The sequence below is a fragment of the Eleutherodactylus coqui genome, chromosome 6 (assembly GCF_035609145.1).
Source record: "Eleutherodactylus coqui strain aEleCoq1 chromosome 6, aEleCoq1.hap1, whole genome shotgun sequence".
Taxonomy (NCBI): Eukaryota; Metazoa; Chordata; class Amphibia; order Anura; family Eleutherodactylidae; genus Eleutherodactylus; species Eleutherodactylus coqui.
Genome location: NC_089842.1, coordinates 233224322 through 233296410, shown reverse-complemented (window position 1 = coordinate 233296410; position 72089 = coordinate 233224322).

Sequence of the window (72089 nt, the reverse complement as noted above, 5' to 3'; positions counted from 1 at the left end):
CCTCATATAGCCTGAGGTAGAAATAATTGATGCTCAAGCACTTGAATAAAGGATCCAACATTGACTTAGCTATCTTCAAATAGGTGGAACCAGACAGACTGAAGAGCAGAACCTGGATGAAGGCTCAAGTGACTTCCTATACACTAGGGGGCTACAACTGCTGTGGTCGGCCGATCAAAGGGTGGTACAGCATAGGCCAGTTCTGTCATAGTGACCTTCTCAGCTGTAGGAGGAAACATTTCATTTCCCAGGTTGGACCACTTTAACATGAGCTGAGGCCTGTGACTAATTTTCTTAACTTGACTCTAAGACATTATGGGTGGCCGGGAAGTCTGGTGGAAATTATAATGGTCACCAGACATACTTGCTGCTTCTGGAAGAAGAGTTAATTTGCATACGTTTTTCCCAAGGATCATTGCATGACTTATAAGACTCATGTCAACTTGGCACTCTTAACAAGGGGAAACTGTATCCTCCCCATAAAAAAAACTATACTGAAGCCTAGGGAGAGTATGGCAATCCAAAGCTGGCTTCCTACTCCTCACTTCTGTCTGAAGATCGAAGCTACCAATCGGGAAGACAAGAGGTGGTCATTTGAAGTGGTTGCGTCATAGAAGAACAGAATTTCTATGTTGTTAGGATGTTGGTTGATGGTATCTCAGTGCCGAAGAATACCTAAGGCAGCTGGGGATCAATGATGGAACAGCTAATAGTCCTACTCTGATCTCTAGGGGCTCTATACATATATACGTATTTTCAGAACCTCCCTTGGCATGCTTACTCCTCCACCTCCCGTCAAGCACAGCTCAATTCATGTTTCTTGTAAATTCCACTTTTCCCACAGGAAACATAAAGGACCAGGCTAGGACGGCAGGCAGTTTTTCTTGATTTTGATCACCTCTCAGGTTTTACACAAGGTCAGCAGGTTTAGTGACACGCATTAAGCCAGGAAAGTCATAAAGTTACCCTGGAATTAATGCAGTCCTGAAATTCAGTATTTCCTCACCATGCCTTCACTCCCATCATACCGCTGACCTCCATGTTGCCTGGACCCCCCCCCCCCCCTTTTGCCTCCTACCAGCGCTGCCAACTCTATTTCTGGACGTGTTATGGATCCTCTAGGTAGTCTTTAACCCGTTCATTAACTCTTCAAGCTGTCAGCCTAAGATTCATGGGAGCTGGAGTCATTCCCACACACCTATTGAAATATTTCTGAAATTAATACCAGACTTTCCATGGATTGCATTCCATTGTAACGTGATTTTATGATGTAACGTGAATGTGAACCTGCAGTTGTGAAGATCTGGAGGAGCTGGGAAGGACCATGTCTAGTGTAGGAGCTATCTCCAGAAGCTTGTCTTCAGTTGGTCATCTTAAAAGTAAGGTATTTATCTGATGCCAAAACAGAAATATAAAATAAAGTGCAAATCTAACACATTTCCAACTTATTTGTTGCTCATGTATAAGACACATCAGTTGAACTCTTGCATCCAATAACTGGCTTTATAGATGAAGGAAGATCAGAAGAAGTAATTCGTCCATCGTAACTGGACTATTCTCACAACATATGATCTCTCTGCTGTACTAAATAGGGGCGAGATCTCAAAAAGGGAAGGAATGCAGACTATTTTCCCATCACCTGGTTGATACTTTACAATGAAATGCATATTAAAAATCCAGCACGAATAAACCATTTTCGTAAAGTAGAGAAGTGACCCAATAGATAGAGAGATGAGATGGATCAGTGGTGGCCGCGCATGTCAGGAAGAGCACACAGAGTCCTCTCTGCTGCTACGCGCTCTGTCGGCTGCTCACCACGGCAATAACGCAGCGGCGCTGCTGGCGGTGCTGATGCCAGTGCACACGCTGACGTCAGTATGCGTACCCGGGATCTTCCTCCTCTGACCTCTCATCCCTAATTCCGCAGGAGAGGACAAGGTAGGAAATGTTAGGGGCTCACACACTGATGTCAGTGTGCACCAGGATCAGCGCCAAGAGCAGGACAAGCGTCACTGACTACAAGGAGGATATGAGTTGGGGGGGAGGGCTATTATTACTGACTACTATTATTATTGTGGGCTTAATATTACTACTGGGGCACATGTGGGGTTAATATTACTGAGGAGGTTAATATTATTACTGGGGCCACAGTGGGGTTAATATTATTATTGAGGGGCTTAATATTACTACTGGGGCTAATTTGCGGTGATATTACTGATGGGGTTATTACTGTATTACTGGGGCTACTGTGGGGTTATTATTACTATTAGGGCTACTGTGGGGTTAATATTACTACTGAGGCCACTGTGGGAGACATTATTACTACTGAGGCCACTATGTGGGTCACTATTACTACTGAGGCCACTGTGGGGAACACTATTACTACTGGGGCCACTGTGGGGGCCACTATTACTACTGAGGCCACTGTGGGGGTTACTATTACTACTTGGGCCACTTTTGGGGTCACTATTACTACTGGGGCCACTGTGGGCTCAACTATTACTACTGAGGCCACTGTGGGGGTCACTATTACTACTTGGGCCACTATTACTACTGTGCAACTGTGGGGGTCACTATTTCTACTGATGCCACCGTGCGGGTCACTTACTGCTGGGGCCACTGTAGGAGACACTATTACTACTGAGGCTACTGTATGGGCCACTATTACTACTGAGGCCACTATGGGGGTCACTATTACTACTGAGGACACTATGGGGGTCACTATTACTGCTGAGACCACTGTGGGGAACATTATTACTACTGAGGCCACTGTGGGGGTCCCTATTACTAATGGGGCCACTGTGGGGGATACTCTTACTACTGAGGCCACTGTGGGGGTCACTATTACTACAGAGGCCACTGTGGGGAACACTCTTTCTACTGGGGCCACTGTGAGAGCCACTATTACTACTGAGGCCACTGTGAGGGACACTTTTACTACTGGGGCCACTGTGGAGGACACTATTACTACTGAGGCCACTGTGGGGGGTCACTTTTACTACTGAGATCACTGTGGGGGACACTCTTACTACTGAGGCCACTGTGGGGGACACTATTACTACTGAGGCCACTGTGGGGGTCACTATTACTACTGGAGCCACTGTAGAGGTTACTATTACTACTGGGGCTGCTGTGGGAAACACTATTACTTCTGGGGCCCCTGTGGGAGACACTTACTACTAAGGCCACAGTGTGGGACACTATTACTACTGGGACCACTGTGGGGGACACTATTATTTCTGGGGCCACTGTGAGGGACACTATTACTTCTGGGGCCACTGTGGGGGACACTATTACTACTATGGCCGATATAGGGGACACTTTTTCTACTGAGGCCGTCTGCACGTGGCAACGTACCTCAACACACCTGCTCCAAAGGCTTCATGCCGTCAGAGCCCCCTGGATTTCGGGTTCCTAGCACCCTAGTCAGGTGCGGTGATGCTGGTCAGCTGAAGCCACTACAGGCCCACTGGGAACCAGAAGTCGGGGAGGACTGACAGCGGGAAGGGGGAGCGCTTTATAGTTTGACATCAGCTGCAGGTATGTAGCTGATTTCCAGTCAAAATCTGCTCCAATGGTACTCCAGTAGGGAAACAAACACACAACGTTCCTCCCTGTCTATTTTAAAGCTACCCTATCCTTTTTATAATAACGGTGGAAAAAATTGTGTTGGCACTTTGCTATAAATAAGTGGGTTTTGGGTTGCAGTTTGGGCACTCGGTCTCTAAAAGGTTCGCCATCACTGAGATAGATAGATATAAATATATATGAGATAAATCGATGTATATGAGATAAGTAGACAGATATGAGATAGATAGATACTGTGTTTCCCCCAAAATAAGACACTGTCTTATATTAATTTTTGCCCCCAAAGAGGCACAGTGTCTTATTTTTGGAAAGAGGGGCTTATACTCACCTGGTCTGCGGCATCCCAATGCCTCGCGATGGTCTCCAGCAGCAAGCTGCAGTGTTCTCCGCGCTGACATCTTGGCTGTGATTGGCTGGCGCTTGATCCAATCACAGCGCTCGCTTTGCCGGAGGCGGGGTATTCAAAGCCCCGTCACCAGAAAGAAGCAGAGATGTCAGTGTGGAGGACACTGCAGCTTGCCGCAGCGCTGCCGGATGCCATCGCGAGGCATCGGGATGCCGTGGACCAGGTGAGTATTGATTTATTTTAATGTAGGTTAGCTAGAGCTTATTTTCGGGGGAGGGCTTATATTTCAAGCCTCCCCCGAAAACCGGGGTAGGGCTTATTATCGGAGGGAAACGGTAGATAGATATGAGATAGATCGATAAATATGAGATAAGTAGATAGATATGAGATAGATAGCTATGAGATAGATATGAGATAACTAAATAGATATCAGATACAGAGGCGTATCGGCAGGGGGTGCCGGGATCGCAACGGCGACCCGGCCCTAGCGCTTGAGGGGGCCCAGGGGCTTCCATCCAGCATATACTGCTTTACTTTCACTTCGTGCTGTCGGGCGCCGCTTGCTAAGTTAGTGCGATCCGGCCGACAGCACGAGCCAGAGAGTAGAGAAGGAGAAGGGAGGGGGAGGACTTGAAGAGAAGACAGGGGACGAGGAGGGGAGTAGGGGAAAGAGCAGAGAGGACACAGCAGCACACTCACCGCACACGGGCACAGCACAGCAAGGCATCCAGTGGAGCAGGGATGAGGTCCTGCCGACAATGTGTACAGCTGCTCTCAGCAGAGAGGTAGTCCGGGCACCAGGGTATGTATCTGCTTGTCTGCCTGTCTGTATGTCTTTCTATGTGTCTGTCTATCTATCTTGCCTGGTCTCATATCTATCTATCTATCTATCTATCTCCTATCTATCTATCTATCTATCTATCTATCTATCTATCTATCTATCTATCTATCTCTCTCATATCTATCTATCTATCTATCTCTCTCATATCTATCTATCTCATATCTATCTATCTATCTATCTATCTCATATCTATCTATCTATCTATCTCATATCTATCTATCTCCTATCTATCTATCTATCTATCTATATCTATCTATCTCCTATCCATCTATCTATCTCATATCTATCTATCTATCTATCTATCTATCTATCTATCTATCTATCTATCTATCTATCTATCTATCTATCTCATATCTATCTATCTATCTATCTCATATCTATCTATATATCTATCTATCTCATATCTATCTATCTATCTATCTAATCTATCTATCTATCTATCTCATATCTATCTATCTATCTATCTCATATCTATCTATCTATCTATCTCTCTCATATCTATCTATCTATCTATCTCTCTCATATCTATCTATCTATCTATCTCATATCTATCTCTCTCATATCTATCTATCTATCTATCTATCTCATATCTATCTATCTATCTATCTATCTCATATCTATCTCTCTCATATCTATCTATCTATCTATCGATCTATCTATCTCATATCTATCTATCTATCGATCTATCTATCTCATATCTATCTATCTGTCTGCCTGTCTGTATGTCTTTCTATGTGTCTGTCTATCTATCTTGCCTGGTCTCATATCTATCTATCTATCTATCTATCTATCTATCTATCTATCTATCTATCTATCTCCTATCTATCTATCTATCTATCTATCTCTCTCATATCTATCTATCTATCTATCTCTCTCATATCTATCTATCTCATATCTATCTATCTATCTATCTATCTCATATCTATCTATCTATCTATCTATCTCATATCTATCTATCTCCTATCTATCTATCTATCTATCTATCTATATCTATCTATCTCCTATCCATCTATCTATCTCATATCTATCTATCTATCTATCTATCTATCTATCTATCTATCTATCTATCTATCTATCTATCTATCTCATATCTATCTATCTATCTATCTCATATCTATCTATATATCTATCTATCTCATATCTATCTATCTATCTATCTAATCTATCTATCTATCTCTCTCATATCTATCTATCTATCTATCTATCTCATATCTATCTATCTATCTCTCTCATATCTATCTATCTATCTATCTATCTCTCTCATATCTATCTATCTATCTCATATCTATCTCTCTCATATCTATCTATCTATCTATCTATCTATCTATCTCATATCTATCTATCTATCTATCTATCTCATATCTATCTCTCTCATATCTATCTATCTATCTATCTATCGATCTATCTATCTCATATCTATCTATCTATCTATCTATCTATCTATCTATCTATCTATCTATCTCATATCTATCTATCTATCTATCTATCTATCTCATATCTATCTCTCTCATATCTATCTATCTATCTATCTATCTATCTATCTATCTATCTATCTCTCTCATATCTATCTATCTATCTATCTCATATCTATCTCTCTCATATCTATCTATCTATCTATCTATCTATCTCTCTCATATCTATCTATCTATCTATCTATCTCATATCTATCTATCTCCTATCTATCTATCTCCTATCTATCTATCTATCTATCTATCTATCTATCTATCTATCTATCTATCTATCTATCTATCTATATCTATCTATCTCCTATCCATCTATCTATCTCATATCTATCTATCTATCTATCTCATATCTATCTATCTATCTATCTATCTATCTATCTATCTATCTATCTATCTATCTATCTCCTATCTATCATCTATCTATCTATCTATCTATCTATCTCCTATCTATCTATCTATCTATCTCTCTATCTCTCCATCTCTCTCTCATATCTATCTCTCTATCTTTCTTTCATTCTCTCTCTCACTCCTAGACCTCATGCCCACTTAGACACACGGATTTCACTGCTGAATCCCGCAGTGAAATCCATGCATGCCCACGGACATGGAGAGGGAAAATACATTATACTTACCTCTCTGGACGCTGCGGGGCTCTCCTCTGTGCAGGCCGGATCTTCTTTCTTCCGGTCGGCGGACGTGCTCGGCACATCGGCAGCGTGTTGCGTGCATGTGCACCAATATTTTAAAAAAATCTCCTGTTCTCCCGCGTATCCGCAGCATAGCACAAAAACAGCTGCTGCTGTGCTGCGGATACGAACAGCTTCCATAGGCTTCAATGGAAGCCGCGGGAGCATCTGCATGCTTTTAGCTGCCCTAGCAATGCCAATGCATCCCTATGGGCAGCAAGATACACGGATCTCCCGTGTGGGTCCACATGTAGATTTTATAAATAAAATCCGCACGTGGACATTGGCCCTCAGGCATAGCTAAGGGGCGAGGGGGAAAAGGGCCTAGGGGGGGCCCCGAGCTGAACTTTTGCACCCGGGCCCCTGAGCCTTTAGGTACGCCCCTGATCAGATAGATAGATAGACAGATAGATAGATAGATAGATATGAGATAGATTGATAATGAGATAGATAGATAGATAGATATGAGATAGATATATAGTTAGATAGATATGAGGTAGATAGATAGATAGATAGATATGAGATAGATAGATAGATAGATAGATAGATATGAGATAGATAGATATATAGATAGATATGAGATAGATAGATAGATAGCTATGAGATAGATAGATAGATAGATAGATAGATATGAGATAGATTGATAATGAGATAGATAGATAGATAGGAGATAGATAGATAGATATATAGATAGATAGATATGAGATAGATAGATATATAGATAGATATGAGAGAGATAGATATATAGATAGATATGAGATAGATAGATATATAGATAGATATGAGATAGATTGATAATGACATAGATAGATAGATAGATAGATAGATAAATAGATTTGAGATATATAGATAGATATGAGATAGATAGATAGATAGATAGATAGATAGATAGATATGAGATAGATAGATATGAGATAGATAGATAGATAGATATGAGATAGATAGATATATAGATAGATATGAGATAGATAGATAGATAGATAGATAGCTATGAGATAGATAGATAGATAGATATGAGATAGATAGATAGATAGATAGATATGAGATAGATAGATATATAGATAGATAGATAGATATGAGATAGATTGATAATGAGATAGATAGATAGATAGATAGATACATATGAGAGACATAGAAGATAGATAGATAGATATATAGATAGATAGATATGAGATAGATAGATATATAGATAGATATGAGAGAGATAGATATATAGATAGATATGAGATAGATAGATATATAGATAGATATGAGATAGATTGATAATGAGATAGATAGATAGATATGAGATAGATAGATAGATAGATAGATATGAGATAGATAGATATGAGATAGATAGATAGATAGATAGATAGATAGATAGATAGATATGAGATAGATTGATAATAAGATAGATAGATAGATAGATAGATAGATAGATATGAGATAGATAGATATGTGATAGATAGATAGATATGAGATAGATAGATAGATATGAGATAGATAGATAGATAGATAGGAGATAGATAGATAGATATTAGATAGATAGATAGATAGATATAGATAGATATGAGATAGATAGAAGATAGATAGATAGATAGATAGATAGATAGATAGATAGATAGATATGAGATAGATAGATAGATATGAGATAGATAGATAGATATGAGATAGATAGATAGATAGATATGAGATAGATAGATAGATAGATAGATAGATAGATATGAGATAGATAGATAGATAGATAGATATGAGATAGATAGATAGATATGAGATAGATAGATATATAGATAGATATGAGATAGATAGATAGATAGCTATGAGATAGATAGATAGATAGATAGATAGATAGATAGATAGATATGAGATAGATAGATAGATAGATATGAGATAGATTGATAATGAGATAGATAGATACATATGAGAGACATAGAAGATAGATAGATAGATATATAGATAGATAGATATGAGATAGATAGATATATAGATAGATATGAGAGAGATAGATATATAGATAGATATGAGATAGATAGATATATAGATAGATATGAGATAGATTGATAATGAGATAGATAGATAGATAGATAAATAGATTTGAGATATATAGATAGATATGAGATAGATAGATAGATAGATATGAGATAGATAGATATGAGATAGATAGATAGATATGAGATAGATAGATATATAGATAGATATGAGATAGATAGATAGATAGATAGCTATGAGATAGATAGATAGATAGCTATGAGATAGATAGATAGATAGATATGAGATAGATAGATAGATAGATAGATATGAGATAGATAGATATATAGATAGATAGATAGATATGAGATAGATAGATATATAGATAGATATGAGATAGATTGATAATGAGATAGATAGATAGATAGATACATATGAGAGACATAGAAGATAGATAGATAGATATATAGATAGATAGATATGAGATAGATAGATATATAGATAGATATGAGAGAGATAGATATATAGATAGATATGAGATAGATAGATATATAGATAGATATGAGATAGATTGATAATGAGATAGATAGATAGATATGAGATAGATAGATAGATAGATAGATAGATAGATAGGAGATAGATAGATATGAGATAGATAGATAGATAGATATGAGATAGATTGATAATAAGATAGATAGATAGATAGATAGATATGAGATAGATAGATTGATAATGAGATAGATAGATATGTGATAGATAGATAGATATGAGATAGATAGATAGATAGATATGAGATAGATAGATAGGAGATAGACAGATAGATATTAGATAGATAGATAGATAGATAGATAGATATAGATAGATATGAGATAGATAGATAGAAGATAGATAGATAGATAGATATGAGATAGATAGATAGATAGATATGAGATAGATAGATAGATAGATAGATAGATAGATAGATATTAGATAGATAGATATAGATAGCTGAGCACATCCTGTCGTTATAATGATATAATTGTCCCGCATGTGGTGTATGGTGGGACGGCACATCTGGAAGACATTTCTGGCCACTTTCCTTGCTCCTTCTCGATAAACCCTCTTTTCCTTATTCTGGAAGCCAAGGGGATTTCTACTTAATAGAGAGAGCGCAGCTGACTGCGGGCTGTACATGTGAAGGCCTTCTAGGATGCAGCGCAGGAGGATATTTAGGATATGGTTGAAATATGAAATAGCGGGGGCGGATAAACACATGGCTCTACGAGGGCTTATCCTTCTATACAGCTCAGCTGCCAGAGTATTTATCACTCCATCCCAGAGTCAGGTCTGCTGTCTCTGTGAAGACGTCTGAAGCCAAGTAAGCCCAGGTACCTAATCTGGTCCAGTGTGATACTGTCTGCTGAGGAGGGGTACCTAAGCCTTTCATGTAGCATACTGACTGCTGATCCAGTGTCCTAAGGGGACAATCACACAACGTCCCAGGGTTCTGTCCGGGGTTATGTAAGGATCCCCAAATTCAGGATTCAGAAGCAGCCCAGAGATGAAACCCTCAGGAATCCATGGTTGTCCACGTAATTCTCTCCAGCACTAATGCTGGAAACTAAGAGAAAGTTACTCAAACAGGGAACTTAGAAGTCTCCATCTGAGCAATGGAAGTCGTTGGTTCCATCTGCATCCCGCTTCCAGATTCAAAGTCTGGGTCCGACTCTGCGTGTATATTCACTGCGTAACAAAATGCAAGAAAGCCCCATTGGTTTTATGCATAAATACGCAGTGAATACATACCCTGTTTCCCTGAAAATAAGACATCCTCTGAAAATAAGACATAGCATGACTTTCCAGAATTTTTGAGGATGCAAAATGATTTTTCAGGCTTTTTGAGGATACTTGAAATATAAGCCCTACTCCAAAATTAAGTTCTGCTAACAGTTAACTAAAAAAGTCATTTTAAATAGTGTTCAGGCAGCTATACATGTAAAAAAGTTAAACCTTTTTGAACAAAAATTAATATAAGACACTGTCTTATTTTCGGGGAAACACGGTATGTACTGCATCACTGCATATTTACGCAATCCTATTGACTTCAAAGGCTTTTCTGGTCCATAATACTGACCAAAATAGGACATCCTGCTATTTTTTTCAGGCATGTACATACGCTTGATCTGAGTACCCCAATGCAAATCAAATGGCCATAATTTTTAGTCTTTGATCAGAGGTGTAACTTAAAAGCCCTGTTAGTTGACCCACTGCACAAAAGCTTTGGAACCCCCTTCCCCACCTGTCATAAGAAAAAAGTAATATTTACATACAGTATGTTATATCAGGGGCGTAACTAAAGGCTCAGGGGCCCTGATGTAGAAGGTGAGCTGGGGCCCCCCCTCTATCTGTATCTGTACCCGCACCCATACCTAAACCATGCTGCACAGTATAACTTGAGGCTTCTGGGCCCCAATGCAAAACCTGTAACAGGGTCCCCAACTATAATGCTTTATTCATAGTACTGGGCTCCCTATATGGAGAAGAGAGGCCTTATGGGCTCCTGGGCCCAGGTGCAACCGCATCCCCTGCACCCTCTATAGTTAGGCCCCTGTGTTATATTGCACTGATGAACAATCTGCATGCATTCTGCTTGTGCAAGCAGAAAGACAGTGCCATACCCAAACCAGAACCACTCAGTAAATACAGTCTAAGTACCAAACTCAGTGAGTAAGGACAGTACCAGGCTCAGCAAATAAAAACAGTATCAGAACCAAGCTCAATGAATATAGTGCTAGAACCAAGATCAGTACATAAATGCAGCACCAGAATGAAGATCAGTATATAGCTACAGCCCCAGAACTAAGCTCATAAGATAAATACAGTACCAGACCCAAGCTCACAGTATAAACACAGCACCAGAACCAAACTCAGTACATAAATACAGCCCCAGAAGCAAGCTCATGAAATAAATGCTGTTGACAAAGAAATAAAACGGTTATTGCTTTTCGAAGGTGAGGATGACAAGACGGCAATGAAAAAATGAAAAATGGCTGTGAGAGGAAGGGGTTAAGCTGCTGGTTTCAAGGTCAGATGTGAGCAACGGGCACAAAAATAGAAACTGTGATTTGTATTGGTTTTTCCTGGCACGCATTGCACGCTACGTCTACTCCGATCAGTCCACAAACGCGGCCGGCGTAGAGAGGAGGTTTCCTTTCCACACTCGGTTCCCGCTGCGGCTCTGGTATTAATTTCAGTCACTTCTTATTTCTTTTGATTTTGTTTGAACTACAGAGAAAAACTTTCTCGAGGGCGAAACTTTGAAGCGACCGGATTCTCAGTGCGCGGAGCATCTGGACAGCAGCACTGGCACCTATGCGCCAATTTTAAAATACATTCAATATGTAGGCACAGCATGGTGGTGATATGTCTACAAATAAGCCTCCCTGGATGGAGGAAGGGGGGTCTTGGTCATTATAGCTCACATCACATGACCTTATAGAGCTATATAGAGCCAATAGTCACCATGTACTGCCGCTATGCAGCCACACCCAATAGTCATGTGACAAAAACTTATGAGCATGTGGCTTCAATGCCCATCATTTTTAGTTTGTGGTCAGAGATATAACTTAAAAGTCCTGTTAGGGACAGCCTTAGGTTGGATGACACCGTGTGCAAATTTTTTTGTCGTCCCTCCATCTGGCGTAAGAAAAAAGGTATATATATATATTACACTGATGACCAGTCTGCATGTATTCTGCTTGTGCAACAGTACCATACCCAAACCAGAACAGCTCAGTAAATACAGTCCAAGTACCAAACTCAGTGAATAAGGTCATTACCAGGCTCAGCGAATAAATACAGTATTAGAACCAAGCTTAGTGAATATAGTACTAGAACCAAAATCAGTCCATAAACCCAGCACCAGAACGAAGATCAGTACAGTATATAAATGCAGCTCATAATATAAATATATCCTCAGAACCAAGCTCACAACATAAATACTGTACCAGAACCAAATTCAGTTCATAAATACAGTACCAGAACCAAGCTCATAACAAATACAACATCAGAACTGATGGCCTCCTCTGCCCCAGCACTGCAGCTTGACCTGCAGTTGTCCCATCACCTTCAAGCTAGCAGATGACAGACACCCTGTGCAACCGCACTGGTTTCACATAGCTAAGGCCAGCTGTGTGTCCTGTGTCTGAATGCAGGAATAGTTATAGGGACTTGTCCTACCATGCGCCATACTGTTGTGGTAGCCCAGAGTTAATGGGGTCCCCTCCAAAATGTTTTATGTCTGTCCCGTGTCACTGTCTTGTCAGTGTCTTGTTTGTAGAGTGCATTAGAATTATATGTATTGGATGTTTGCAGAACTGAAAGAGTTAATGTCTGGTATGTTCTGTCCTGTCTGGAAAATGTATTGTTTTGTGTGTATCGTTTGTGGTCACGTGATGGTGTTATAAATATGTGTTTGCAAAGAATGCAAGAGTGGAGTCTGATGCCAGTCTGTCACTCAGCCACAGAGACACTACAGAGAGGCTGTCAGATTGGTCTGTATGTGGAGCATGGAGGAGGCCAACCGGTTGCCTGATCACCAACCCAGGAATCCTCTGTACTACTCTGCTGAGTACTGAGAGAATGGAACCGCTTATCAGCGAGAAGAGAATAAAGCAAGTGTGAGTGTTGTTGCCAGTGGAGAAAGTGATTGCCGGGAGTGAAAGGACCTGCAGATAACTCGGACTGTGGATTGTTCTTCACCATGATAGAGTCTTGTATGTTGTGATTCCTGCAATTGTTATCGACTTTATTGAGAATTTAAGTTAATGGACAAGATCGACCATTCCCAGTTTTGTTCCAAGGTATATTCTTCTGGTGTTGGACTATTTTATTCGTCTACAAGATCCATTCCAGTAGAAGGAATGATAGCGTCATGAGTGATAATTGGACTTAAGGTAACTTCCAGTTACTATCCCTGTGATCTCCCCCAGCAGCGACGTGTCCCGAGCTACCCTCAGGGGAGGAGATGGTAGAGCTCCGTGACAAGGATAACATCTTTACCCCGCTGTCTCTTTGGCTGTAGGCCTGTTCCTCAGATGCAGCACTGTTGTCTCCTTATATGACGGTGGGTGTCTTGGACCCCCTCAAGCACCAGCGTAGGGTGCTGTTTCAGGTAGAAAGTAGTCATGTTATTGTAAGCCTGGACAACACCTTTAAGATGGAGTTCCCCTTTAATATGCACAGCATCATTTTAGCTTGAGGGTGGATTTGTTCTTCAATATGGCAAGAAGTATCTGCGAAATAGTTTCCAGTGAAGTCGCCTTGTTTGAAGTTACAGATTTTCAACTAAAATAACAATTTCTTGGCAAAGGCTCTGAAAATCTCAGTTATCTTGGACCATCAACAGCTCAGACACACTGGTAACTGAGTCTTTGAAGTCCTGGGAGACCATTCTCATGCCAGTGCCTGGTCCAGCATCTCAAGTCTCACTTAATTTCTGTGAAAACTGACAAAGTAGACAAAGGATGCCACGGCCGACGTCTGTGTGACATGTATCCCTGCTCTGCAGATGACGACTCAAATTAATTAGTAGTTATTTGGTACCACCCATGGATTACTCCTCCCGCATGTAGACACAGCACATTTATTAAATAGGTCAGTCTATATGCATTCATTTTTTTAATATTTTTTGTTTTTCCCTTTATAAGGGTGTGTCTCTGTTTAAGCAACACTTTTGGCATGTGGCTTTGTGTGGACACAACCTTTGTTTATACTTACTGGACACGCCTATGCTTAATGTCTCTGGACACGCCCTTGCTTAGTGTGTGGACACACCCCTGACCAAGCCTAGATGCCTAACCTAAAGCATATCATACACTCAAATTATATTACAATCAAGCCTTTTATTAACAAGGTTGGCTTACCATATTTGGAATCAGGAAGTATTACAATTGGTTACTGCCACATAGAGACCATCTTGCTTTCTTTTCTCCAACCGCTCTGTAGGAGAGTAGATGGAACTACTGTGTATCTCTGAAATCTTAAAGGGGTTGTACATTTTGGAAAATCGTTTTTAATGTAAAATGGCATCGGACATGCATCAAAATTGCACAGAAAATCGCTGGAAAAATGGTCAGATTAAAGGGGTTGTCCCACAAAACAAAGTTGGGGTAAGCACTTCTGTATGGCCATATTAATGCAGTTTGTAATGTACATTGTGCATTAATTATGAGCCATACAGAAGTTATTCACTTACCTGTTCCATTGCTAGCGTCCCCGTCTCCATGGTGCCGTCTAATTTTCAGCGTCTAATCGCCCGATTAGACGCGCTTGCGCAGTCCGGTCTTCTCCGTGTTGAATGGGGCTGCTCGTGCTGGAGAGCCGCTCCTCGTAGCTCCGCCCCGTCACGTGTGCCGATTCCAGCCAATCAGGAGGCTGGAATCGGCAATGGACCGCACAGAAGACCTGCGGTCCACCGAGGGTGAAGATCCCGGCGGCCATCTTCGCAAGGTAAGTAAGAAGTCACCGGAGCGTGGGGATTCGGGTAAGTACTATCCGTTTTTTTTTTTTCAACACATGCATCGGGTTTGTCTCGCGCCGAACGGGGGGGCTATTGAAAAAAAAAAAAACCCATTTCGGCGCAGGACAACCCCTTTAAGTATTACACAGTACCCTTCAAATCTACGAGTTATCTGCGTAATGCAGTACAGCAGTAGTCCTCCAGTGAGAAAGATGCTCTTTGCATCCACTCTGGGCAAAACAGGAGGATCTGGAACAAAGAACCCACTTCATTAACTCTGAATTCCAGAAAAGGGGTTGTCCAGTTGTAAATGGTAGATTGCCAGGCATCCATTACCTGCAACCATCTGCTGATCAGCTGTTTGCCAGGGGGTAATGGGGATCATGGGGAAGCTGCACGGAGGAGTACAGCCTGTTGAGATAGGCAAGCATGAATGTTTATTATTTTTTCAGCCACAAAAAAATAACTTTAGTGGCATAAGGGAGTGGGGTGACGGCGCAGAACCATGGAACGGGTGGGTTTTACAAACACTAGGGTATTGAAGCGGCCCTACCCCCACCCCATTGGTAGATCTGTGTTAAACATTGGAGAACGGGGTGCTGTTTCGTCATCATGCTTTGTTTTGGCTTAATTGACAAACCAGCTACGGGTCCTTTAAAGGGCAGGAATATGTGGGAAAGGGGACAGCAAAAACAGAAAATGGCCTTTAGCCAGTTGTGCAGGAGAACACTGAGAGAAAGGACTGTTATGAAAGAACGCTGTGTCCAGTTGCCACTTTGGACTTTACCTTGGGACACTGTCCACGCCAAACCCTCTCTGAGGCAGTGTCACTTGGCCATTCTGCTTACGCAAGTACCAATATGATGATCGAGGTGGTCCCACAGATGCTCAGTTGGGTCTAAGTCTGGGGCATTAGGGGGTCGGGAAGTACTTGGAAGTCTTGGTCTTGCTCTTCTAACCACTGTTGAACATTTCTAGCCATGTGACAGGTTGTATTGTCTTGCTGGAAGATCCTATCTGCCTCTAGGAAGGTAACAAGCATATATGGGAGTACATGATCTGCAAGGATGGATTCATAACCAACCCTTTTCATAGTGCCTTCCACATAGATGAGCGGCCAAAAGCCAATAATCTTCCCTTTTTACAACTCTGATAAATCGCCCTTTTTACCTATCACAACCACTGATATGTGAGCAGATGGCCTGCTGTACACCTTATATACCCACAAAGCCCACCACACATCACTTCCTTCATGGTGCTGCTGCCCTCAAAGGTAGGAGGTGGTCATCATAATAGGACTCGACTGTGTATGTCTCCAACTTGGTGTTACCCATTACCAGCCATACTTTCACTCTAACCTATCCTCCACCATTGGGCAACCCTGAGTTCCCCTGTCCATAGGAGAGCAGCTGCCATAGACAGGTGATTCCCACAACCCAACCAGCCACACCCCGCCTTGCCTTGACCATACACATTGGATAACTTAACATTGAGCGCGTAAGTGTGGATATTTTCTACTATCGACATGCTTAAGGCACAAATCTCAGTATTACGCCCATTAAAGGGTCCAATTTCCAGATTTCTAGAGCCTGGGTTTTTTACTCTCTTCTCTTGTGGGATTTTTACACAATAAGTCACTGCTGAGACAATGAAATTCCAGCGGCAGCACCCGGATCCTATGACACACATTCACCAGGATCCTATGACACACATTCTTGCCCCTCATGTGATAGGTCTGTGTAACATAATATCCTACAAAAAGCATTTGGTTAATGTGACACATCGTATAGATGAAAGGGTTAACACATCAACCAGTAGCATTGTCCCGCTTGGCACCAACCTCTTTGGGGTGGTTACCGTGACCTCATACCTATATAGCGTTATACATATACATCTTATAGCCCATCACGGCTATAATCATCTTAGCTCTCCTCACGGTTATTAGAAGCCATAAAACATGTACAGACTTGAACTCTCATCCCTGGGCCTGGAATACTCCGCATTTCCATCTCATCTTTCCAGCAGGACATAAATCCTCATGTCTCGTGGAAGCTTTCTTGACGAGAAAAATGGAAAAAAGATTCCAGGTGGTGATGACAGGGTGGTCTGCCGAGAGGTTTTCCATTAATCAACCTTAAAAGTTCATGAAGAAAATTTATAGATGCTGCGCAGAGTTTAGGTTGTCCAGCCGTCATCATTTCATATAGGGTAGTACCACCTGGAATCGTCCCTTATGTTGCACTTTGAGTAGGAACAGATTAAATGGCATCACAGTTAGCTTAGAGAGACCCTTCAGTTCCAGGACAAAATATGTCTGAAGACCTTGTCCCCATATCCAGCATGTTCTGTGACCTCTCTTTCTTCTTCTAAGATGGCCATGGTATTTTATAGGCTACCTGCCGCAAAATGAGCACTGGTGTTGTATCCATGCCCCCCCAACTTTAGTACAATGAAAAAAGTTCCTACTGTAGCGGCGTTCTACACACCGACTGTTTTATGACAAGTCATACTCCTTTTACACAAAGTCATGTCCTTTATATCTTATACTAGTGCCATTCAGTTACCTCCTCACAGTAAATGTCCCTCAGTGTCCTCCTCACAGTAGTAGTGACCCCCTTAATGGCCCCAGTAGTAACAGTGCCCCCATAATGGCCCCAGTAGTATTAGTGATCCTCACAATGGCCCCAGTAGTAACAGTGCCCCCATAATGGCCCCAGTAGTAATAGTGATCCTCACAATGGTCCCAGTAGTAATAGTGACCCTCACAATGGCTCCAGTAGTAATAGTGACCCTCACAATGGCCCCAGTAGTAATAGTGACCCTCACAATGGCCCCAGTAGTAACAGTGCCCCCATAATGGCCCCAGTATTAATAGTGATCCTCACAATGGCCTCAGTAGTAATAGTGACCCTCACAATGGCTCCAGTAGTAATAGTGACCCTCACCATGGCCCCAGTAGTAATAGTGATCCTTATAGTGGCCTGAGTTGTAATAGTTTCCCTATTAGTGGCCCCAGTAGAAACAGTGCCCCCATTAATGGCTCCAGTAGGAACAGTGACTTGGTTAGTGGCACCAGTAGTAATAGTGACCCCGTAGTGGTCTCAGTAATAATATTGATCCTCATAGTGGCCTTGTAGTAATAGTGACCCCCATTAGTAGCCCCAGTCTTAATAATGACCCCCTAGTGGACCTCCAGCCACCTTACAAGCGTTTAATTGACTTGTCCTGGTCTGGCAGCACTGCTGCTGTAATCAGTGCTACCTCTGAGCTCCTCACTGGCGTCTGCATGCAGGACTGCAGACTCCAGGGTAGAGGTAAGGGGTCGCACAGATAATAGTAGCCTTGGCTGCTGCTCTAGGACTGCAAGTGAGTTAAATGCTTGTCAGTTGGGGAGAGAATGAAACATGCCTCCTGGCACCCGGGACTGTGTCTCAAATCCCGGACTCTTCCACAGAATCCGGGACAGTTGGGAGGCATGGGTGTATCAATAGTATAAGACACTATACACAGCTCTAATTGGCCACTGCTGCTCACATAAGTGTGAATTGCCTGAGACTACTGATGTACAGTGTGCACCGCATAGTTACAGGGCTAGGGCTACCATCTTGGAAGACGGAAGAGGGGTCACTGCAACTGGCAGATCTAGGGGACAACCATACAAAGGAAGAATACCAGGTGCTATTATCCGCCCCCCCCCCCCCCTTACAGGTAGATCCATGGCACATCATGCAATAGAATGGCTTTATTTGCAAACAAAGTTTGGCAGATTTCATGGCAGATGGCTTGGTGGACCTCTGGTAGTCTGACTAGAAGCTTCTACCTACGCCTTCAAAGATTCCAGCTACGAACTCTGGTTCTCAATTATAGTCCACAGCAACAGTTCTCTGTTGCCTTCTATGCTCAGGGTTAGAGCTCTTATGGGCACATCCTTTTGCTGTCCTCTCAACTCACACACCTCAAATGGCAATGGCATCCTCCTATCTGCTTCTGCTGAGGGCCTGCAATTGTAAAATCCCAAAGGGATACACACTTAAAACAGGTCAACAATAAAAATATAAAGAACCAGGGGTTTCACCCCTCTATACAGTCTTCAGACCAATTTTGTCCCAGGACTGCTGAAAATACAAGTCCCCTGTAGGTTAAAAGTCTTTGGGGGCTTAATAGTCAAGATAATTTTGTAGCATCTGCAGAAGATGGGTCAAGAGGGGTGTCATTTCTCCCTAAGAAGAGCATCCAAAAGGTGTATGGAGACACCTAGGGGATGAGTGGGTCAGGGGATGGTATTGTCTCTCCCCAAGGAGAGCACCCAGAAGGGGTGTGAAAAGAAACCTGAAAGGTGCATGCTCCTCTGAGTAATGTATGCAAATAAGGAAGATGGAACAATACCTCTGTAGCGCCACCTATTGGATTGCAGCATTCCTTCAAATCAATGTATGACTTTTTAACAAGTCCGTAAAACAATGATTCAGAATAGGAAACCAAGCCAGAAAACCATACACAGGCATCTGTTTTAGGTCGTTTGCCCCTCATCAGTGGGCAGTAGGTTTCTGGCTTGGCTGATGAGAGGCCTGTAAGGTGGGTCACTCACCGCTTTTACCTAGGGAGAAGATAATGGACAATAAAGCTCTTCCAGCACAACCAGGAACAAGTCCACCAGGTCTTACCAGCCAATAGCAGAAGAGTTTAAAGGGGTTGTCCCGCGAAACAAAGTGGGGGTATACACTTCTGTATGGCCATATTAATGCACTTTGTAATGTACATTGTGCATTAATTATGATCCATACAGAAGTTATTCACTTACCTGTTCCGTTGCTGGCGTCCTCGTCTCCATGGTGCCGTCTAATTTTCAGCGTCTAATCGCCGGATTAGACGCGCTTGCGCAGTCCGGTCTTCTTCTTTTCTGAATGGGGCCGCTCGTGCCAGAGAGCGGCTCCTCGTAGCTCCGCCCCGTCACGTGCCGATTCCAGCCAATCAGGAGGCTGGAATCGGCAATGGACCGCACAGAAGACCTGCGGTCCACCGAGGGTGAAGATCCCGGCGGCCATCTTCACAAGGTAAGTAAGAAGTCACCGGAGCGCGGGGATTCAGGTAAGCACTATCCGGTTTTCTTTTTTAACCACTGCATCGGGTTTGTCTCGCGCCGAACGGGGGGGCTATTGAAAAAAAAAAAAACCGTTTCGGCGCGGGACAACCCCTTTAAGGGAGTAATTTTGGAGTATGAGCTTGGGAAGAGCAAAGTGGGCTTGCCCTTTTATCTTCTGGTTGAAAGATATGCAATAAAATCACTTGAAAACTCTGACCAACACCTCTCCGATTATTGCCGCGCAATGGCCATGTAGGAGATATAAGGATCACAAGAATTCTGTTGGCCATGAGAACTGGGCAAAAATACAAAATGATAGTGCCAATGGGACACCGATTCAGATGTGTGGGCAACTGAAGAAGAAAGACTCAGATTCTGGAGCTGGGATTGGGAAAGTGACATCACTTTATGGAGGATACTTCGCCAATAAACTCTTAGAACTTGAAATCAGGTCCCCCACTGGGTCTAATGGTGTGTCTTGAGCAAAAATGGGACTTGGGAGCTGCTGCAGCTACTCTACTGTGCCATTAGGAACATTGAGGCCAAATGCACATGGGTGTGTCGGATTCCGCATGTAGAATCCTGCAGCAGAATCGGGCCCTGGCAGCAGTGGAATCCGTGCGTACCTGTTTTCATTTTCTTCTTTCTGTACTGCGGATAGTCCGCACGGCTCGCTGTCAGACATGCACAGTACAGATTCTTTTAAACTCCTGCTTTCCCCTCAAAATCCGCGGCCTGTCCGCAATGTCAATTGCGGATGGGCCGCGGGTCAAATGGCTTCCATTGACTTCAATGGAAGCAATCTGTATGGACACGCAGGAAAATGAAGCATGCTGAAATTTTTCATCCGTGAGTGGAAACCGCAATTTTTTTCCGCTCGTGTATGAAGAATCACTTTTGCATAGCATGCTATGGGTGATATTAGCTGCGGAATCCAGAGGCGGTTGCCGTTTTGGATTCTGCAATTCAAGTCTGCCCTGGACATGTATGACACATGTCTTAAATTTCAATAGCCAAACTCTGGACAACGCCTTCACCATGCATTAAAATAATAAATAGTCATATACTCACCTCCACCCGCTCCCAGGGTGTCCCGCGAAAACGCTTGGTCCCCCGCTCCGGTCTCTATTGACAGCTGCAGTCCCACCCAGTTTATGGGACGTCACAGGGGCTTCAGCCAATAACATAGCACAGTAATCAATTGGTAAGAATTTCTTCTTGGTAAGATGGTCTCTATCTTCAACATCCTCTCCTGGCGTACCTCACCCCTCAGTCTCTCCCAGTTGGTTCTCATTGTGGCTACATTCCATCTTCTGAGTTGCCTTCTGAAGGTACAATAGAAGCAGCAGGGGGGGGTTAGGTTTCACAAAGTGAGCAGACCTTATTATGTTAATTGTAGACATCTTGCTGCCTGTAGGACAAGTTTTGTTTCATATTAAGCTCGTGAAGTGTAATTTCGTCTGATGGGTTGTAGCTCAGAGTTTGAACAAGCAGGGTTGATACCTTGAGTCAGATTAAGGGCATGCATAAAGAAGAAGAAGAAACTCTGTGGCATTAGGGTGTTTCATACTTCCTCAACTTCCTCACTCTAGGACAAGAAAAATGTGCCCTTGTTGAACCTTCTCCACATGGCATCATGACCTTGGGCCAGTTGTCCCTTCCATTTTTTGCTAACATTGTGGTGTCCCTTCCTTCTCATCTTCTGGTGAAGCAGTCCAACTCCTAATAGGAAGGTCACAGTAGCAATTAGTAATGACCTTCATCCTACATCAGGATCCCATTCTGGTTTATTTTGGAAATACATTTTGACCCCTTAAATGATTTTGTATGTCCTATAGTTCAGGAGTGGTTTGGGTGGATGGAAACAAGGAACATTATATTTAATCAAATTAATGGAAAACATTTGTTTTGGGTGGAGATTTTAATAAGACAAAAATGTAATAAAACGTTGTTGCTCAGTTGTCCTCATTGAAAAAAATGTGACTTGGTTCGTAGAGCAAGTCATCATGAGTCATGGCCGCGCCGTCACCATGGTATTTCATTAACGTTAGCTAGAAATGTCACATTCGCCCCAGAGTTCTCCATAACAGCTCCTGCTCTTCATAAAAGATTAGTAACGTTCCTTTCATCCCGTACAGATTTACGAAGGTCCAGAGGTTGCACGCAGCTGGATGCCTGCTGCTTGGACGAGTTAATGAGGTGCCAATGACAATACAGATTTCATGGCCAGGCGGTCTACAAGGGCATTACAACCCCCCCCCCCCCCCCCCCTCCGTTCCATAGTGCCTGCTGCACAATGCAAGTTGCACTCTACATTTATGGCACACATCTCACCCCGTGGATTAGATACGGCCCATCTTTAACCTCTAGACATAGCTCTATTGTTTCATAGCTCAATTACGAGAGAACTATTCTCCTGCTACATGAGCCTCCTGACTGGATATAAAGGGAAGTTACACTGGGTTGCTTAGGACTTAGCTATCTAAAGGACCTCTCCACCATTGGTTGTATCTGCACCTTGGGTGTTCCCTCCAACAATCTGAAAACCATCTGGTAGGTCGCAAGGTTTCCATGAAAATTGGTCTTAGTGAGTTCTTTATTGACTTGTAGCAATACAAGCTCTATAGGATCTCAAGAAGTTTAGGGAACTAATGCATAAGGTCCGTGGTTCAGAGCCACAAAGGTTGGTATCTTGTTGCTTCAGTGCTGCAGTTCCTATGTTTAGTCCTTGGTACAGAAGGGTGAAGCGCAATGCTAAATATGGACAAAATCTGGAAAAGTAGGGATATTGGAATAGCAACTAAACGCAGGATAGTGCAAACCACTGGTTTCCCCATAGCCATGTACGGATGTGAAAGCGGGACTGCGAAAAAAAGCTGATAGAAGGAGGATTGATGCGTTTGAGCTGTGGTGCTGGTGAATGCTGCTGCATATACCCTGGACAGCAATAGTAACAAACACAGAAGTCCTGAATCGTATAAGACCCGATATATCCCTGGAGAACAAGATGACCGGACTCAGACTCACGGATTTTGGCCATGTAATGCAGGCAGAATCACAAAAAAAATTTGTGCACCAGACTCTCCTCTCTCCAATCCATACTAAATGTGGCAGCTCCTATCCAGCCACTTCTCAGACTCCTCTGCACTCTGCCAGTTGCTGCACTGGCTGCCAATCCACTACAGAACTCAAGTCAAACTCATCAGCCTCATCCACAATGCTCTCTAACTGTAGTGTCCCAGAGTAGGGACCCTTTAGCACTTTAATACCTACCTCCTGTGGTGTGTATATGTGTTTGTACTATTAAATGTGGTAGACTGTGTTGCTATGTGCATTGGCTTTGTCTGGTGTCTGTGTAGCCTAACCCTGAGTGACTGTGCAGAACTCACCCTAACCCTGTGTGTCTTGTCAGTCATCTGAAGCAGCCCTAGAAATGGCTAGGCAGATCACCCCATAGCTGTAGGTAAAACTAGAAAAATCAGATATGGGGCACGATTGGAGAGTTGGAAGCAGAGTCAGAGCCAGAGTGGGTGGTCTGGAAGTGGAGTCTAAGCAAGCCGGGCTTAAAGATTCTGGTTGAGCTCAGTAAAGAAAGTCAAGGTCTAGAGGCTAGACTGGAAGGAGTCTTTTTCATCCCTTCTAGAGAAGGATTCACAGTCAGGGCAGACCCCTCGGAACTCGGAGGAGAGCAGCCATTACCAAGTGTGAGTCTAACTAATCCCAGGAAAGCCGGCCTGATTGCCTGCATTCCTCCACAAATACCTGTCTGGAAGAACCCCCAGATAACTAAGACTGGTGGGCTTATCTTCCTGAACAGAGGGAAAGTTAAGGAACTAGTTTGTGTATTTTCTGCTCACAGCGAATCTGTTGAAGTTAATGCTAATTGGAAATTCTACAAAGTGTGAACTGTTCTTAATCTTCTAAGCATTAAGTAAACTGTGTGCCTTTGGTTTACTTTATCAAATCTGGTCTGACTTTGCATTTCATTGCTACCAGAACACTTCACTAAAAAGTTACTGGCATCACATGAACATTCAAACTACAGCAATTATCACCACTGTTATTACTTTTGCCACTGTGCGCAGCTGGGCCAGGCCATGTCTTGATATTCTGTAAAGGGACAGTAGCGCCACCGTTGACAACCATCTTATTCCCTGCTGTCTCCCCACAAGTGTCTGCACTTGGCCACTACACATGGCGCCGCGCCACCGTACATTGCTTTCCTCCTGTCCGCACACCACCCAACCTGCATCCACTGATCTGCTAACACACTCAGACTAAACACTCCTCTAATACAAACCTCACATGCTCGCCTCCAGGACTTCTTTAGAGCAGCACCGATCCTCTGGAATGATCTACCCCAAAACATCCGGACAAACCTTGTCACACGGAACTTCAGATGCACCTTAAAGATGCACCTCTTCATAGAAGCATACCAAAACTCCTGGTTTAGTCCCCCTCCCCCACAATATGCCCCCAGGCTATGGCTTTCCACTTTTGCCTATCATGTACATTTCCTGCCCTGCACCTCTTGTACTACCCCACCCCGTTTGTGTCCTACAAACTGTATTTTACGTTATCGACGCATTGCTGTGTTACCCTTGCTCCTTCGCCTGCCCCTGTACCTTCTGTATGATCCCACCCCCTTTGTTTCCAAATAATTGACTACCACATGTTACTCTTGTAATTTCTGTACATTCCATGTTGTTTGTGTGCTCCATGTACCTCGAAAGCGCTGCAGTATAAGTTGGTGTAGTGTCCCAAAATATCATCCTGGTCCCCTCCATAAATGTCATACATGTTTGTCCTATGTAGATGCACTATGCAAAGCCTGTCTTGTTATATCCAGTGTGTGTGTGTTGCACAGCTGCGGCGCTTGAGAAGTTAACTTCAATAAAATCATAGTCTGTCTGTAAGTGTATCCAGTCTGTCATGTCACGTGGTGTGAGTGAGGGTTTAAATAGGAGTGCTTGAAAGCGGGAAAGAGAGACCATCTCAGAGAGTTCCAACTGGTCTACCACCTAACACAGAACCCCATAGAAGCACCTTCAGCTTCCTTGTGGTGAAAATGGAGGAGAAAGAGCAACTTCACGTAGCGACTGCATTTTGAATGGGAGTGGAGTTAGCCCAAAGAGAGAACTTTGTAAGTAATCACTTTTCCTGACAAGACCCAGTGCAGAGGTACTAAGTCACACCCACGCGGCTCCAGTGCGGGGTGCAAATCCTAGCAGTAGATAATACTGCCAGAATGTCTGGTATTTTGCCTTCATCCATGGTGTTCAGTCTCTGCTGTCCAATTTTTTTGGTGCTTCACTACTTGGTTTTAGGTAGTCTGATGCTTCAGTTTGAGTACCCCAATCCCGGGTAGGATTGGTATTATGTCCCAATCTCTGGTCTTCAAAAGTTGAGTGCCCGAGTTCCTGTTGCCCAGCCGTTTTAGAGACCAAAACCCTGAACTCCTGTGGTTCACTGACTTAGTCCTCAGTGTCCAAAAACTTAAAGGGGTTGTCTCGCGCCGAAACGGGTTTTTTTTTTTTTGCATAGGCCCCCCGTTCGGCGCAGGACAAACCCAAGGGATGTGTTTAAAAAAAAATACATATATTACTTACCCGAATCCCCGCTCTGCGACTACTTTCTTCTTCCTACTTCTTCCTTCTCCAAGATGGCCGCCGGGATCTTCACCCACGATGCACCGCGGATCTTCTCCCATGGTGCACCGTGGGCTCTGTGCGGTCCATTGCCGATTCCAGCCTCCTGATTGGCTGGAATTGGCACACGTGACGGGGGGAGCTATGCGATGACGCGTAGAAGGGGGCGGAGCCAGAACGCCACTCATGCCCGGACCGAGCAGAAGGGGAGAAGACACTTCTGCGCAAGCGCGTCTAAAAAAGCAAGAAGACAGCAAAATTAGATGGAGCCATGGAGACGGGGACGCCAGCAACGGAGCAGGTAAGTGAATAACTTCTGTTTGGCTCATATTTAATGCACGATGTATATTACAAAGTGCATTAATATGGCCATACAGAAGTGTATAACCCCACTTGCTGCCGCGAGACAACCCCTTTAATGCACTAGTACTTTGTGTTTGTTGATAGGGCCTCAATCAATGATGGCCTTCGTTCATGATGTTTTGTCTCTAAGGTCCACTTTTTTCAGTGCTTCACTATTTGGTATTCACTGGTTTTGTGCCTCAGTATTCAGTATGCCAATCAGGGGGACCAAGGGTGCTCCTACCATTAGGCGACAGAAGGACCTCAGAGGTGGGCATCAATGTGCGTTCTTGCACATGCAGCGTCCAAGGGGCGGGCCCACAGCTGAGGAGATGGCGGGGTAGATAAAAACCTTGTCACGGGTGGCTCTATCATCTCCTCCCCTGAGGGTAGCTCAGACCCTGACCAAGTTACTGCTGGAGGAGGTCACAGGGGGAAAAGTAACCAGGAGTTACCTTAAAGTTTTTGTCACTTGTGACGCCACCATTCGATCCTCTGTGGTGAATCTTGATGGTGAAATAACTTCATACACACAAAGGGAAACTTCCTGGACAAACTGGGAATTGTCGGTAATGTCAGTTTACTGTTGCTTCAGTAAATTCCAACTTACAACAGTAGTTTGGCATGGGTACAACAAGTCAAGGTGGTGTAACAGGGAGGACTCTTGGGGCAATCCAGAGAATCCACAGTCCTAGTTATCTGCGTGATCTCGCTCCGGGTGACTCTCTCTCTCTCTTACTCTCTACCGGTACGCACTCACGTTTCTTGTGCCTTTCTCCTAGCCAAGCAACGGTCCTCCTCTCACTCAGCACTTAGTAGTAGTACTGGCATATCCTGGGTAGACGGGTCCCAGGCCAAGCAGAAGGGAATCGCTCAGCTTCCTCCATTCTCCACACACAGACCAATCAATTGTCCGTGAGGTTCACTCAGATTTACTACTTATTTCTTGCAAGCAGAATAGAAGACTACTCACTAGACTGTCACAGGCTGTTCTTCTCCAACAAGCATCCTTGCAAACATATATATGAAACATAATCACATGACACACAACACGATACATTTCCAGACATAACCCAGACATTAACCCATTCAGTGCTGCAGAGGTGCAATACACATAGCAAATGCACACAACACATAAGACACTGACAAGACAAATGGCACAAGACAGATATATAACACTATGGAGGGGCCCCACTGACTCTGGGCCACTACACACACAGATGCTAGGGGGAGAGGTCAGCAGTCACAGACTCACTAGCAGCAGTTGCCGCCGGACAGCAGCTGCAGGCTCGGTAAGTGCCTGTTGGGTTGTTGCCGGGCCAGAAGCTAATAGGGGAACACTATTACTACTGAGGTCACTATGGGGGTCACTATTGGTAGTGAGGCTACTATGGGGGCAATATTACTACTAGGGCCACTATGGGGCTCACTGTTATTACTGGAACCCTTTATAATTATTATTGAGGCCACTGTGGGAGTCACTATTACTATACGAGCCACTAATGGGCTCACTATAACTACTGGGGCCATTAAAGGGATTACTATTACTATTAGGGGCAATAAGGGGGCCACTACTGGGGCACTAATATTCTCTCAGTTCAGACAAGTCTCAATATTCAAATATGTGTTGGGTATCTTGTGTGTTGACGCTTTTATTACCTGCAAAATGAGTGGGATTTTTTTCCCTGTAGGAAAGGAGGTGCCATTTCACACTTCATCTCATGCAGCCTAAAGGCTGGGGGCACCTCTGGGTGGGACTGATATTAAGTACCTATTTCGAGTCTTCAAAAGTGTTTTGCTCAAGTTCCTGCTGTGAAGTGATTGGCAGACCAAAACCCTGGAGCCTCGTGGTTGACTCACTTAGTCCCCCATGTCCAATAGTCCCCTTTGTCTGTGGTTAGGAGTCCAATGAGTTATGGTTTCGGCTCATGATGTGCATTTACACGGTTAGCGTTCAATAGTGGGCATCAATGAACAGCTGCTCCTTTCCTAATTGTTAAAGGAACAGCTGTCATCTAACAGCTGTTTCTTCTGTTGATATTAACCTTTTCACGGTCACCTAGTAGTAAATTGACGTTGGCCGGTTTCTGACAGCTAACAGCCGCCAATAACTGTCACGATCAGGGTTATCTCTAAGCATGGCCGTTAACTCTTTAGATGCTGCTGTCAAACATGACCACACCATGTTTCTAAATAGTCAGGAGGAGGATGGGTGCATTCTCCCACGCCCAATTGGCACCACCGGCAACACTCCCATGGTTGCCATGCATGCATGGCTATCAAGTCCTGGCCGTGGCAGATATCCGCTGTAAAATGGAACATGCCATGCTCTATGTTCCGCAAGCGTATTACGCAATTCTGACAGGCTAATGTTTAATCCAATGCATTTGATTGATCCGCGTATTACCATGGATCAAACGCTTGCAGAATCCGCAATTCCTATCCGGTTGTGTGAGATCGGCCTGAGTGTTCGCGATCAATACATTGGTGAAGATGGGGACGTGTACGTTTTCAACTGTCCACTTGGCAGGTATCTCCACCATCTTCCTCTTGTCCAAGTCCTAATTAGATCGCAAGCTCCATGGACATTAGAACTACGAAATGTGTTGGTAGCTAGGTAATAGTAAACACATGTTCTCTGAGGACAAGTATGTGCCCCCCTAGCTTCGTGTTTATACTCTAGATCATTTCATCACCTCTTCCTTGTTCTCCGCCTTGTTGGCTGCCATTTCCACCCAGCGTGATAGAACAATACATGTGTTTTGAGTTGACTTCCTGGGCCTTGATTAGACTCCGAGCACCACCAGGTCACGGTGTCTGTGAAAGGACAAATGTGTGATGGCACGTACCAAGGTCTGGCTCTAGAGTTCCTCTATAGTTTGGCATGTTAATCCAATCTTGGGTCCATGCCCACACTTCCCGTCTTGGGCAAAATGTGCAGTGACGGACCTGAGGCCCCCTCAGAGGCTGGAAAACAAGGAGATAAGCAGATAGTTTGTCTATGAACCCGGGGCGACCTTATTATGACTCATTAAGAATACACAGAACTTTCTTCACCAGCCTAATGGTCTTCATATTATTCAGGGTGGGCCCCGTGAAGTGCCCGAGGTCATGGCCCACTTCATACATGGCTCCTTCACTATGCCACTTCAGGGGCTGAAATGAGGCTATTTCTGATATATTCTTCAACTGGAGCGCTCTCTATAGTACTTAGCAGGATTCTTAAAGGGGAACTCTAATTTGTCTGCACTTTGAAATACCTTCTTAATGGTCCCATGATGCTTTGCAAAAGGTGTGACATTCAGACTTCTCCATGTCCTTAAAGGGGTTGTCTGGATGCTGTACAAATTTTCAAACATAGATCCAAATGCATGCAAACAATCCAGCGATGCAGCCACTTGGTTGTAAGGGGGCTTGTCCCTCCACCTTCCCAGCTGTATAAGAGGGTGTCATATTGCAAAGGGACATTTTTGTGTACTGTTCTTTTAAATATTGTTTTGTTGTAACATTTGGTTTAATACTGTGCCCCCTGAGTGCGGGGAAGGGCAACCCATGGCTGGCCAAATTATCCGCATCACCCTGGCAAACCGGGTGGTGTATATAGAAGGGCGGTGCCCACCCCCGGATAGGGTTTGTTAGTATAGTGAAACTGAAAGAACACTGTGAGAGTCAGTGAAGGGCTAAATCTAAGGCCTACGAGATAGAGAAGTGGGGACGTACTACTAAGGGCCACTGATTGTACCCGCACCCCCACTTCCAGCGCTCATGGAGAAAGCAAGCTCTGCATACCATTATTAAATTAGTTGAATTAGACGATGGATGTGAGCTCCGTTTCTTCCCACGGTGGTGAGACCGAGTCTGGAGACCGGAAGGAGTACCGGTTGGTGACGGTGTGAGACAAAGCGGTGTCTGAGAGGCCGATCCTGAGCAGCCGAAGCTGGGCTGATGATGTGGATGCAAGGTTCTGCAGGTAGGTCCCTGACCCCCCAGAGACTACAACACACGTCAGCAGATCCCGATCTCGGGGAGTTGGACACTAGGCCGGGCCACCGCTCGCAGTTGTGCCAGCCACTCAGATCGGTGGCATTGAGGCTGCTGCATTAGGCTCTGCACCCATGCAAGGACTCCTGCTGGAGAGAAAGCAGCAATAGAAGCCTCCAGTGGAGCCACTGTGGGGGGGATGTTTGGAAGTAGCACAGAAAGACCACCAAGGGCCCTGACTACCTAGGGAATGACGAAGCGTGCAGATGACGATTACTGGATTACTAGGCTGAAGGACTCCACAGCACATGGGATGGCAGGGCTATTTCTATTGTTTCCATACATTTAGCTCTTTGTTGAAGAAGTTCTGTATTTCGGTAACATATGGACAAGGCCTTTAAGTCTAGGCAACTTTTTTAGTCAAGTCTTGAGACCGAAAAATTGTGCAATTATTTAGGGTTCGGTTTTGCTGCGAGTTGCGTGTGATTTAGAATTTACAAGAGCTTACACAAATAAAAAAAAACAAATCTCGCACGTGTCGCAAGCGAGTCATCGTCTTACGTAATTTACATTGAAGTCTGTGCTGGCAAAGTTGCTTGCCATGGCCAAAAGTCCAGCAGGTTTGGATTGTTTGTGATTGTCACACCGCGACATTCGCAATCATTAGACTAGGGTGACATCAAGTCGCATGACCAAAAAATTTGCGTGATTTGTCTGCGACTTGCTGTCTCGCGACCAATTAAGATTGCGTTTTGGTTTTTTAAAAAACTGCCACATCGCAGACAAGTTGTAAGCAAGTCGCAGGTGCGCACGACTTATATTGCGGTTTATATTGGCAAAGTTGTGTGCTGATTTCGGCCCGCGACCCTGAATCTAGCAGGTTTTTGGATTTTTTGGTAAGTTATTTCACAGCATTTTTTTAAACCACCCCGCAAGACCATTACATTAACAATCAGACATTGCGGTCCTGATGTTGTGCAACCACAGTCACCATACAGCCTTATCCTAAGACCTGAAAAAAAGATGACTTACATAAACTGTGCCGGAAAAATCACTTACAATTTTTGCAATCTGCAATTAAAAAAGTTTCCTTCCATGTTTCTTTAAAGTCTGTCCAGTGTGTGCACACTCACTGTAGGCCGACCTCACATATCTGGCAGCTGTCGTTGGATCCATTCCGCCATCATGTGTTTGGGAACCTAGTCTCTGTGGTTAGGAACTCGACTTCTTAGATAGCTACAAAGCAATTAGCGAGGGAGCAAGGGACTGGGGGGCGGATGTTTAGACAGGAAAGGGTTAAGAAAGCGACCGGAGTAGGTAGGAGGAGCTAGGACAGGAAAGAGGAGATAGGAGGAAGAGGAGCGGTCAGTTCACGTGGAGTAAAAGAAGAGAGAAGACGTGCAGAGGACATCAAGGAAGAAACCGTTATGGAGCAGCTCATCTTGCAAATTAAAGAGGCGGTTGCCAGCCAGGGACCGGAATGGCTGATGCGAATGGACGCTGAAGTTGGAGCGACGCCGACAGGAGAAGTCGGGGCAGGAAGGGACCCTCCGGTACAGGCCGTGAGTCTTGAGCCCCGCGGAAGGCCCCAGAGGAGAAGAATCCCCTCTGCCAGGCTGAGCCCGAGTCCAGCCGCGAAGAAGGGGGGCCAGAATATGAGCCCGAGACCAGCGAGAGAAAGTGCCGGCGGCGGAGCGCGGTCGCAGTGCATAACGGCGGGAAGCAGCCAGGGCGCGACCGAAAGCGGCGCCGGAGCGAACATAGAGGAAACTTCAGGACTTACCAGGAGCGGAGCGGTGGTATCCAGGAAGGGTAAGTCCAGCGCGGGAAGGGGTTGCCCCGTGGCTGTCCGACGGGCGATAGAGGGAGAGGCGGAACGGCCCCCGCGCCGGCAGAGGGCGGATAGATCCGCGGGCCGGAAATAGTTCCGGCGCCGGGACTCTCGGGCGGCGGGACACAAACGAAAGCTGCGGGAGCGAGTCCCTCAGCAGCGCGGGCGGCAGCAGCGACCTAACCAGGGGACAGATTACTAAAAGAGCAAGGAGGGGTACAGATAGAGAGAGTAGGCCTGTGGCGGGAAAGCGGAGGGGGGCGAGGGGGGGAGGGGTGGGGGGAAGGTGCAGGTAGCTCTGCGTCTAACTCGCCCCGGGGCTCATGCTCTGAAATGAGGGGCACTCCACCACGGCGCTACGAGGCCACCACAAGCCAGCATAGGGCACAAGCAGCAACACTAAGGGAGCAGACTGTTGGGAGGCTGATAAGGGGGGAGGAGGAGAGCTACACGCCCTGTAGCCAGGGGTCTAGCAGCAGGCCAGCGAGGGGATTAGAGCGCAGGCAGGTGGAGAGTACTTTAGCGGGCAAGGGAAGGCGCAGCGAGGCTAGACAGGGCAGTTCGTCGTCAGCAGAGTCAAGGGAGTTTTGCGCAGGCCGCGAGGAGATCCCCTTTGGCAGGGAACGCAGGCGATCGGAAGCGGTGCAAAGGAGCAATAGGCGTAGCAGCCAAGTGGCAGCGGCTTGGGCTACGCGGTACGCTTTACCATCTTCACCGGCTTCCTCCACAGATGATAGGTGGGCCGTCTGCAGCAGCAGGCAGAGCGAACCTGTCGCGGCCACCAGAGCGTCACACGGCAATAGCCCGGTACCCCGTGGTGTCTCCCGCAATAGGGACATGGTACGACACGCGGTGGCGAGTCCGTTGCGGCGTCAGATTAGACCGAGTGACCCGTCTTTCCCTTGGCAAGGCCGGAGGACGAACTAGAGGGTGAGTCATCATGTGAGAGAGTTTGGGGCGACACGTCGCCCGGGAATATGGATAATTTTATGGTAGCGTTGAGAGCGCTGGTGAATGATTTTGATAAAGAAAAAGGGCTAACAGTGTCCTATGGTCATCCGGGGAGCCGAGGCTCGCCCGTGGTTGGTAATGTGACTCACGCTCCCGGGTACTCGTCAGCGGTGGCGAGCGGGAAAAGAGAAGAGTCGGTAAAAGATCGTTTACAGTTTTCTGATTCACTTTTTTGTGGCGTGGCCCCCCTGGGTGTGGGCCTCGCGGATGACACGGTGGAGAAAATAAGGAATGGATTATACGTGGATATTTGGTCGCTCCTGTCGGAGGAGCATGTGGCAGTCGACAAAGAGCGTTTTTCGGAACGGGGAGTCGATAAAAAGCCTAAAATAGCAAAAACATTTAGTAACTGGCTACAAGCCATGTTGACCCTGGCTCACGTGATATGCCAGCATCAGCCGTTTAAAGGTCCGGAGTTGCTGGTTTATATAAACACGATTCATAGCGCCTACAAGCTGCACGGTGGTTCAGCATGGTGGCGCTATGACGAGGACTTTCGTCGTCGCATTTCGGGAATTAAAGATGTTAGTTGGGCGACGAAGGCGACGGATGCCTGGATACAGTTGATTTTGGCACAAAAACTGACGAAGTCGTTTTTTCAGAGTAGTACCACGGGAGCCGGAAATGGGCAACAGGCACCCGTGGCACACAAGCCCTCGGGTTCCTGTTGGTCATTCAACGAAGGGCACTGCCTGTTTCTTGCCGCTTGTAAATTCCGGCACGAATGTTCCTTTTGCGGCGGTGCGCACGCAGCGGTACGTTGCTTCCGTCGACAGAGGCAAAACACGCCCCCTGGCACACCCACGCCCGGGGGCAACTCCAGTGAACGCCCAGTTCCTGGAGGGGTGGTTCGGCAAGTACCACAGGAAACAGCAAGCAAGCCTGCTTAAAGCAGGTTTCGCTTCAGGTTTCGTAATCCCGCATACGCTAAGTTCTGCGTTAACGCTTAGTCGCAATCTAAAATCGGCATACGAGAATAAGGACTTAGTGATGGAGAAGCTGCTAAAGGAGGTGGAGTTGGGTTGGATGGCGGGGCCTTTTCAGGAGCCGCCATTTGAGAACTTGCGAGTTTCACCTTTGGGCTTGGTACCAAAGAAGGAACCGGGCAAGTTCCGGCTTATCCATCACTTATCCTACCCGGCGGGCGAATCAGTAAATGATGGTATCTCCAAGGAACAGACTGCCATATCGTATACTTCTTTCGATAGGGCAGTCTGCCTAGTACGTCAAGCGGGCAGCGGGGCGCTATTGGCGAAGGCTGACATCGAGTCAGCCTTCCGGCTGCTGCCGGTGCATCCAGATTGTTTCCACCTATTGGGCTGCCGTTTGGAAGGTCTGTATTTCGTGGACATGTGCTTGCCGATGGGATGTTCCATCTCGTGCTATTACTTCGAAGTTTTCAGCTCATTCTTGGACTGGATGCTACGATACGAGACGGGCGTGCGATCGGTGTTGCACTATTTGGATGATTTCCTTTTCGTCGGGCCCTCAGATTCTGGCGTATGCGGGTTTTTACTTTCCTCCTTTCAGGAATTGATGGGAAAAGCCGGAGTTCCGTTATCGCGCGAAAAAACCGTCGGTCCGGTCACATGCCTAACATTTTTGGGTATCGAAATTGATACAAAGGAGATGGTTTTTCGTCTACCTGAAGAGAAAGTAGCGCGAATGCGTCAAGAGGTAACGCTGGTTGGCAGTTCAAAGAAGGTTACATTGCACCAGCTACAAGTGCTGCTAGGCCTGTTAAATTTCGCGTGCCGGGTCATTCCCATGGGCCGCCCATTTGCCAGGCGGCTGTTGTTGGCAACGGCAGGAGTCAGAGAGCAGCATCACTTTGTCAGAGTGACAAAGGGCATGCGGGAGGACTTACACGTATGGCAGGTCTTCCTCCGGGCATTCAATGGACAGGTTATTTGTCAAGCAGCGGAGGTCGCTAAACGAGGAGCTGTGCCTCTTTGCGGACGCGTCGGGTTCATGGGGCTTTGGCGTGATTTTGGATAACAGTTGGTGCAATGCACCATGGCCGGTAAAATGGGTCACAAAACGATGGGTTAAAAATATAACGCTGCTGGAAATTTTCCCATTGATGGTGGCTGTGGAGATCTGGGGTTCGGTTTTGGAAAACAAGAGCACTTGCTTCTGGTCAGATAACCAAGCAGTGGTGAGAGCTGTGAACAAACAATCATCCAGATATCCTTTGGTGTTGACGGTGATACGCCATTTGGTTTTGAGATGCTTGCAAAATAATATCAAGCTGAAGTCAAGACATGTACCCGGAACAAAAAATAATACGGCTGACGCTCTTTCTCGTTTCCAGATGGAGAGATTCAGGCAACTTCACCCGACAGCGGATGTCGAAGGGGTATGTTGCCCGTCGTTCTTATGGGAAATAATAGAAGAGAGCTCATGACTCTGATTCGCAATTCAGTTGCGGAATCAACGTGGAAACGTTACAAGGCCATATGGAAAGCATGGTTGGCGGCCGCGGGGGGTTATTTCCCCAAAGAAGCGCAAGCGAGAGAAGTAACGCTCGACACGTTAGCAGAGCTGCGGAAACGGGGTGCGTCGGCAGATGCGGCGCGCAAGCACTTATCAGCAATTGCATTTTTGTTGCGCTTGCACAGGAGTCGAGACGTTACAAAGGAATTTGTCTTTGGACAGATCATAAAAGGTTGGAAGAAGGAGAAGTCGTCAAGAGACGACAGGCGACCGATAACTTTTGAATTGCTGAACGCGATGCTGAGCGTTTTGGAGGCGGTTTGTAAAGGAGACAGAGAGGTGTTGCTTTTTCGGGTCGCTTTCACGCTAGCATTTTTCGCGGCGTTAAGACTTGGTGAACTAGTATCCCCCAGCAGAAGGAAGCTTGGGGGGTTGCTTTTTGTGGATGTTTTGTGCGGCGAGGAGGACATAAAACTACGTATTCGCAAGTCGAAGACGGACGTGTACGGCGCAGGCGAATGGCTGCGCATAGCAGCGTTGGGATCAACTTTGTGCCCAGTTTTATTGTTAAAAAAGTTTTTGGCGCGACACAGCGGCAAGGGACAGCTGCTGGTGCATGCTTCCGGGTCCCCGTTAACTAAGTTTCAATTTGGGGCGGTCATGCGCGCATGCCTGCGGAGGTTAGGTTTCGAGCCTAGCGAGTTTGGCACCCATTCATTTAGGATCGGTGCAGCGACGTCGGCGTTTGCATGCGGGTTGAGGGTAGAGGAAGTAAAGCGGGTCGGACATTGGAGGTCGGAGGCGTACAAGTCGTACGTCCGACCGGATTTGCGAGTTTTATAAGTGGTTGTTATTTAAGTTAATTGGTTTTGTTCGTTGTCGTGTTTTGCTTTGCAGGTTCGGAATGGACTATATGGGTGGTGGGACATTCATTTATACACTAGGCTGAGAAAAGAGCCGGGACCAGGCCTATTGGCAGGAACCTGGGTCTAAAAGAGGTCCAAGTAAAATGGCATGGTATAAGAGGACTGCAATGGGCCAGGCTGCTTCACGAGATTTTGTGTGTCAGCAGGTGGTCACAAGGAAAGGTGATTTTAGTTATCCATGCAGGAGGTAATGATTTAGGGAGGGTAAAAGTCGCAGAATTGGTCGCTCTCATGAAAGAGGACATGTTGCGGTTTAGAAAGTTCTTTGAGGAGACCATTCTGGTATGGACCGACATAGTCGCCAGGAGAGTTTGGAGGGAGGCGAGGGATGTAGAAGCTATTGACAGGGTCAGGAAGAGCGTGAACTTTAAAATATCGAAATTTGTCAAGTCAATAGTAGGGGTAGCCATACGGCATTGGGAGTTGGAGAAGAAGGTGCCAGGCATGTGGAGGAAGGATGGCGTTCACTTGAACGACATAGGAATGGATACATTCCTATCGGGGCTGCAGGACGGGGTCGAGGTGGCCCTGTCGCTGGCATGTGGGGGGCGGAGTGCAGCGTAGGTAGGCTGCATCCTTCGTGGCGGTAATAGTGGACTTTCCATGCCAGCTGGGGAATTGAGGGCGTTTACAGGCCATCATGGGCTTTCTCACGCCTTGACAGAAGTTGAACGTTAGCGAGTTAATAAGTAGTTGGTAGGCATGGGAAGAAAGTAAGATAGGTTAATGTTATAATAATAAATAAAGCTGTGGTCTTCCCACAAAGTTTATGCCAGCATTAAATAAATGTGTATTTTTTCAATAAAATAAGTTTTGTTAACAAGAAGTGGTCCCATGTATTTATCACAAAGGGAGCAGGTAAAATGGGTTGCGAGTCCCCCCAGTCCCTTTGACACAATCTGTGTCTTTTTCAGCTCTCTCATTTCACCAGCTTCGGACCCCATTATCTGGGCCCTTCTGTCACCTTTTATTACTGCGCTGCTCCCCCATCATGAGGACAGCGCTCCGGTCACAGTCCTTAAACGGCTTCCGCCATCTGATCTCAGGCCTCTTTTATGTCTGCTAGGCCTCTGCTGGGTTTCGCGGAGCACATGCTGTTGGTATTATTGTAGGTTGACGCCACCAGGAAGTCCTGGTGGAGTCAAGATTGACAGGGGGTGACGCCCCCTGTACCTGATTGGACCACTAAGGATTCCCAGAAAGATCCCTCCCTGGGGGTGGAGCATAAGCGTGGACTGCGGCAGCATTGCGAGCGGTGACCGGAGGAGCACAGTGGGAGTGGTAAGCAGGGAAGCAGGTGTTATGCAGCACAGAGGCGGGGGCCGGCGCAAAGCTGACAGGCGGCTCCTGGGACACAGCAGAGAGGCAGCGGCCAGCTGCCTGTCCCGGTGGCGGACCACAAGCGAAGCCTGCGGCAGCATTGGAAATGGTGAGCGGGGAAGCAGAGGTGAGGGAGGACAGAGGCGCGTGGCAGCACAGAGCTGACAGCCGGCTGGCTGGACACAGCACTGAGGCGGTGGCTGTCCTGGAGCTTCAGCGTGTGCATTGATGTATGCCTGCCCTGCAGCCTTACGCAGGGTACATTCTCTCTTTTTAGGCTTACATTATGCTGCCATGGTACAGCAGTAGCATGCCAGATTTACAGCTGATAATGTAAGCCTAAGAACACACCTAAGTCAGGCTAAGGCTGCAGGGTAGGCACACATCAATGCACACTGTGCTGCTAGGACCTTCCTGCCTTGACCCTATCGGGAGCTGGGGGTGTGAGAGGAGCGTTCCTCCTGTCAAACCCCTAGCTTCCGGTGGCGTCAAGATACAATAATACCCACGCTGCTCTCATGTCCTCATTTATTCCTGCAAGGCCTCTGCTGGGTGTGGTGGAGCACAAACTGCTCTCATGTCCTCTCTTATGTCTGCTAGACCTCTTCTGGGTGCTGTGGAGCACATGCTGCTCTCATGTTCTCTCTTATTCCTGCAAGGCCTCTGCTGGGTGCTGTGGAGCACACGCTGCTGTCATGTCCTCTCTTATTCCTGCAAGGCCTCTGCTAGGTGCTGCGAAGCACACACTGCTTGCATGTCCTCTCTTATGTCTGCTAGGCCTCTGCTAGGTGCTGTGGAGCACACGCTGCTCTCATGTCCTCTCTTATGTCTGCTAGACCTCTTCTAGGTGCTCTGGAGCACATGCTGCTCTCATGTTCTCTCTTATTCCTGCAAGGCCTCTGCTGGGTGCTGTGGAGCACACGCTGCTCTCATGTCCTCTCTTATGTCTGCTAGGCCTCTGCTAGGTGCTGCGAAGCACACACTGCTTGCATGTCCTCTCTTATGTCTGCTAGGCCTCTGCTAGGTGCTGTGGAGCACACGCTGCTCTCATGTCCTCTCTTATGTCTGCTAGGCCTCTGCTGGATGCTACGGAGCAAACGCTGCTGTCATGTCCTCTCTTATGTCTGCTACCTCTCTGCTGGATGCTGCGGAGCGCACACTGCTCTAATGACCTCTCTGATGTCTGCAAGGCATCTGCTAGGTGCTACGGAGCATACGCTGCTCTCATGTCCTCTCTGATGTCTGCAAGGCCTCTGCTAGGTGCTGCAGAGCACACGCTGCTCTCATGCCCTCTCTTATTTCTGCAAGGCCTCTGCTGGGTGCTGTGGAGCACACGCTGCTCTCATGTCCTCTCTGCAGCCTTTTTTGCTCCTGTCACACACTTCTGCCCTTTTTATATCCTCCTCACATACTTGCTAGTGACCTTGCAGGACCTGCATTATGCCCTATTGTGGGGGTCGTGCTCAAAGGTCCTTCAAACACAGCCTCTTGGAGGCTTCTAAAAAATGGCGCTGTCTGGGTCTTGCAACACACAGCCGTTGGCTGCAGCGGCAGTGCACCCCCTTTTCACCTCCATATTTATACACCATGTTCACGTAGAACCCCCCAGCTACTTATTTGCACTGTAGTTCTAACATCCTACTGCTGCACCAGAAGGCTCTGGATGAACAATTACCCCCATCTAGATACGTGCTGCATAAAATTTTCCATCAGCTTAGTTGAATGATATTATGAACAGCTCTGCTATGAATAAACAAGAGCGACCTAAGATCTCAACACGTCCGCATGAGTCTTCTTCTCCAGCTGACAAAGCTTCCTTACAAGATGACAAGCGGGAGGCGATCTACTGCGGCATTCCTGCACCATGACATCCCAGAAGCAGGCGTGGCGCTATTGTGATAGGTGGCCACACCTGGAGAACAAGGCAAAGCCGCCGCTTGGGAAGACATAGGGCTAATTGGCCAAGACAAATATGGATGCTATGACATCAGCCGGTGGAGCGAGCGCTGCCAGACAGCTGCGAGGTGGAGGAGCGCATGGGGATCATGTAATACCGCGCTCACCAAAGTGGAAACAGATGAAACCGCCGCTTTATAGAGCACAAGTGACATGAAGACGGGTGTAAATGACTTCCTTCTAAACATCCATCCCGGTCATTTCCTTGAAATGGAAGCCTTCCTATCTCCGGGAGGAACTGTAAGGGCCGGGCTAATTATCTCTCAAGGTGCAGAAGACATGGCTGCCTCCAGGGGGGAATCAAATAAGGTTACTGCCTTAAAGGGGATGTAAAGATTCAGAAAGAAATCCTAAATCAGCGCCACCACTGTCCACAGGTGTAGTATTGTAGGTCAGCTCTACTCACTTCAACAGAACTGTGCTGCAGTGTTAGGGCGGTTTCACACGGGCGTATTTGTGCAAAATCTGCGAGTGCAATGCGTGGGGAATTAAAGCCATTGTTTTCAATAGGATCATTCTTTATTTCTTTTGCGCGGCTATTTCGTGCACATAAAAAAAAAATGCTGCATGCTCTGATTTAGCGCGCATTTGTGCACCAAAAACCCAATAGGAGTCTATGGGGGGCACGCAGATACACACCTGAGCCCCTCGTGATACCGCAATACGCTGCGCAATTCCACAGGGGAAAAACCCACCGGTACTCATAAAGCTAAACAGCCTTTTAACTCGGGGTACGGCTGTGTCCAGTGCACATGTGAACAGTCCGGTCAGCGCAAAAAGTACCATAAGATGTGCAAATACGCATGTGATAGCGCGACATTCATGGCACAAAAACGTAGCGCTATCGCATGTCTTTTGTGCGTACATTCGTGGGAAGCCACCCTTAGGCCCCCCCCCTCACACGGGTGCTTTTTCCCACAATTAGCGTGGCGCTTTTAGCTAATCGCGGTACAACGCTTCCAGTATTTTCAATGAGACCGCACACACAGGTGCAGGGAGCCACTTGAGCCGTGCATGGTCTACTTTTGGGAGTTTCAGCGTTTTTAAATACCTGCCCGTATCACATCTTGTATCCAAACTAGAGGCGGTACAACAGGGTACTAGAGCCGCCATGGCAGCCTGTATCACATCTTGTATCCAAGCTAGAGGTGGTACAACAGGGTAGTAGAGCCTCCATGCCCACCCATATCACATCTTGTATCCAAGCTAGAGGCGGTACAACAGGGTACTAGAGCCTCCATGTCTGCCCGTATCACATCTTGTATCCAAGCTAGAGGCGGTACAACTGGGTACTAGAGCCTCCATGCCCGCCCATATCACATCTTGTATCCAAGCTAGAGGCGGTACAACAGGGTACTAGAGCCTCCATGTCTGCCCGTATCACATCTTGTATCCAAGCTAGAGGCGGTACAACTGGGTACTAGAGCCCCCATGCCTGCCTGTATCACATCTTGTATCCAGGCTAGAGGCGGTACAACAGGGTACTAGAACCTCCATGCCCCCCGTATCACATCTTGTATCCAAGCTAGAGGCGGTACAACAGGGTACTAGAGCCTCCATGCCTGTCTATATTACATCAAAGAATGAGATGGCCGAAGAAAGTGCTAGAACCACCATGCCTGTTCATCTCTCACCTTGTATCCAAGCTAGAGGAGGTTCTACAGGGTACTAGAGCCTCCATGCCCGCCTGTATCACATCTTGCATCCAGGCTAGAGGCGGTACGACAGGGTACTAGAGCCTCCATGCCCACCCGTATCACATCTTGCATCCAAGCTAGAGGTGGTGCAACAGGGTACTAGATCCTCCATGCCCACATAAATCACATGTTGTATCCAAGCTAGAGGTTGTGCAACAGGGTACTAGAGCCTCCATGCCGGCCTGTATCACATCTTGTATCCAAGCTAGAGGCAGTCCAACAGGGTACTAGAGCCTCCATGCCCACCTGTATCACATCTTGTATCCAAGCTAGAGGCGGTACAACAGGGCACTAGAGCCTCCATGCCGGCCTGTATCACATCTTGTATCCAAGCTAGAGGCGGTACAACAGGTTGCTAGAGAATCAATGCCCACCCGTATCACAACTTGTATCCAAGCTAGAGGTGGTATAACAGGGTACTAGAGCCTCCATGCCCGCCTGTATAACATCTTGTATCCAAGCTAGAAGCAGTACAACAGGATACTAGAGCCTCCATGCCTGTCCGTATTATATCTTGTATACAAACTAGAGGTGGAACAACAGGGTAGTCGAGCCTACATGCCCACCAGTATTATATCTTCTATCAAAGCTTGAGGTGGCCGAAGAGAGTACTAGAGCCTCCATGCCTGCCTGTATCACATCTTGTATCCAAGCTAGAGGAGGTACAATAGGGTACTAGAGCCTCCATGCCCTCCTGTATCACATCTTGTATCCAAGCTAGAGGTGGTACAACAGGGTACTAGAGCCTCCATGCCCCCCGTATCACATCTTGTATCCAAGCTAGAGGTGGTACAACAGGGTACTAGAGCCTCCATGCCTGCCCGTATCACATCTTGTATCCAAGCTAGAGGCGGTACAACAGGGTACTAGAGCCTCCATGTCCATCCATATCACATCTTGTATCCAAGCTAGAGGCGGTACAACAGGGTACTAGAGCCTCCATGCCCACCTGTATCACATCTTGTATCCAAGCTAGAGGCGGTACAACAGGGTACTAGAGCCTCCATGTCCATCCATATCACATCTTGTATCCAAGCTAGAGGCGGTACAACAGGGTAGTAGAGCCTCCATTACCTCCCATTCTACATCTTGTATCCCAGCTAGAGGCGGTACAACAGGGTACTAGAGCCTCTAGTCTACGGGAGGGATTGGTCTGACAATGAGTGACTATGTAGTTCCATTGTAACCCTTTCCTGGCTCTTTGGGGATGCACGGTGTCTGTCCCTGCTATCCAGCACTTTAGGTCAATCACCTGAGCAGCATTTCCTTCCTCTATGATCACAGTTTATCATAACTGCTGGCTTGGGACTCCTCCATCCTGAGCCACCTCGTTCATGAATAAAATTCTAGATCAATAGTGAAGACTGACACTCGGACATAGCATTAGTAGATTTTGGGGAATGAGACATAATGGCTACCATTGGAGCTTGTCACTCACCTCCAGTTGGCTGTGCAAGAGACCAAATGAAAATGTTGGTGGTTTCTATATTTTAGGGGGAAGCAGTCGTGGGGTGACTTTCGTGACTTTGTGCTGCGGACGTATCCAGTTACTGATATTCAGCAGAACTTCCCTTTGGAAAGTAGAGCGCTCCCTTTCCTGGGATGGATCTCTGCCCGGCTCATGGTTTACACTGTGGTTTGGGGTGAGGTCATTCTTTCCGTCCGTATATAGGCAGCGCAGCAAGAAGCCGCAGGATGGTGGTCACTTTTTAGATGCTGGATACACACTCTTAAAGGGGCGGTCTATTTTTGCACTTGTCTTCTCTATGTCTATAAGGCAGTGATGACCTCATCTGTGGAGAGAGGAAGAGGCTGCGGTCAACAAGGACCTGACCTGACATGACGTAGCCCCCCTCACCTCACCGCTCGTATATTCTCTAGGTCCAGGGAATAAAGTATCAGGTAACAGTTCCTTAAAGGGAACGTATCACCTATATTCTTTCACTGGTCGAAAACAGATATTGATATATTTTTTCTAACCTACTTTTATTTTCGGACTGTGGACTTTTTGTTCTATTATCTGTACATGACTCTGTGGGGGGGGGGGGGGGGGGGGGATTCACCTAAGCTGCTGTTAACAGCATTTAGAGATTTGCTTTACAGCCCAAGAACACTCATTGGCTTATATTGCAGAGTGCTGTGGACATGCTCTCTGGCTTGTACAGGGAGCAGGAGGTCAGCTGTGACCATCATCTATTGTCTTCTATGTGAGAGTGTTGTAGCATGCTAAATTACCTGTGAAGAGAGGGGAGGAGGTAAGCTGTGACCATCACTTATTGTCTTCTATGGGAGAGTGTTGTGGGCATGCTATATTACTTGTGCAGAGAGGAGGGGGAGGAGGTAGGTTGTGACCATCAGCTATTTTCTTCTATGGGAGAGTGTTGTGGGCATGCTGTATGACCTGCACAGAAAGGGGGAGGAGGTGAGCTGTGACCATCACCTATTGTCTTCTATGGCAGATTTTTGTGAGCATGCTCTGTGATTTGTACAGGGAGAGGGATGAGGTAAGTGTGACCATCAACTATTGTTTTCTATGGCAGAATGCTGTGGGCATGCTCTGTGAAATTTGCAAGGAGGGGGAGGAGGTAAGCTGTAGCCATCAACTATTGTCTTGTATGGCACAGTGTTCTGAGCATGCTCTGTGACCTGCACAGGGATGGGAAGAGGTGAGCTGTGACCATCACGTATTGTCTTCTGTGAGAGAGTGTTGTGGGCATGTTTTTGGACCTGAACAGGGAGGGAGGAGGTGAGCTGTGACCATCACTTATTGTCTTCTATGGCACAGTGTCCTAGACACGCTTTGTGACCTGCACAGGGATGGGAAGAGGCGAGCTTTGACCCTCATCTTAAGCTGTAATACATGACAGCGTGTACAAAACGGGTATGGCCATAACCACTGGAAAATTACTACTAGGCTGGACGGAATCCAGGATGCACTAGGATTGCTATGGGACACTTACATAATTCCTCTCCCCAAAGACTAAAGAAAAGATACAACACTGTACCAGAACAGAAGACTAGAAAAGGGTGACTGGTAGGATTTGAAAATTAAGAAGAAAGTGGAATGAACATCAATCCTCTGAATCTCATGAAGGGCGGTAGCTTAAGTCAATACCCCCAACTGAGCTGACTAGAGAAAAAATGGTAATGAGGCTGCGTCTACTGAAACAGACATGAGGAGAGACAGAGACTGGTGCACTAAGTGGATTAGTAGGGTATAGCATCTAAACCTCCTATTTCATACATACGGGCTGCCACGCGAATATAATGCTGTTATGAAGTATGCTGTAGAAAGTATGAGACAGTTTGACCATGGCAGTTAATAACATCCATCTACCTTCTCCCTCTCTCAACAGGTACGTTCATTTCTGCATCATCCTACTCCAAGCTGAACTGCTATCTCCCTCTGCTTAAATCCTCTGTGCTGCTTGCTTGCTGTGAATTGTGTATTTTGCATTTCATCTGTTTGCATCGGTAAATGAAACTTTACTTTTAGTCATTTCTGCCATCCACCTCCCCCAAATGGCATCTTTCACCCTTCCTTGCTGAGATGCTTTCCTTATCTAAGGAGAGCAATAAATTTCACCCCCCCCACCTTTTGGTCATTAGGTTTGCAATGCTAAAGTCAGCTGGCCAGTCAATTGGAACCTGATTAGCCACTCCCAGCTGTTTCCTAGTCATACCTTAAACTTTTACTATAATATCAGTGTAAGCATGCATGCCACGCGGGTGGCTGCCACGCGAATATAATGCTGTTATGAAGTATGCTGTAGAAAGTATGAGACAGTTTGACCATGGCAGTTCGACATGGTAGGAGACAGGTAGGCCACAAACTCTGCCTAAATACTTCGCACTTCAAAGCTATCGCTAATGCTGTCACCTCTGTTCTCATTCTTGCTCTCAGTTTCAGAACTTCTTTCAAGTGCCCACCTCTGGGGCACTCTATACACATTAGCCCCTCTCTCCTGTCCTCGCCTATGCACAGCTCTCATGCACTCTTTACCTTCTTGCTTAGCCTCAAACCCCCTAGTGCCACTAACAAAAATAACAGCCGCCCTCATAAATCTCCTAGCCATCTGCTAACCCTCTCTATCCTGCTGCTACTAGCTGCTGGGGATATCTCTCCCAATCCTGGCCCACCCTCCACTGCTCCTAGCTATTACCCCCTACCGGGCTCACTAATAAAATCCCCAAGCCCAACTGATAGCCCATGCATAGCCTCCCCTGACTCCTTTAAATGTGCCCTCTGGAACTGCCAGTCAGCATGTAATAAACTGCCCATCATCCATGACTTTTTTACTGCTAAATCTTTAAACCTGCTAGCTCTAACAGAAACGTGGATACAGCAGTCTGACACGGCCTCCCCTGCTGCATTGTCTTACAATGGCCTGCAGTTCTCCCATACCCCGAGACCAGATGACAGGCGTGGCGGAGGAGTAGGTGCTCTTCTTTCCCCGAAATGCACCTACCAGGTCATCCCCCCTGTACCCTCACTCACTTTTCCATCATTTGAGGTACATATGCTACGGCTTTTCCGCCCGCTGTCCATGCGAGTAGCAGTTATCTATCGCCCCCCAGGCGCTCCTCGCCTGTTTTTGGACCACTTTGCTGCCTGGCTCCCCCACTTCCTATCCTGTGAAATTCCAACCCTCATCTTAGGTGATTTTAACATCCCCACTAATGACCCTATGTCCCCTTCTGCCTCTAAGCTTCTTTCGCTCACCTCCTCCCTTGGTCTCTCTCAACTCACAGCCTCTCCCACTCACAGGGATGGCAACACTCTTGATCTGGTCTTCTTCCGTCTCTGCTCTGTTTCCAACTTCACTAACTCCCCTCTCCCGCTCTCAGATCATAACTTCCTCTCTTTCTCTGTCACGCTCCCTACCATCTCTCCAGACCCACCTACCTACAGTACCTACAGGAACCTTAAGGCCATTCACACCCAGGACTTTGCTGAATCCCTACAGTCCTCTCTGTCCCCCATCTCTCTCCTCTCCTGCCCCAACCTGGCTGCCGCTCACTACAACACCGCTCTCAAACATGCCCTGGATGAAGCAGCGCCCCCCAGAACCCGAGCCATTCGATGTAGAACACGGCAACCCTGGCTCACACCTCATACACGCTTCATCCGGCGGTGCTCTAGAAGTGCTGAACGGCTGTGGAGGAAATCGCAAACGGCACCAGACTTCCTCCACTACAAATTCATGCTCAGAACCTACAACCTCGCCCTCCACCATGCCAAACAAGTCTACTTCACCTCTCTAGTCTCCTCATTATCGCACAACCCTAAACGGCTCTTTGATACTTTTCACTCCCTTCTCAGCCCAAAACCGCAGCCCCCTGTGACGGATCTCAGTGCTGAAGAGTTGGCTGCGTACTTCAAAAAGAAAATAGACGACATCCGTCAGGAAATAACTTCCCAATCCCAGACTAGCCCTGACCCTAGTCCTGTCAGCACTGCATCTAGCTCCTGCTCACTGTCTGTACTCAGACCAGCGACAGAGGAAGAAGTCTCCAAATTGCTCTTCTCTGCTCGCCCCACCACCTGCGCTAGCGACCCTCTCCCCTCACACCTCCTCCGTTCCTTCTCCCCAGTGGTCATCTCCCATCTCACCACTATATTCAACCTCTCTCTGACCTCTGGCATCTTTCCCTCTTCTTTCAAACACGCCATCATATCCCCACTGCTAAAGAAACCGACTCTGGACGCGACTGATGCTGCCAACTACAGACCCATCTCAAACCTCCCCTTCATCTCCAAACTACTAGAACGCCTAGTTTACTCCCGCCTTGTAAGCTATTTATCAGAGAACTCTCTCCTAGACCCCCTACAGTCTGGCTTCCGACCTCAACACTCGACAGAAACTGCCCTTACTAGGGTATCCAATGACCTACTGTCAGCCAAATCGAGGGGCGATTACTCCCTACTGATCCTCCTTGACCTTTCTGCAGCGTTTGACACTGTTGACCACAAACTCCTCCTCAGTATGCTACGCTCCATTGGCCTAAAGGACACTGCCCTCTCCTGGTTCTCCTCTTACCTATCTGACCGCTCTTTCAGTGTCTCCTTTGCTGGCTCTACCTCCCCTCCTCTTCCCCTTGCTGTTGGGGTCCCCCAGGGCTCGGTCCTTGGCCCCCTTCTCTTCTCTATCTACACAGCCCCTATTGGACAAACCATCAGGAGTTTTGGCCTCAAATACCACCTGTACGCTGATGACACCCAGCTATACACCTCTGCCCGTGACATCTCTGCACCCTTCCTCCAAAACATCACTAACTGTCTGTCTGCTGTCTCTAACACTATGTCCTCTCTCTACCTAAAACTAAACCTCTCTAAAACTGACTTACTGGTATTTCCACCCTCCACTAACCGACCTCATCCTGACATCTCCATCTCAGTGTGTGGCGCCACCATAACTCCTAGACAACACGCCCGCTGCCTTGGGGTCATATTTGACTCTGATCTCTCTTTTGCCCCCTACATCCAATCTCTGGCCCGAACATGTCAGCTGCACCTCAAGAACATCGCAAGAATCCGCTCTTTTCTCACTGTGGAGACGTTAAAAACGCTTATTGTCGCCCTCATCCACTCCCGGCTCGATTATTGCAACTCGTTGCTGATCGGCCTCCCCTGTACCAGACTCTACCCTCTCCAATCCATCCTGAATGCAGCAGCCAGGCTCATATTCCTGTCCAGCCACTACTCGGACGCCTCTGTCCTGTGCCGGTCACTGCACTGGCTGCCCGTTAAATACAGAATTCAATTCAAACTCGCTACCTTCATCCACAAAGCCCTCCACAGTACAGCGCCACCCTATATCGCCTCCCTCATCTCAATCCATCAACCAGCCCGGGCTCTCCGCTCTGCTAATGAAACCAGACTGAGCGCCCCTTTAATTCGAACTTCTCATTCCCGCCTCCAAGACTTCTCCAGAGCAGCACCGGTCCTCTGGAACGCACTACCAAAGGCTACCCGAGCAATCCAGGACTCGCAGAACTTCAGGCGTGCTCTAAAAACGCACCTCTTCAGGGAGGCATACCGCATACCCTAAACAAACCTCTCTGTACTCCGCCTGATAACATGCTCCCTGACCTACTGACTGCAATCCCTGCTAGCCATCATAAACCGCTCCTGCAGTCACACCGTTTCTGCCGTCACACGGCTAAATGTCTGACCATTGTCTATGTGTATAGCATCGCTCACTCTCCACCTCGCCATACTGTGCACATCTCCAGCCCCTTTACCCTCTGTATCACCCCATTACTTGGAGTATGTAAGCTCGTTGGAGCAGGACCCTCACCCCTATTGTTTCCATCAACTGATTACTATATGTAACCGTGGTTCTGTAATGTTTGTATTTTGTCTTTCTGTATTCCCCCTGTCTATGTAAGCGCTGCGGAATATGTTGGCGCTATACAAATAAAGATTATTATTATTATTATTATTACATATATCATGCTACTACACACAGTCACTTTTAGGTTTATTACCTATACCCTGGACGAGGATTCAGCGTATTTTGTGTATTCAAGGTGATCCTGGACTTCTGGAGGGGAGTGTTTATTCAGCGACCAGCTGATTTCCCTCCCCTATACCGGGTAAGTAAACCCTGATAATCCTGACCTAGTGTCAAACTGGCTCAGCAGACCGTATCGCACAACATAGGATTAGATACATCAGCTCAGCAGACAGTACCACACGTGACAGGATTAGATACACAGCTCAGCAGACATTATCAAACAGGTTTTGATTAGATACACAGCTCAGCAGACAGTATCACACAAAGTAGGATTAGATACACCAGCTCAGTAGACAGTATCACACATGACAGGCTTAGATACAGAGGCTCAGCAGACAGTATTACACATGGCACACTTAGATACAGAGGCTCAGCAGACAGCATCACACATGGCAGGCTTAGATACAGAGGCTCAGCAGACAGTATCACACATGGCAGGCTTAGATACAGAGGCTCAGCAGACAGTATCACACAGTGTAGGTTTAGCTACACCAGCTTAGCAGACAGTATCACACATGACAGGCTTAGATACAGAGGCTCAACAGACAGTATTACACATGGCACGCTTAGATACAGAGGCTCAGCAGACAGTATCACACATGGCACGCTTAGATACAGAGGCTCAGCAGACAGTATCACACATGGCAGGCTTAGATACAGAGGCTCAGCAGACAGTATCACACAGTGTAGGTTTAGCTACACCAGCTCAGCAGACAGTATCACACATGATTGGATTAGATACGGCAGCTCAGCACACAGTATCACACATCATAGGATTAGATGCACCAGCTTAGCAGACAGTATCGCACATGACAGGCTTAGATACAGCAGCTCAGCAGCACAGACCTCCTGCAGATGACTTTACATTGGATATATCAGCAAATCTTGAGACATCCAGAGTTATTGATATTTGGGAGTGAAGGTGAAGAACAAGTGTTTGGGGGAGGGGTGACCGCTCCCCGGGGTCATGTATCCCCTGGCGTAACTTGGAAGGTGTACATCATCTTTATAGCCCTCTCTATGATTTCCTGTTTCATTAGCTCCGGAAGGAAAGTCTTGCTCCTTGATTTAATGAAAGGTCTGAGGAAAGTTCCTCTGCTGCTGAATATCTAGATTAGCTCCTTTGAAACTCGAAATGTTAACCCTTTCCGGTGCATCTCTTAATATTGCCCTTCCCAGGAGCCCCCCCATACATTGTAGCAGCAGCACAGCATTACCTACCAATGACAATGACTTACACTCTTTGTCAAAAACACTCCGGCCCCCAGAAGAAGTTGTCGTTTTCCTCCAAAACCCGTCTCAGACAGATCTGTAAATGCTGGGAGTTGTGGTGATTAGATGGACGGTCTTGTCCCCGGAGGCCCTAATAGTGGTTCCCCCCTTGGCCTATAAGAGGCTCTCGGAGGCTCCTTGTGTGTAGTGACCTCTTCTTCCGCTTGTGTAGAGCTTGTTGCCCACTGGACGCCTCTACGACGCAGAGAAGAGATTTCACCCTGTTACCAGAGTCTGAGAGGGGGCCGCATTATTGGGGTGTGAGGAGCTGGATGGTCGTATCGACCAGCAGGATAATGCTCGGCCGCTGTACACACAAGGGGGTCACAGGAAGCCCCCACAACATTGTCACACTGCCGTGGCCGCACGGTCACCAGACTTATCACCAATAGAACATGTATGGGACCATCTGGGATGCCAACTTTAACAGCCTACAAGTTTACACGATCTAGAGGCTCAATTACAGCGAATGTGGAGCGATATGCTGCAGGCAACTTGTATCCAAGCTAGAGGTGGTACAACAGGGTACTAGAGCCTCCGTCCCCACCCGTATCACATATTGTAACCAAGCTAGGGTTGGTCCAACAGGGTACTAGAGCCTCCATACCCGACCATATCACATCTTGTATCCAAGCTAGAGGCGGTACAACAGGGTACTAGAGCCTTCATACCCGACCATATGACATCATGTATCCAAGCTAGAGGTGGTACAACAGGGTACTAGAGGCTCCAAACCCGACCATATCACATCATGTTTTCAAGCTAGAGGCGGTACAACAGGGTACTAGAGCTTTCATACCCGACCATATCACATATTGTAACCAAGCTAGGGTTGGTCCAACAGGGTACTAGAGCCTCCATCCCCACCCGTATCACATATTGTAACCAAGCTAGAGGCGGTTCCACAGGGTAGTAGAGCCTCCATCCCCACCCGTATCACATATTATAACCAAGCTAGGGTTGGTCCAACAGGGTACTAAAGCCTCCGTGCCCGCCTGTATCACATCTTGTGTCCAAGCTGATCAATTGTACGAACAACGTTCAGAAAGCGCCTTCAGGTCACCAATTAGTTAATTGCTGAGCAGTTCACATCCTCTAACCATAGGGAGAGCCGCAGAAACAATTGTGGGTTCTCTATACAGAGAATCTCCCCCAAGAAGAAAATAGAAGAAAACTGTAATTAAAAAAAGTTCTGCGCTCTTGAACTGTAGAGCATAAACCAGACTTGTCACAAGAAGTTCATAAGAAAGAGAAGGGCACTTACTCGGGAGGAGGGGGGTATAGATCTTCTGGCATTTTATTCATGAACCAGGAGGCTCAGGATGAACACAATGATAGATGCAGTCCATCTACAAGAGTGCTGTAGTGCTGTAATGTATGTCTTATACACTCGGGAGGATTGGAATAAAGAATTGTTTATTACCTTGTTGCTGCGGCTTGGTCATGGTTCCTAATTGACATAAGGAGTCGACACTTCTAGGAGGGGGATCTTTGACATCATACCCCCCTCCTCCCGAGTAAGTGCCCTTCTCTTTCTTATGAATTTCTTATGACATGTCTGGTTTATGCTCTACAGTTCAAGAGCGCAGAACTTTTTTAAATTACTGTATCCAAGCTAGAGGCGGTACAACAGGGTACTAGAGCCTTCATACCCGACCATATCACATCTTGTATCCAAGCTAGAGGCGGTACAACAGGGTACTAGAGCCTTCATACCTGACCATATCACATCTTGTATCCAAGCTAGAGGCGGTACAACAGGGTACTAGAGCCTCCAAACCCGACCATATCACATCATGTATCCAAGCTAGAGGCGGTACAACAGGGTATTAGAGCCTTCATACCCGACCATATGACATCATGTATCCAAGCTAGATGCGGTACAACAGGGTACTAGAGCCTTCATACCCGACCATATCACATCTTGTATCCAAGCTAGAGGTGGTACAACAGGTATTAGAGCCTTCATACCCGACCATATGACATCATGTATCCAAGCTAGAGGCGGTACAACAGGGTACTAGAGCCTCCAAACCCGACCATATGACATCATGTATCCAAGCTAGAGGCGGTACAACAGGGTATTAGAGCCTTCATACCCGACCATATGACATCATGTATCCAAGCTAGAGGTGGTACAACAGGGTACTAGAGCCTTCATACCCGACCATATCACATCTTGTATCCAAGCTAGAGGTGGTACAACAGGGTACTAGAGCCTCCAAACCCGACCATATCACATCATGTATCCAAGTTAGAGGCGGTACAACAGGGTACTAGAGCCTTCATACCCGACCATATGACATCATGTATCCAAGCTAGAGGCGGTACAACAGGGTACTAGAGCCTCCAAACCCGACCATATGACATCATGTGTCCAAGCTAGAGGCGGTACAACAGGGTCCTAGAGCCTCCCTACAAGGGGTCAGTATAAATAATCCTTTAGCTCTGATATTGTAATCACTTACTTATATCAATGTTGCAATCACACAGAGAATGTTTCATCCGACAACCTCTAGGGGAGGGATTGGTGCTGACAATGAGTGTATAAGACTTATATTACAGCACTACAGCACTCTTGTGGATGGACTGCATCTATCATTGTGTTCATCCTGAGCCTCCTGGTTCATGAATAAAGTGCCAGAAGATCTATCTGCAGCAGGGCGACTAGGTGTATCTGCCAGCTTTATGTAAACCACGGGAGGGGAAGGGTTAATGAACGATGATGTCATCCCTTAAGAGTAATGAGTTTCTCTCGAGATATTAAGTGAACAAGCAGGAACATGGACCCCAAGGCGTCTGGAGACAAAGGCAGCGCACGGTTCCCGGGAAGCGACGCGCACCATAGAATGACATGACTTCACGGCTTAAGAAAACTTGTTAAATCTCTAAGTTGCTTATGAGGAATTTCTTTTATTCTGCAGTTGGCCGTCTCCCAGGAATCGCTTCTAAGGGATTAACGAGAAACTAAGCGCTACAGATATACATTACAGCGGAGCTGTCAGACAGCGCAAACGCCACTCAGTCAAGGGCTGCAGGGTCTTAAAGGAGTTGTCCAGATTGGGGTAATACTTAACTGGCCTAGTGGTATCAGACCCTCTATTTCTGACCTCGTTGTAATGCTGGGTGATGTGCAAAGTTGCCACCTTTGTCGCAAAATGTTTAGGTCATGATAAAAGGGGCGTGGCTTATCACAACATATAATTTTATGTCTGTTATTCCATTGGCCCCTATAGAAATAGCACTCCCTCTCAGTAGTCCATATAGTAATAGTGCACCCTTTTCAATGACCCCAGTAGTAATAGCACCTCCTCTCAGTGGCACCAATGGTAATAGTGCACCCCCTCAGTGTCCAAAAAGTTAATAGCGTGCCCTCGTTAATTGTCCCAATAGTTATAGACCCCTTAGTTGCCCCAATAGTAACAGTGAGCCTGTTAGTGGCACCAATAGTAATAGTGTGCCCTATTAGTGGCCCCAATAGTAAATGTCTGCCCCTTAGTGGCCCCAGTAGTAATAGTAAACCCGCTAGTGATTCCAATAGTAATAATGCACCCATTTGGTGGCCCCAATAGTCACAGTGTCCCCATTAATGGCACCAATAGTAATAGTATGTCCCAATAGTAAATGTGTGCCCCTTTGTGGTCCCAATAGTAATAGTGCCCCCGTTAGTGCCCCAAATAGTCATAGTGCACCTCTTTAGTGTCCGAAATAGTCATAGTGCACCCCTAATGGCCCCAATTGTAATAGTGGGTCCCTTAGTGACCCCAGTAGTTATAGTACCTCCCTTATTGGACTCACTAGTAATAGTGTTTTCATTAGTGACATAAAAAATAATAGTGTGCTCCTTAGTGGCCCCAAAAGTAATAGTGCACCTCTTTAGTGGCCCTAGTAGTAAAAGCGCACCACTTAGTGATCCCAATCGTAACAGTGCACCCCCTTAGTGACCACAATGGTAATAGGATGCCCCCTTTAATGGCCCCAATAGTAATAGTGCACTAATTTAGTAGCCCTAATAATAATGCTCCTTTTAGTGTCCCCAAAAGTAATAGTGCCCTGTTAGTGGCCCCAATAGTAATACTGAACTTCTTTAGTAGTCCCAATAGTAGTAGTGGTCCCAATAATAACAATGCCCCTTTCAGTGGTCTCAATAGTTACAGTGAGCCATCCTAGTGGCCCTAATAGTAATAGTGCCTCCATTAGTGGTCCTTATAGTAATAGTGCAATTATTTAGTAGCCCCAGTAGTAATAGTGTACCCCTTAGTAGCCCTAGTAGTAATAGTGAGTCCCCTTTAGTGGCCCCAATAGTAATTATATGCACATTAGTGGCCACAATCCTAATAGTGCACTTCTTTAGTGGCCCCAATAGTAATAGTGGGCCCAAAAGTAATAGTATCCACAGGAATGGGGATAACTTGCTGATTGGTTGGGGTCTCGCCTGTGTTCCTCCTCCTCCTCACTTCTGTGTCACTGCACCCCCTGCAGTGAGGAGCAGACCACTACTAACGCTACATTCACTTTCAATGGAACTGCAGAGGTACCCGAACGGCAAGCACTCAACTATTTCCATCAGACCCATTGAAATTAATGGGGTGTTGACCGTGTATGTTATAGGCCCCACCCACTTGACAGAGTCTGTGAAACTGTACCGCAGTGCAAGGAATTCTGGGAGGAAATGTAATTGCATAAAAATGATAAGAGTAACATATTATATAATAAAGCGGCGGTTCTCCTCCGCGAGCGCTGCGGCCTACATAAGTGTAGCCTGTGGAGTAGCCCTTTAAGTCGTGTTCCCTCATAAGACTCACATGTTCCGATTGCCTCAGATTTCTTTAATCCATGTCTGGGGGCGAAAACTTTGTTCTCTGCGGATTGTAAAATATTAACAAACTCTGCTCAGCGGGAGCCTCGAATTTACAGCTCATGTCAGTGGAAGTAAACAACGGCGCTCTCCAGCTCGCCAATTACGGACAGCCATGTTCGTATTGTCTGGGACTTCCCTTTGAATCTCTCGTCATGGGTGTCCTACATGTGTTTCTAATAGCAAGGTACTTGCAGCCGATGGATTCTGCTTCTTGATAGACTATCTCGCGGTGCGGGGACGACCTGTGATGAGTGATGATGTGGCCTCGGGGCCCGCACTGCCACATCTGGATTTCTGCTCTGCGTTTGATAAGGTTATTCCTAGTCTCTTACGGCCCCCATATACATTGGACCAAAGACGGCCGAACCTGCGGACTTTGGCAGGATTGGCCAACTGTAGATTCTTTAGTTCTTCCTATAGATAAACCACCAGCAGAGCCGTCTGGCTGCAATTCTCACCGATATCTCCATCGAAAACACGTGAACAGTTGGCCAAACCGGGCGTTCATATGTGTGGGGAACCAGGGAAATAAGAGTGGTGAGGGCCCTACTCACAGGAGCTTATAGTCTATGAGGAAGTGTGTGTGTGTGGGGGGGGGGGGGACACAACAGCTTACAGTCTATGAGGAAGTAGGGGGGGGGGGAACAAGAGTTTACAATCTATGAGGAAATAGGGGGACACAAGAGCTTACAGTCTATGAGGAAGTAGGGGGGGGGGGAACAAGAGTTTACAATCTATGAGGAAATAGGGGGACACAAGAGCTTACAGTCTATGAGGAAATAGGGGGACACAAGAGCTTACAGTCTATGAGGAAGTAGGGGGGCACAAGAGCTTACAGTCTATGAGGAAATAGGGGGGCACAAGAGCTTGCAGTCTGTGAAGAAATAGGGGGGGGGGACACGCAAAAGTTTACAGTCTATGAAGAAATATGTGGGGCACAAGAACTCACAGTCAGTGGCAAAATAGGGGGACACAAGAGCTTACAGTCTATGAGGAAGTAGGGGGGACACAAGAGCTTACAGTCTATAAGGAAATTGGGGGAGACACAAGAGCTTACAGTCTATAAGGAAATTGGGGGAGACACAAGAGCTTACAGTCTATGAGGAAATAGAGGAACACAAGAGCTTACAGTCTATGAGGAACTAGAGGGGACCCAAGAGCTTACAGTCTATAAGGAAATAGGGGGGCACAAGAGCTTACAGTCTATGAGAAAATAGGGGGGACACAAGAGCTTATAGTCTATGAGGAACTAGAGGGGGACACAAGAGCTTACAGTCTATGAGGAACTAGAGGGGGACACAAGAGCTTACAATCTATGAGGAAATAGGGGGGGGGGACAAGAGCTTACAATCTATGAGGAAATAAAGGTGGACACAAGAGCTTACTATCTATGAGGAAATAGAGATGTCACAACAGGCCATATTGTATAGCAATGGGTAAAATACATAAAGCTGTATGAGCTGCTCACCATCCGCTGTATGTGCATATACAGATATGAGGTGCATTAGGGTGTATGGGGTGTGGAGGATACAGCGAGATGAAGAAGATCGGGTTCTGAGGGGGAATGTAGAAGATGAGTCGACAGAGAAATTTGAGATTAGGGATGTGATCGGCCTCCGTAAAGAGATGTGATCATAGGGCGCACTTAGAACTGCGGGCGTTGGTGATTAACCTAATTGTCCAGGGTAGTTCATGCCAGAGAACTGGTGCAGCTCAGGAGAAGTCTAGAAGACAGGAGTGGCGCTTCGGACTTTGAAGGAATTTAAGGCCCTTGTACACATTAGTGTTTAGTCATCTGAACCTGCCAATACCTGTGGGACGGTATGGCTCTCTAATTTCTCAATTTTCCCTTGACAGATGATGTGGGGGGAAGGATAAAGGTTTGCAGGATAATTGTGAACGCATGCAGTGAAAAAACGATTAGTGAAAAATCACTGATCAGGTCTTTCATGCAGACCATAAAATCATTGTTGGTCTGCTGCTGCGTAATTCAGATTAAACAGGCAGTTGTTCATCTATGAACTGCCTGTTTACTGTGAATGGAGGCGGATGGATGAAACGATCTCTGGCCCGCTCCGCCTCCATTAACTGAGCAATGATTCTCCTATGTAAAAGCACAGTCCTCCTGTGTAGAAGTGGCTTAAGATCATTGGCAGAACGTAGGTCACGGGTGAGGTAGTAGATGGAGATGAGGGAGAAGATATAGGGCCGTGCAGCACTGAGGAGAACTTTATGGATGAGAGTGATGACTTTACATTGATTCTATAGTGGACGTACAAGCAGTGCAGTGATATGTACAGCGTGAAGGCTTCAGTACAGCAATTGGCAGGGGGTGAAAGCATCAGTGCAGCAACTGGCACAGGGTGGAGGCATCAGTGCAGCAACTGGCACAGGGTGGAGGCATCAGCACAGCAACTGGCACAGGGTGGAGGTATCAGTGCAGCAACTGGCACAGTGTGGAGGCATCAGTGCAGCAACTGGCACAGGGTGGAGGCATCAGTACAGCAACTGGCACAGGATGGAGGCATCAGTGCAGCAACTGGCACAGGGTGGAGGCATCAGTACAGCAACTGGCACAGGGTGGAAGCATCAGTGCAGCAACTGGCACAGGGTGGAGGCACCAGTACAGCAACTAGCACAGGGTGGAGGCATCAGTACAGCAACTGGCACAGGGTGGAGGCATCAGTGCAGAAACTGGCACAGGGTGGAGGCACCAGTACAGCAACTAGCACAGAGTGGAGGCATCAGTACAGCAACTGGCACAGGGTGGAGGCATCAGTACAGCAACTGGCACAGGGTGCAGGCATCAGTGCAGCAACAGGGTGGATACATCACTGCAGCAACTGGAACAGAGTGGAGGCCTTATTGTAGCAGTTGGACAGATGAGTTGAACTGCTGCATGAAGGATATAGATGGGAGAAGGGAGAGTTTAGTGAGTGAAAGACCAATCAGCAGTGAGTTAATGTACCTTTACATGAGATGACAGTTGGGCTAATAAGTGTCCGACAGCCACCCCAGTGACTATGGCTCCTACGCTTTTACACAGGAGCGATAGTCTGTCAGATAATGAAGGTGCGTTGGATTGCTTCCAGCTACCTGCCTTACTGTAAACAGAAGTTGCTCATAGATTAAGCGGCTCCTGTTTACACGGAGCGAGAAGTCGCTCAGTAGTCATTCAATTTAGTGAACTGAAATGGAACGACTAGCAACTACCAAGTGACTTTTTGCTCAGTGACCTGTCGGGGGACAGTGTGTACATGGGCCAACAGTCACCCGTAATCACTCGTTGGAGCGATAATTAAGGCGACTATGAGCGCTTGTAAAGATGAGAATGGATCAGGGCAATAATGAAAGTTTTTGCTTTTTCTCCAGTAAGAATAGGGCGGTAATGAGGACAAGAAATGGAAATGAAGTAAAAAGCAAGAATGGGGCCCTAAGTGAAATGTAGTATGGGGCCCTTATGACCATGGAAGCAGTATGCAGAAGTCTAAGACCCCATTTACACTGACAGATGATCGTTAAAAAGTCACTCAAACGATAGTTTGAGTGACAGTTTTGACCAATCATCTTTGCATAGTCTACTGTAGCTATTTAAGAGCTATGCAGGCGGAGCATAAGCAAACAGTTGTATTGTTCTCCGCGATTACAGCTCGCATCCCGCTGTGAACTACCAGTGGGACGCGAGCTAAAAGAATCTTATCAGCGCTGCCGACTGTGATAACAGCCTGCACCGCTGATAAGAGTTCATCTAGAATTGAGCGAGGAACGACTCGTGCAAGAAAACTGCACAATGTCTGTGCATTTAGACCCAATGATTCTCGTTCAAAAGACGGCTTTGGGTGAATTTTGAGCAAGAATCGTTGGGTCTAAATGGGCCTTAAGGCCTAACATGCACACTTATAACACACTCACCTGCACATTTATCACAGAGTCCAAGAAATAACAACCCCTTGGAGGGAGGATAATTCAGCATACGGCAAAAATTTATCGTAGATCACAGGAGTCACTGATGTGCGTTATCAAGATAAAACATACCGGTAACTTTTATTAATTAATTTAAAATGTATGAAAATATCAAAAGGTGGCCAAAGAATAGTGGGAAAAAGTGTGTGCAGAAAGGAGGGCCCTAAGATAAACCCTATAGCAGTAGTGGCGAACCTATGGCACGCGTGCCACAGGCGGCACGCAGAGCCCTCCCTACTAGCACGTGCCGCCATCGCCGCTCACCACTACTGAATACTGGCAGGGGCCGCGTCTCTCCTGCCGGTATTCACTCACTGCGCTGCTAGCCACGCTGATCCCGGCACACACTGTGACGTCAGTGTGCAGCCGGGATCCTACTCCCCCCTTCCCGGACGTCTCCTCTTAGGTTCCGCGACAGCAGGGTGAGGAGGCGTTCAGCAGCACACTAACGTCACAGTGTGTGCCAGGATCAGGGCCAGCAGCAACGCCAAGCAGAGGAGGACCGGAGCTTCCAGGTGGAAGAGGAGGAGTGGGTAAGTATGTGGGTCTCGGGATGGGGGGTGCTGTGGGGTGTCACTAATATGCTGGGGGGTGTGGGGGGATCACTAATACGCTGGGGGCCGCTGTGGAGGGTCACTAATACCCTGGGGGCCGCTATGGGGGGTCACTATTATGCTGGGGGCTGCTGTGCGATGTCACTATTATACTGGGGAGGTGTCACTATTACCGCTGGGGGGGGGGGTCACTATTATCGCTGGGGCTGCTGAGGGGGGTCACTATTACCACTGGAGTATGTTTACATGTGGTGGAAATGGGCAGGGCTGTTTCAAAACAGACTGCGTGCAGATTTTGTCTGCTTTTTGAAATGCGGAAATACTGCAGAATTTTCCACAGAAATTTCGACTGAGGACATTCTGCAGTATTTCTGCATACAAGGAGCAGTCAAAATCTGCACCCGGTCTATTTTGAAGCGGCCCTGTCCTTTTTAGAACGACAGGGGTAAAATCATACGTCGTGATAAGCCCCGCCCCCGACATGTTGGAACTTTGCGATAAATAAGTGGGTTTTGGGTTGCAGTTTGGGCACTCGGGCTCTAAAAGGTTCGCCATCACTGCCCTATAGTATCCGCTAACAATATGGAGCACTCGCCCCGAAAGGGGCAACCCCTTTATTCAGGGACAAAAAAAAGAAAACCAACAAAAAAAAATATTTTTTTTTTCAGGAATCTCTCTAGGATGTTTTATTATTGTTTCCGTCTTATAACAAGGTTTTTCTAAGATATTGAAAATATTGTTTTGCGTGGTGTTTTATTCTAATCTGCTTATGTTCTTTCAGCCATCCTCTCATAACCTTCTACTTAAACGGTCTTTTAAGAAGGGTCGTTCATTTTTTTCTTTATTTTAATCTCAAAGTCCTTTCTCTTGTTTTTTGTAAGTTTTCCTTTTTTTTGTCCCTTTCAGGGCAGGTGCTCCATATTGTTAGAGGACACCACAGAGCACTATACGGAGTATCTTAGTACCCTTCCCCTTTTCTACACACACTTCTTTCAAATAGTTTTTATACACTTTAAATAATGTAATAATAGTTATGTTTAGCGATGAGCGAACCTACTCGGCCACGCCCCTTTTTCGCCCGAGCACCGCGATTTTCGAGTACTTCCGTACTCGGGCGAAAAGATTCGGGGGGCACCGTGGGTGAGTGGGGGGTTGCAGCCGGGAGTGGGGGGAAGAGGGAGAGAGAGAGGGCTCCCCCCTGTTCCCCGCTGCTACCCCACCGCTCCGCCACGCCTCCCCCCGCCCCCCGAATCTTTTCACCCGAGTACGGAAGTACTCGAAAATCGCGGTGCTCGATCGAGTAATTACTCGAAACGAGTAGGTTCGCTCATCTCTAGTTATGTTTTATCTTGCTAACACACAGCAGTGATTCTGTGATCTACGCACCTATACATGCAATTTGAATAGCAGCACATCTGCTTGCTTATGGTTTCCATTTTTCTACACTGCCATAAAAAATGAACGAAAGAAAGGTGAAAACATGACCTACGCGGATTATCGAGCCGCTGCTAACGAAAAGGTGGGGCTTCCCTTTAAGGTCGTACATGTACCTGTTCTTCATACGGTATCTTTTTCATGTTTGGTACAGAATTAGTTAAATGTGCCAAATAAATAAATGAAGAAAGCGTATAAGTTTCATTTCGAAACGTGAGCCAAAAAAAGAGAGAAAGCGAAAAGATCATCTTAAACCAGATGGGGTTGGCACCGGTCCTAAGACATTACCAGACTGTCAGTGACGGGTGGAGATTTGTAGCCTTTTTATGTGAAATCAAAATTAAAAACCAACACCCCTTGCTTGTTCAGTGTCAGGAGGGGGTCTCACATCCACACCTTGGCTTGGACTTCTTGGATCTGCTGTGGCTTCCTACCAGTTTTCTCAGTTTAATCCTCTCCCTGGAAAGAGAACCTGCCCAATATCAGACAAATACCGTGAAACGCGTTGGGTGTAGGATTAAGGAGTCAATCTCCAGACAGAGGTGGATTTGGCTGGCAGACATGATAACGGCCTGAGCTCTCCTGGAATCGGATCTTTTGTTTTCCTAGCAGTAAAGTGTCGGATGCTTGTGGAGGGGGATGTGGAATGTCTCTTGTACATTGTTAGGGAGATTTCTGGAAAACGCATTTCGCTAAGTGGAGCTATAAAAATTGGAGGGCTGTACCATGACACGGGTTAAAAAATGAACCCTCATCAAGAAGGGTAAACACGGCTTGGTGGGGCGGAGTAAAGGGACGGCTACCTTCATCATCACCATTGTCTACTACCATGTGTCAGCGGTGCGCACAGGGAGGCGTCACACAGCCAGGTCACGAATACTAATATGAATTGGTAGTATGATTTACTCACTGTAGAGTACTTTTATTAGATAACTTTATGTGCAGTGGCAACATTTGGTCACTGGATAGTAATATGTGAGCCCTACATGCTAGCATCATTTAGTTACTGTATGGTGGTATTTTTTTGTTACTGGTGGTTTTATGTGTGCACTGCATGGCGGTATGTGAGTGATGCAGGTTGGTATTATTTGGTCACTATATGGTGGTAATATTTGGGCACTGTATGGTGGTATTATTTGGGCACTGTATGGTGGTAATATTTGGGCACTGTATGGTGGTATTATTTGGGCACTGTATGGTGGTATTAGTTGGTTATTATATGGTAATATTGTGTGTACACTATATAATGGTATTATTATTTGGTCACCATATGGTGGTAATATTTGGGCACTGTATGGTATTATTTGGGCACTGTATGGGGGTAATATTTGGGCACTGTATGGTGGTAATATTTGGGCACTGTATGGTGGTATTAGTTGGTTATTATATGGTAATATTGTGTGTACACTATATAATGGTATTATTATTTGGTCACTATATGATGGTAATATTTGGGCACTGTATTGTGGTATTATTTGGGCACTGTATGGTGGTATTAGTTGGTTATTATATAATAATATTGTGTGTACACTATATAATGGTATTATTTGGTCACTGCATAGTGATATTAGAGCCCTATATGTTAGTATCCTTTGGTCACTGTATGGTGATATTATGTCACCATTGTATGCTGGCAATATTTTATTTTATCATGGTGGTATTATTCGGTCAATGCTGGATTTATGTGCGCAATGGTGGTATGTGAGTGATGCATGTTGATATTATTTGATCACTCTATGGTGGTATTATTTGATGAGTCTATGGTGGTATTATTTGATGAGTCTATGGTGGTATTATTTGATGAGTCTATGGTGGTATTATTTGATGAGTCTATGGTGGTATTATTTGATCAGTCTATGGTGGTATTATTTGATGAGTCTATGGTGGTATTATTTGATCAGTCTATGGTGGTATTATTTGATCAGTCTATGGTGGTATTATTTGATTAGTCTATGGTGGTATTATTTGATCAGTCTATGGTGATATTATTTGATCACTCTATGGTGGTATTATTTGATCAGTCTATGGTGGTATTATTTGATCACTCTGTGGTGGTATTATTTGATCACTCTATGGTGGTATTATTTGATCACTCTATGGTGGTATTATTTGATGAGTCTATGGTGATATTATTTGATCACTCTATGGTGGTATTATTTGATCAGTCTATGGTGGTATTATTTGATCACTCTATGGTGGTATTATTTGATCAGTCTATGGTGGTATTATTTGATCAGTCTATGGTGGTATTATTTGATCACTCTATGGTGGTATTATTTGATCAGTCTATGGTGGTATTATTTGATCAGTTTATGGTGGTATTATTTGATCAGTTTATGGTGGTATTATTTGATCAGTCTATGGTGGTATTATTTGATCAGTCTATGGTGGTATTATTTGATCAGTCTATGGTGATATTATTTGATCAGTCTATGGTGGTATTATTTGATCAGTCTATGGTGATATTATTTGATCACTCTATGGTGGTATTATTTGATCAGTCTATGGTGATATTATTTGATCACTCTATGGTGGTATTATTTGACCAGTCTATGGTGATATTATTTGATCACTCTATGGTGGTATTATTTGATCAGTCTATGGTGGTATTATTTGATCACTCTATGGTGGTATTATTTGATCAGTCTATGGTGATATTATTTGATCACTCTATGGTGGTATTATTTGATCAGTCTATGGTGATATTATTTGATCACTCTATGGTGGTATTATTTGATCAGTCTATGGTGGTATTATTTGATCACTCTATGGTGGTATTATTTGATCAGTCTATGGTGGTATTATTTGATCACTCTGTGGTGGTATTATTTGATCACTCTATGGTGGTATTATTTGATCACTCTATGGTGGTATTATTTGATGAGTCTATGGTGATATTATTTGATCACTCTATGGTGGTATTATTTGATCAGTCTATGGTGGTATTATTTGATCACTCTATGGTGGTATTATTTGATCAGTCTATGGTGGTATTATTTGATCAGTCTATGGTGGTATTATTTGATCACTCTATGGTGGTATTATTTGATCAGTCTATGGTGGTATTATTTGATCAGTTTATGGTGGTATTATTTGATCAGTTTATGGTGGTATTATTTGATCAGTCTATGGTGGTATTATTTGATCAGTCTATGGTGGTATTATTTGATCAGTCTATGGTGGTATTATTTGATCAGTCTATGGTGATATTATTTGATCAGTCTATGGTGGTATTATTTGATCAGTCTATGGTGATATTATTTGATCACTCTATGGTGGTATTATTTGATCAGTCTATGGTGATATTATTTGATCACTCTATGGTGGTATTATTTGACCAGTCTATGGTGATATTATTTGATCACTCTATGGTGGTATTATTTGATCAGTCTATGGTGGTATTATTTGATCACTCTATGGTGGTATTATTTGATCAGTCTATGGTGATATTATTTGATCACTCTATGGTGGTATTATTTGATCAGTCTATGGTGATATTATTTGATCAGTCTATGGTGGTATTATTTGATCAGTCTATGGTGGTATTATTTGATCACTCTATGGTGGTATTATTTGATCAGTCTATGGTGGTATTATTTGATCAGTCTATGGTGGTATTATTTGATCAGTCTATGGTGGTATTATTTGATCAGTCTATGGTGGTATTATTTGATCAGTCTATGGTGGTATTATTTGATCACTCTATGGTGGTATTATTTGATCACTCTATGGTGGTATTATTTGATCAGTCTATGGTGGTATTATTTGATCACTCTATGGTGGTATTATTTGATCAGTCTATGGTGGTATTATTTGATCAGTTTATGGTGGTATTATTTGAACAGTCTATGGTGGTATTATTTGATCACTCTATGGTGGTATTATTTGATCAGTCTATGGTGGTATTATTTGATCACTCTATGGTGGTATTATTTGATCAGTCTATGGTGGTATTATTTGATCAGTTTATGGTGGTATTATTTGATCAGTTTATGGTGGTATTATTTGATCAGTCTATGGTGGTATTATTTGATCAGTCTATGGTGGTATTATTTGATCAGTCTATGGTGGTATTATTTGATCAGTCTATGGTGATATTATTTGATCAGTCTATGGTGGTATTATTTGATCAGTCTATGGTGATATTATTTGATCACTCTATGGTGGTATTATTTGATCAGTCTATGGTGATATTATTTGATCACTCTATGGTGGTATTATTTGACCAGTCTATGGTGATATTATTTGATCACTCTATGGTGGTATTATTTGATCAGTCTATGGTGGTATTATTTGATCACTCTATGGTGGTATTATTTGATCAGTCTATGGTGATATTATTTGATCACTCTATGGTGGTATTATTTGATCAGTCTATGGTGATATTATTTGATCAGTCTATGGTGGTATTATTTGATCAGTCTATGGTGGTATTATTTGATCACTCTATGGTGGTATTATTTGATCAGTCTATGGTGGTATTATTTGATCAGTCTATGGTGGTATTATTTGATCAGTCTATGGTGGTATTATTTGATCAGTCTATGGTGGTATTATTTGATCAGTCTATGGTGGTATTATTTGATCACTCTATGGTGGTATTATTTGATCACTCTATGGTGGTATTATTTGATCAGTCTATGGTGGTATTATTTGATCACTCTATGGTGGTATTATTTGATCAGTCTATGGTGGTATTATTTGATCAGTTTATGGTGGTATTATTTGATCAGTCTATGGTGGTATTATTTGATCACTCTATGGTGGTATTATTTGATCAGTCTATGGTGGTATTATTTGATCAGTCTATGGTGGTATTATTTGGTCACTAAATGCTGATAATATTTTATTAAACCATTACCTGATCTCTTCCAAAATAAGGAGTGTACACACATAGGCACTTAGGGCCTGGAGCAGGACACTATAGGAGCATGGGTACCTATTTGACAGTTATTCAATTTTTCTGCAACACATACTTCATGATTTTTAACACACATATTTTTCCAATTATTTTCCAACATATTATTTAAGCCCCAAATAAATGGTACCATGGCCATAACTAAAAGGATATGCATAGTTCGGGTATTTGATTCTTCTCTTGGATGGAGACTTGCATACATTGGTTGGCATGGACCCAATTATCTTTTCCTTTCATTTGGACTGACGTGACAGTCGTCAACTGGATCAGGTATGGTCCATCAAATCTCGGTTCCGAACTTTTTCCCAATATGTCCTCTTGAGGACAACCCAGTCACCTGAAAACACAACTGCAACACCCCAGAGGGATGACCCCGGACACTTGACTACTGTGCAGAGCTGGGAGGGATAAGTGCTGGCTTGTCACGGCGGCACTTATCAGGCTCTGGTCCCAGAGGGATGACACGTAGCCAAGGCCAGAGCAGGATTGCAGGCCACCTTCAACACCCCTAGGATAGGGAACGCCAATAAACGGGATGGGGGAGGTAGTAGTTATCACTCGTGCCGCCGCCGTTCCCACACACCGGTCTGTTACGCGGCAACAAATTACCACAGAGACTTGTGTATAGTACCTCGAGTCCCCAGGAACGGTTAGGACCCGGTATAACTTTACTTCAGAAATAAACTTTGATAAACAGGTAATAAATGCCATACAATTCTCTTCAAGTGAACACAGGCTAGGGCTCGGAGGTCAGGGAGGATACACAGGATGAATACGGTCCTACAGTCCACATTATCTGTACGGTACCGCTCCTGGACTTGAAGCACTCCAGAGGAGGGAGAGGGGTAGGGGTCACTCAACAGACACTTGGGCAGACAACTATTTATAGAAAGGCTTCATTTATGTAAAGACCCATTTACATGAGCAGATAATCGCTTAAAGATCGCTCCAAGGACAGTTTGAGCGACAGCTTTGAGCAATTATTTTGCATAAAAAATAATTGGTATTCAAGTAGCTCCTCAGCTACTTAAATGCCAATTATGTATGTTAATAAAGCCTTCACTGAGCACAGGCTAATAGCCCAAGGCTATTATCTGTGCTCAGATCCCTTGTTCTCCAGGGGGGGGGGGGGGAACAATGCTATCAGCCCCCCTCAGCTATCAGCTATCACCCCCCTCAGCCCATGGAGAACAACTGATAAAACTGCTTGCTAAAATCAAGCTCACTTGATTTTAATGATCAGCGAAAAGAGCCAGAAATGTGGTTGCCCTGCGCCAATTTACACGCATGATTATTGCTAAAACGATGAGCGAAGTTTTATCAATAATTGTCCAGTGTAAATGGGCCTTTAGACAATAATACCCCATGCAGCAGATGCGTGTGTGTGTGATTAAGTGGCGTACCTCTGTACGGTGATCCAGAATTTGTACGGTGGGTTCCTTCATACAGAATTATTGGGGATGCTCTCTCTCTCTCTCTCTTAGGATCTTGGTGACTCACTCCATTCACATCCACACTCCAATCATGGCGGCATATCTCTCCTTTTCTTCCATCTTCACCTACATGGAAGCTGAAGGTGCTTCCATGGGGCTCTATGTTAGCACTCTCTCTGAACTCCTGAAGATGGACCTCTTTCCCGCTCTCAAGCACTCTTATTTATACCTTCACTCATACCACATGACAGATAAATGCAATTACATGCAGGCAATGATTTTATTAGAGTTAACCTCTCAAGCGCCGCAGCTCTGCAACACACACACTGGATATGACAGGAGAAGCTTTGCACAGTGCATCTACAGAAGACAACATGTATGACATTTATGGAGAGGACCGGGATGGTGCTCTGGGCCACTACACAACTATGCGACTCCTCTTTTGAGTCTGGATCTGGAATCAAGGAAGATACATATTTATAAGTGACAGTTAACTCCTGACATACTGGGACTGGAGAAAGTATAGGCCTATTACAGGGGCCCTGCGAAACAAAACTTCATAGGGACTTAATTTAGTTTACGATTAGACACAGGTCCAACTGAGTAGAGGACTAAGTAAGTGTTGACCTCTATTATTCTCTATGACTTCTGGTACACCATATATATATTTTCTTCATTTGACAATATAACCAGTTTGAGAGGAGGTCTATGCAAACTAATATAAACTCCAAGACACCTACATCTGGTAGCTGTATGCAGTCATCTGCAGTCCCTAGTCTGGCTCGCAGTGAGGAAGAGATGGTTACTTTGACCAGTTGGTCTGTATTATAACAGGCACATACCATGCAGCCCAGTACAAACCAGGTTGCAGCTATGTTGAACCCTTGGGCAAATCAAACAGAAGACACTATACCCAACAGTACCTCCTCAGAGGGGTAGCTCATGACTCAGGTGTCACATCATGGTGTACAACGTGCGGGGGGGGGAACAGAAGCTTATTCTTCCTCCAGACCCCATCAGTGTGTGGTCTACTCTTCTTCCTTCCACCAGTCATAATCTCCCTCAGAGGCCTGTTCCTGCAATTTAAGCAACAGAGAGATATCCACACCCATTCCGGGCTCAACCAAGTTAACAGGCGTACCTTAGTTAAAGAAAGTCCGGCTACTGCACCTATTCTCCGGTTCTTTAGAGCCTTAGGAGTTATATCCTTTGTGTGAGCTTGGCAGACCTTGATGACAACTATCTGTGTGGGAATATCTAAATCCTTGTACAACAAAGACACTGCTTTTCTTTTCTGGATTGGTTTACCCAATGATCCAACAAAAATCTCCAATGCACCACAACCGTGCAAAATCGAATACGATTCAGAAAGCATGCCTCAAGTTGGTGCTTACCTTCAAGCCAGTCTACACAGCAAGTGCCATTATCTCCAATCTCCTTGGATATGTCCCAGGAGAGGAGTGATTTTTGATCACTCCGTGGTGGTATCATTTGGTCACTAAATGGTGGTAATACGTGGGCACTGTATGGTTTGGTCATTGTATGTTAATATTGTGTGTACACTATATAATGGTATTATTTGTTCACTGTATGGTGATATGAGAGCCCGGTATGTTAGTATCATTTGGTTACTGTATGTTGGTATTTTTTCTTGAGCACTCTATGTTGCTATTTTTTGGTCGCTGTATGGTGATATTAGGTCACCATTGTATGCTGGTAATATTTTATTTTATCATGGTGGTATTATTTAGTCAATGCTGGATTTATGTGCGCAATGGTGGTATGTGAGTGATGCATGTTGGTATTATTTGATCACTAAATGGTGATAATATGTGCGCACTGTATGGTGGCCTTATGTGAGCACTGTATAGTGGTATTATGTGGGCACTGTATGGTGGTATTATTTCGTCAGTGCATGGTGATATTATGTGTACACTATATGATGGTATTATGACCAGACCCAGACTCACAGAGGACAAGATGACCCAGCTCAAGCTCACGGAGGACTAGATCACTGGGCTTAGGCTCACGGAGGCCAAGATGACCTGGGTCAGGCTCTGAGAGGCCAATATGACCGGGCTCAGGCTCACAGAAGCCAAGATGACTGGGCTCAGGCTCACAGAGGACAAATGACTGGGCTCAGGCTCACGGAGGACAAGACGACCAGGCTCTGGCTCATGGAGGACAAGATGACCGAGTTTAGGCTCATGGAGGTCAAGATGACCAAACATAGGCTCATGGAAGACAAGATGACCGGGCTCAGGCTCACAGAGGACAAGATAACCTGGCTCAGGCCCACAGAGGACAACATGATCTGGCTCAGGCTCATAGAGGACAAGATGACTGGGCTTAGGCTCACGGAGGACAAGATGACTGGGCTCAGGCTCACAGAGGACAAGATAACTGGGCTCAGGCTCACAGAGGCCAAGATGACTGGGATCAGGCTCACGCAGGACAAGATGACTGGGCTCAGGCTCATAGAGAAGAGGATGACCAGGCTCAGGCTCACGGAGGACAAGATAACCTGGTTCAGGCTCACGGAAGACAAGATGACCTGGCTCAGGCTCACAGACGCCAAGATGACTGGGCTCAGGCTCACGGAGGACAAGATGAATGGGCTCAGGCTCATGGAAAAGAGGATGACTGGGCTCAGGCTTATGGAGGACAAGATAACCTGGCTCAGGCTCATGGAAAAGAGGATGACTGGGCTCAGGCTCATGGAGGATATGATGACCTAGCTCAGGCTCATGGAGGACAAGATGACTGGGCTCAGGCTCATGGAGGCCAAGATGACCGGTCTTAGGCTCACAAAGGACAAGATGACTGGCTCAGACTCATGGAGGACAAGATGACCGGGCTCAGACTCATGGAGGCCAAGATGACTGGTCCTAGGCTTATGAAGGACAAAATGACCCGCTCAGACTCATGGAGGACAAGATGACTGGGCTCAGGCTTATGGAGGCCAAGATGACCGGTCCTAGGCTCACGAAGGACAAAATGACCCGCTCAGACTCATGGAGGACAAGATGACTGGGCTCAGGCTCATGGAGGCCAAGATGACCGGTCTTAGGCTCACGAAGGACAAGATGACTGGCTCAGATTCATGGAGGACAAGATGACCGGGCTCAGACTCATGGAGGACAAGATGACCGGGCTCAGACTCATGGAGGACAAGATGATCAGGCTTAGGCTCACGAAAGACAAGATGACCGGGCTCAGGCTCACAGATTTTATCCATGTAATGCGAGCAGAGGCGCTAGAAAAATCTATAATGCTTGGACAGATCAGTGGCAAAAGAAGACCTGGCTGCCAAAGGACACGATGGCTGATATTGTCAGAGCTGATACTGGCATGGATATCACACAACTAAAAAAAGCAGTGCAAAACCGAAAAACATGGAGGGAGCTCACCTTTAGGGTCGCCGAGGGTTGTGAACGACTAAACAGCTAACAACAACATGTCAGCACTGTATGTGTAATATTATGTCAGCACTGTATGTGGTAATATTTGATCACTGTTTGGTGGTATTATTCAGTCATTGTATAATGATATACTGAGCGCTGTATGTTAGGATCATTTGGTCACTACATTGTGATGTTATTTGCTCACTGCTGATCTTATTTGGTCACTGAATAGTGATATTATGTGTACACTGTATGGGAATATGTGAGCCCTAGATGTTTGCATCATTTAATTACTATATGGTGGTATTATTTGTGAAGTGTACGGCAGTTTTTTTTTCTTAGGCATTGTACAGTATATTATTTTTGCAGTATGTGTTAGGGTCCTTTTACAAGGAATGACTGTTAGGTGGTGAAGCGCCCAGGCAGTCCCAGGCACTGGCGTAACTATAGGGGATGCAGTTGCACCCGGGCCCAGGAGCCACAGGGGGCCCATAAGGCCTCTCTCCTCCATATAGGAAGCCCAGTACTATGAATAAGGCATAATAGTTGGGGGCCCTGTTACAGGTTTTCACGGGGTGTCAATGAGCTTTAAGTTACGCCTCTGGTCCCAGGAATACTCGCTCCTATGCTTTATGTAATATAGGCGGGCATGGAAGCTCTAGTACCCTGTTGTACCGCCTCTATACTTGGATAAAAGATGGTCTACGGCTGGGCATGGAGGCTCTAGTACCCTGTTGTACCGCCTCTAACTTGGATACAAGATGTGATATGGGCGGGCATGGAGGCATACAGGTTCTGTATTGTATCCTGCAGCAAATCACTCCACATTTGCTGTAACTGAGCTTGTAGATCATACAAACTCGTAGGCTGTGGAAGTTGGTGTCCCAGATGGTCCCATACATGTTCTATTGGCTATAAATCTGGTGACTAGGCGGCCATGGAGTGTGACAATTTTGTGGGGACATTCCTGTTACCCCCTTGTGTGTGTGCTCCAGATATGAACATGGCCATTGTCAGTGCCGAACCTAAACCTGGATCCATCACTGAAGACAACCCGGTTATTCCGTAGCGTCCAGTTCCATTGCTCACGACCTCACTGCAAACGGAGAAGACGGTGGCTGTCAGAGGC